We start from the raw sequence: 72,089 nt of genomic DNA, 5'->3' as shown, positions 1-72,089 counted from the left end.
CTTAAAAAATGAGCAGAGGATCTGAACAGACACTTCTTCAAAGAAGAAATTCAGATGGCCAACAGACACATGAAAAGATGCTCCACATCACTAATCATCAGAGAAATGCAAATTAAAATCACAATGAGATATCACCTCACACCAGTAAGGATGGCCAACATCCAAAAGACAAACAACAACAAATGTTGGCGAGGATGTGGAGAAAGGGGAACCCTCCTGCACTGCTTGTGGGAATGTAAATTAGTTCAATCATTGTGGAAAGCAGTATGGAGATTCGTCAAAAAACTAAAAATAGAAATACCATTTGACCCAGGAATTCCACTCCTAGGAATTTACCCTAAGAATGCAGCAGCCCAGTTTGAAAAAGACATATGCACCCCTATGTTCATCGCAGCACTATTTACAATAGTCAAGAAATGGAAGCACCCTAAGTGTCCATCAGTAGATGAACGGATAAAGAAGAGGTCGTACATATATACAATGGAATAGTATTTGGCCGTAGGAAGAAAACAAATCCTACCATTTGCAACAACATGGATGGAGCTAGAGAGTATTATGCTCAGTGAAATAAGGCAGGCAGAAAAAGACAAGTATCAAATGATTTCACTCATCTGCGGAGTAGAACAACAAAGCAAAAATTGAAGGAACAAAACATCAACAGACTCACAGAACCCAAGAATGGACTAACAGTTACCAAAGGGAAAGGACTGAGGAGGAGGGGTGGGAAGGGAGGGACAAGGGGGGAAAAGGGGCATTACCATTAGCAGACATAATATAGGGGGGCATGGGGAGGGCTGTACAACACAGAGAAGACAAGTAATGATTCTACAGCATCTTACTATGCTGATGGACAGTGACTGTAATGGGGTATGTGGTGGGGGGATTTGATGATGGGGGGAGTCTAGTAACCATATGTCACTCATGCAATTGTAGATTAATGATACAAAAAACAAATTCATATGGAACCACAAAAGACCCTGAATAGCCAAAGCAATCCTGAGAAGGAAGAATGAAGCTGGGAGGATGATGCTCCCCAACTTCAAGCTCTACTACAAAGCCACAGTAATCAAGACAATTTGGTACTGGCACAAGAAGAGAACCATTTACCAATGGAACAGAATAGAGAGCTCTGATATAAACCCAAGCATATATGGTCAATAAATATATGATAAAGGAGTCATGGATATATAATAGGGAAATGACAGCCTCTTCAACAGCTGTTGTTGGCAACACTGGACAGCTACATGCATGGGAATGAAACTGGATTATTGTTTATCCCCATACACAAAAGTAAACTCAAAATGGATCAAAGACCTGAATGTAAGTCATGAAACCATAAAACTCTTAGAAGACAACATAGGCAAACATCTCCAGAATATAAGCATGAACAACTTCTTCCTGAACACATCTCCTCGAGCAAGGGAAACAAAAGCAAAAATGAACTCATGGGACTACATCAAACTAAAAAGTTTCTGTATGGCAAAGGACACCATCAATAGAACAAAAAGGCATCCTACAGTGTGGGAGAATATATGTGTAAATTACATATCCAACAAGGGGTTAACATCCAAAATATATAAAGAGCTCACACACCTCAACAAACAAAATGCAAATAATCCATTTAGAAAATGGGCAGAGGACCTGAATAGACACTTCTCCAAAGAAGAAATTCAGATGGCCAACAGGCACATGAAAAGATGCTTCACATCACTAATCATCAGGGAAATGCAAATTAAAACCACAATGAGATATCACCTCACACCAGTAAGAATGGCCAGCATCGAAAAGACTAAGAACAAAAATGCTGGAGAGGATGTGGAGAAAGGGGAACCGTCCTGGACTGCTGGTGGGAATGAAAGCTAGTTTAACCATTGTGGAAAGCAATATGGAGGTTCCTCAAAAAACTCAAAATAGAAATACCATTTGACCTGGGAATCCCACTCCTTGGAATTTACCTAAAGAATACAACTTCTCAGATTGAAAAAGACATATGCACCCCTATGTTTATTGCAGCACTATTTACAATAGCCAAGGTATGGACGCAACCTAAGTGTCCATCAGTAGATGAATGGATAAAGAAGAGGTGGTACATATACACAATGGAATACTATTCAGCCATAAGAAAGAAACAAATCCTACCATTTGTAACAGCATAGATGGAGCTGGAGGACATTATGCTCAGTGAAATAAGCCAGGTGGAGAAAGACAAATGCTGAATGATTTCCCTCATTTGTGAAGTGTAACAACGAAGCAAAACTGAAGGAACAAAATAGCAGCAAACTCAAGAGACTCCAAGAATGAACTAGTGGTTACCAAAGAGAAGGTGTGTGGGAGGGTGGGTGGAGAGGGAGGGAGAAGGGGATTGAGGGGTATTATGTTTAGTACACATGGTGTGGGGGATCACAGGGAGAACAGTGTAGCACAGAGAAGGGACATAGTGGATCTGTGGCATCTTGCTGCACTGATGGACAGTGACTGCATTGTTGTGTGGGTGGGGACTTGATAATATGGGTAAATGTAGTAACCACATTGTTTTTTCATGTGAAACCTTCATAAGAGTGTATATCAATAATACCTTAGTTGTATAAGATGTCAACATTGGGAGAAACCAGGGGAAGGCTGCTCAGGACATCCCTGTGCATTTCTTTGCAACCTCCTGTGAATTTATAATTATTTCAACATAAAATGTTACAAAAAACCTTTGGAGACCAATGAGGGACTCCATATACGAAGTCCATCAATGGGGAAGGGTCATACACATGCCCATTATTAGTGCTATTCTTGCCCACCTACTTTTCTGATCCAAATTGTCTCCCATGTATAACAGCCTCGAATAGTATTGGCAGAGCTAGCAGCTTCGCCCACTGTGGTCACCCCAAGCAAAACCAAAATCCTTCTACTAACCCAGCTAAAACATGCAGGCCTCTATCAGGCTGCCTCCTCCTAGTCCTTCTCCCTTGCATTCAAGACAGCAATACTTGTGGTCATAAAACACATATTTATTAACACAGTAAGAAGCAATGTATAAGGGTGAGCATCACATCTAGTCAGAACAAGAGTTAACAAAAGTACCAGCATTGCGAACTTCAGCTGCCACGTATGTATACAACTGTATATATAACAGCTGTGACACTTGTCATTCATTTACAGAAATCCAGACCTAAGCACACCCTGCTCCTTTGCTTTGGAAATGACCATATTATTAGTTCAAATACTTCCCACTCTACTTGGCCGGGGTTAAGAACACAGGCACTGACATAAGATAAATGTGTGTCCAAATCCCAGCTCTGACTCGTACAGGCTATGAGAATATGGACCATTGGTGCTGAATTCTCTAAGCCTCATTTCCTCATCTGTAAATTGGGGTATAATCACAGCTACCCCAGAGGGCTGCTGGTGTGAGTCAATGAGATTTTTTAAAATGCTTAGCATGACACCTCCTGGAATGTAGTGAAAGCTTAATACACAGTGATACTCGTTGTCATAGTAATTATTATGATGATGATTATTCTTATTTCACAGCCTGTCTCTACTGGTAGTCACAGCCTAGAACCCACGGTTTTGATTACACTTCTTATTGTAAATCTGAATGAGGCTGGCTCTTTCTATCTGCATCTTCTCAAAAACCCTTGAGAAAACCTTCAGGTTTCAAGTAAACCTTTACTTCTCTGGGGTCTACACTGTGGTTTTGACTGAGTTTCACTCTGATATTTGGGTTCAGCCGAAGGTAGAGTTCAAAGTGAAATTTAAAGTGGAAGGGCTCTTTTATGCAATCATAACCAAAAAAAGTTACTGAGTAAATGGAAAGTGCTGAGTCTTGCACAAATCTTAGGTCAGTTTGCTTTCTTAGGCCAGACAACTCTGTCTACACCAGTAGAGTCATAAGTCTGGAAGAGAGAAATGGCTGCGGGAAGAGAAGAGGCCCTCTCTTCTACCCAGTAGTTCTGGGTGTGACAGAGAGATGGTTGTAAGAAAGGTAAAAATGGGCCACATATTCACCAGTGACAATTCCTTTCTGGGTGTCTTCTGGGTACAGCACTGCAGATGCACAAGTTTACATGTCATACTAAACAGCATTTGGTCAGGAGTAGCCAGGAAATAAACCCCTGGATGAATGGAAGATCTGGAAACATTTGGGCTGAAGGATCCTGCAAGTGAAGTGGGAAATAAAAGCAGACAAAAGGCCTGAGCTAGCTTGACCAGCCGGGATGCCGGAGCAGTGGGGAGAGTGCCTGAGGCTGATTAACAAGATGTGGTAGAAAACTGGTTGGAACTAGATCAAACCGACCGAGATGGTATCCAGTTTGACCAAGAATAGACCACTAACTTGACTAAAATCTGAATTGCATAGTAAAAAATCTTGCCCATCAGCACCCTGACAGTTTACAGTTGTCATGACAACCCCCTAATAAGGAGAGGCACTCCCTCTTCTAAGAATCTCCCCAGAAAAGTCATCACCATTGCATCACCCGCCTTGCAAACTTGTTGTACCTCCAATAAAAGAGCTAACTCACCACCAGGGTGTTTTCAAAAGTCCCTTCTTTAGGGAAGCTTTCTCTGACCCTTCCTCCAGCCCTACTAGTTTGGGGTCCTATGGGATCCCACAGTCTCTCGTTCCTTCCCCTTAGAGTGCACATCACACTTGCGATTAGATAACAAATTATATGACTGAGTTTAGGGCTTGTTTTTTTTTTCCCTGCTAGATGGTACACTGTATGAGGACAGAGACTGTGTCCGTCCTAGTCATTGCTCCTCAGGGACTCTTAGCTCAGAACTTGGCCCATTGTGGATGCTCAGGAAATATTTCTGAGTTAATTCCATTTCCCCACCCACCCTTTATCTGAACTAGCTTGGTAGATTTCTGTTCCTTGAAACAAGAAACCTGAGTAGAATGCACAGGAATAAATGACAACTCAAAGTCTCTGAAGAGGCTTAGCCCAGGTTTCTTTCCAGAATTTGTTTGCAGAGGGATTAATTGTGCAAGAAACATGAAGGGTGTACATTTCACAGCCGGATGCTTGGATAACTAGATCTGCTTCCTCTCCTCAGGGCGAGTAAAGTTACACCAGTCCTTCTTTGCTCGCCTCCATTCTAGTTTCAGTTTTAGGTTGATAATCTGACCTTTAGCTATTTTTTTTAAGGCACCAAATGAAAAGACAGAGCAGGTATTTTCCCCAGGAGTTGTTATCAAAGTGGGACAACATCATTTCTTAGGTTCTCAGTAGTTAGGGTCTTGTTGGCAATTCAAGGTCCCTGTACCTCACACATATGCCAGACTGTGATCCATCCTTATCCTGGGGCCAGTTTTTCTGGGAAAAGTTCGACTGCGGTGTTTGTAAGAATTATATTATGGAGAAGAGAATGGTGTGTTTTATGCTTTGTCCATGAAGCCCAAACGCTGAGCAAACACCAGACTTTTGAATATAGGATTTAATAATTACTCTTCCAAGCGAGGGATTGGGTCCCATTTAATTCAGAATTTAACATACATGCCCAGTATCCTTCCCCTGACAGTATCCAGGCAGAACTTGGAAGCCTTGAACTGTAAAGCAGAGCCCTCAACGGGGGTGGGAGGCTGGCCTAGCAACTAAGCCACCCACCCTTAAGGCAACATATCAAGGATTACATGACTCCATAACGAGTAAGACACTTCTTGACAATTCCTTTTAAAAACAAACATTACTCTTTTCCTCTTCCACAGAATATGTTGGTAACATATTTTACTATATAAGAAGACTTTACTTTTCTACCTCAGTTTCCAAGAGACATGGTCACTCCTGATTGTCTTGTGATCTTGGCTTAAGATGGCACATCACCTCCTCCAGGAAGCCTTCCTTTGCCTCCACTAACAGGGTGCCCTCCTCTGTGTTTCCAAAACAACCCCAGTAGGGCACTTCATCCTGTTTCTTCATTTGTTTCTCCCACTGGACTGGCAGCCTCCTAACTATCCCTCAGGGCTCTGCTTAAGCACTGCCTCTTACGGGAAGCCTTCTTCAATACTTCCCCACACTCTGCTGCCCTAGACTGAAATCCTTCAGCTAGGTGGCCCACTGGATTTACTGTCACCACCTATTTGCTGGTCTGTCTTCAGTGGCATGCTGGTCAATGTTTAATAACTGGTTTTCCTGAAAAAAAAAACACCAAAACTCCAGTTTATAGTGACTGCTGATTTCCATGGTATAAGTACTCCGACCATGGCCAATTTCAAGCCACCAATGTGAGGTCACTCAACACCACATTGGGAAGAAATGCCACAACACAGACGCAGTAGGTGTGGATAACCTCAAGAGCACAGATAATAGTAAAAGGCTGACGAATGATTAGGAAGTGATAAGCTTTGAGGCTTTATTACCTTTGTTTTAATTATATTTTATTGAATCCTAAGTTTATATAATTTCATTTTTCATGAAGGTGTGCTTAACAATTGGTTTGCAAAATTTCTGGGTGTTCATCAACTCCCCTGAGTCCGCAGGTGCTGGCTCTGGCACACCACCGTGGGTCTCCCTGACCAGCCTGTGTTCTCCGTGAGGCCTGAGACTAGGATGGTCTGGTCCGTCGCTGCACCTCCAGCATCCAGCACAAAGGAGACACTCACACACCCTCACTGCAGGCAGCCCAGGGCACCCATCCTTTTGTCCTCCCTAGGAAAGAAGACAGAGCTCAGTGTGCTCTTTAACCACTGAGGCAGCTTGGCAAATGCTCTAGAGGAAGCCATACTGACCTCAGCTAAGAACAAGGTCAGCTCTCTTGTTATATTTAGTGCCTCATGACCAACTTCCTACACCCTGAGCTAATGGGCCACTCCCTGATGAGAACCTAAATAAGGCTCTGCCACGAGTCTTATCCTTTCTGGGAGGGGTGAGCACCAGCTTCCCTCTTAAGCAAGGTGGCACAGGTCTGATCTTACTGCCAAATTCGTGCCAAATGTCAGAGAGCTCTTGCCTTTTCAAGCCTCAGACAATGATCCAATTACTTCAAGACTCATTAGAATTTACTGACTTCCAACCCAGGAGGAGAGCTTAGACATTTGCCTGGGGTTTCTGGTAGCAGTTTTGACCACCTCAGAGCACCCGGCCTGCCCCGGCAGGAGAGAACCACAGGGGATAGTCACAGTGTGTGGAGGCCAAATCACAATCACAGTAAGCCTACCTTTTGGCCATTGGTGGAATCCTCTGGAAACGAACTTTCAATAATCATGGCAATAGCTAACATGCAATGAGCACTTCCTACGTCTGTGCCAAGCATGGCGTGAGGCCACCTTCACAGACTAATTCAGGACGCTCCCTCACTAAAATGGCCAGTGTGCTAGGGCTGTTGCCAATCTAGTAAGATCAGACTGTGGTTGGGATCAAAAGGTTTTGCTTCAGTAAGTGTCAGGATAATGCCGAGTCTCTCTAAGAAATCACAGTTGGGGGCAAAGTCTCTCAGCGACTATTTTTCTTCCTGCCAAGATGGTGCCATTCAAACTGGAAGAACATGTGGCTTCTTCTGTAAGTGTGCACAAGGCACCTTGAGTCACTCTATTGAGAAGCATGGCAGGAAAAGATCCCACGGGCTCAGCTTTGCCCCCTCCAACATCCGTTCAGAGAGTTGAAATCCGTTGGCTTCTCAGGGCAGTGGGTGACACTACCCACGGTCCCCTACAGATCTTCAATAGATTGACACTTCACATCATTTGAATAAATCAAAGTGACAGAGGTGCATTAAGTTGCTGAGGTGGGGAGATGATCACAGAGAAGTGAAAGAGACATTTGCATTTTCTTGCTGATGAGCCAAATAAGTAAATTTTGAAAAGGAGGTGGGACACCTCGTGGGAGGAACCTTCTTAGGGGAGCTTCAGTGCTACCTCCGTGTTGGCCCATAACAAACTGGTGGGGAAATGTTTCAAAACCACGCATCATGTACACCCTAAAAACCCACTATACACAATACACGCTCGCCCTGAAATCAAGAGAGGCCACCCTGCTTTTACAAGTCCTGACCTGGGCAAACAGCTCTTGGCATCACGTGGAAAACTGAATCCAGTTTCCTTTAGGTGAAACTCCAGCTGTGGTCTCCAATGGCTATCTTTATCTTTTCCTACAAAAGGCAAAAGTGGCTTTTCTGCCCCTGGTATAAACGCAAGCTTAGAGAGGTGCTCTTCTGTTTGTGTGCAGGAACTTCCTAACGCTGCTTGCAAACTGCTCTGTTCAAACTGTGTCTGCAGGGATTGGGTGAGTGAGAAAAAAGCAGACAAGCAAACATAGACCCTAAATTGTCCTGCAATTTGGGTCGGTCAGAAGTTGAAAAACCACAGTCGTGAGAGGCCGCATTCAAGAAGGAAGATCTTTTGCATGCTAATCCACGACTAATTATAAAATAGGTGATAGCGGGCCCTGTGGACTCAAAAGGAGGGGGTGGGGGCAGTGCTACTTCATAACTGAGTCATCCTTGATTGGAAAGTGGGTGTTCTAAAAAAGATTTTTGGCACCAAACCCCAGCGAGTCACTCTGTAGAGTGGGTTTCTCTCACTTTGGGCTTTCGGTTTGGACACAGGCAGAGCAAGTCAAAAAGTAAAGCCAGAGGCATGATTCTAAAAGGCCAAGCTGCAGAGAAGTGTGGGTTTCAGATTCTTTTACAGATGGAAGTGGAAAAAATGGGAATAAAGTCTCAAAGGCCTGAGTGGAAGGAAAGTCATGGAGATGGGCAGCTTTCACGCCCAAATAATGCCTTTGGAGTAGCCGTTAAGATCCTGGGCCTAAAAGGAAGTCCTGAGAGGGGGAACAAAAGCCATTATAAGATAAAATCATAACATTGCAGGTCAGCTGCCCAGAACAGTTGGGGAAAGTGTGTTTGGAGCCTAGGAAGTGGCCTCAGTGTTGCCGGCATATTAGAATCGCCCGGAGAGCCTTACGGACTCTTGATGACCAGCTGCACTCCCAATGCATTAAATCAGAATCTCTGGGAGTGAGACCCAGCTATCAGTATTTTTGTTGATTTATTTAACTTAATAAAGTAACAATGATTTGTTAATTGACTGGCTTACCTACTTACAGGAATCAGTGTTTTTTTTAGCTCCCTAGGCGAGTTCAGGTGCAGCTAAGGCTATGAATCATAAACAGCCATAAAGCATAGCAAAATAAAGGATTCCAGTGTGCATATAGTCTTGTGTTTCTTCAAATGGTGCTTTCTCTTACAGCTGGGATGCAAAACGGACGATTAGTGTCAGCATATCATTTTAGTATTGAAATCTATGGAAGTGAATACTAGTCAACGGGTCAAGTGTGGGGCCTGGTGTTGAGCAGGCAGCAGGCTGTAAGGCTGATGCCCTCCCAGAGAGATGGACTCTGGCGAGCTCATGGTGTTGGCACTCCTGTGGGCCAATCGGTTGCAGGGGTCAGATGAGGAAGGACCCAGGGGCCAGGTTAAGGAGCTTTGTCCTACGAGCAAGAGGGAGCCACTAAAGCAGTGTTTCTCCAAGGTGGCTACGTACTGGAATCACCCGGGGAGCTTTTACACTACTCATGCCTGGATCCCTCCCCCAGAGATTCTGACAGCCTCAGGCACAGCCTGGCGTCAGGATATTTGAAATCTGTCCAGGTGACTCTATTGTGCAGCCAGGGTGAGAGAGGATGTGGAACCAACCCAAGAGGTAGTAGCAGGACTGGAGAGCAAGGGGCAGTTTTGAGAGATGTTTAGGATGTTAAGTGGGCAAGACTTCAGTGACTGATTAGCTGTGTGAGCTAAGGGAGAAGGAGGAATCAAAAATGACTGCCAAAGAAATTTGACCCTCATGCATTACTGCTGGGGTTTAAGTGGCACATTCACTTTAGAAAGCAGTTGGGCAGCTCCTCAAAAGCTTAAGCATAGATTGTATGTCAGTGTTCATAGCAGCATTGTTCATCACAGCCCCAAACTGGAAACCACCCAGATGTCCATCACCTGATGAATGGATGAATACAATGTGGTGTATCTTTGCAGTGAAGTGTTGTTCAGCCATAAAACCGGATGAAATTCTGACACGTGCTACAACGTGGATGAACCTTGCAAACATTATGTGGAGTGAAAGAAGCCAATCACCAAAGACCACATATGTATGACCCCATTTATATGAAATATCAGAACGGGCAAAATACATAGAGACAGAATGCAGATTCATTTTTTCCAGGAGGGGAGAATGGGGAGACTGTAAATAGATAAGAGGCGTCTTTTGCAGGGTGATGAAATGTTCTAAACCTTGATTATGGAGCTGGTTCCACAGCTGTGACTTTACTAAATAGTGTTGAATTGTACATTTTAAAAGGGAGGACATGTGAAATATATCTCAATTTAAGAAAAGAATGACTTCCAAGTCCTTACCTCTGCTGGCTGGGTTAAGGATGGTGTCATCATTGGGTGGAGGAACACATTTGGTCGGGGCTGGTACCTATGGGTCCTCTGGGTCCTGATGTCCAGTGAACAGGCAGGTGGTGACTCCGGAGCTCCTGCGGGAGGTCTTGGCAGAGATTTTGGAGTAATCAGCTTGGTCAACAACCGTCATTGAGGTTTTGGGAAAGGATGCAGTCACTTAGGAGAGGGTATAGTTTGTGAGGGCTGTAGGCCAAGGGAAAATTCCTGGGGAACACTAACTTTTAGGGGATGATAGAGAAAGAAGAGCTCATGAAGGAGTCAAAAGAGAAGCCATGTAGAGATTTAAGGAAAGGAGCAAAATGGGAGGAGGGATAGAGAGAAGGTCCTACTCAAATACTATCCTATAATTAAGTCTGTGCCCACATTCCCAGTACCAGCCCATACTAATCTTATTCTGCAGATATGAAAAGATGAATTTTGTCCAATGATAAATTCTGAGTTGAAAAATTTCTCTTTAACAAGAATTTAATTGTTTTCAGGGAGAACATTTTTAAATTCTTTTTTTCCCCTTTTGTACAAAAGACATTTATCTTCAACTACATATATGGGCACATATTATACAATCTCCAACTGCATATATGGGCACATATTAAAACATCCTTCTTTAACAAATGTCCTACTAACAAGAGCCATTCCTAATTATTAAAATGTATACCAAATAAACATCTTTGTCTCTTAAAATATGATTTAAACAAACTGCTCAGGTATACACCATAAGTCTGGTCATTGATGTGTGTGTCAATCACACACTCACAGTGTGATTCTTCACTGATGAGTCTAGACCATTATCAACACATCACCCCATGAAGAAATTGCTTTCACAAGAATTTTTAAAATTTCTCTTTTACATGTCCTGGTCCCACAGACAGTTTGCCCCTTGCCCTGCCCCTAGAAAAGCAGAGGAGGGCAGCATTTGCCCCTGCATCCTCTGGAGCCCCATTATTTCAGCAGGTACACTTGGAGACAATGGGAACAGTAATTGTCCCTGGAAGACTGAAAAATGAGCTGTCAGAGTGGCCTCTTCACACGTGCCCAAAGTTACCTGCATCAGGTGTTGATGGTAATATTAACAGCTGACATTTATTAAGTGTTTATTATATGGCTGGCCTAAGCTTTTACTCATTTAGCCCTTTAAAAAAACCTTTCTAAATTAAATGCTGTTATTCTTACCATTTGAAAGATTGGGGAAACAAAGTTAAAGAGAAGTAATTTGCCTGAAGCTCTATAACTAGAGAGTGGTGGGACTCTAGGAACACTGGGCCCTCACTGCTACTCTCTGGACCTCTCAGTAAGCACAAAGCAGGGTGGTACAGCAGTAAAGGGAATGGATTCCGAGTCAGACGGTCAAGTCCAGGCTCTGTAAGCTAACAGCTAGCTGTGTCACAGCTAGCAACTCATGCAACCTGTCTAAGCCTCAGTTTCCTTATCTATACAATGGGGATATGCAAATTTGCTCTGCATACCTCACCGGTTTGTTGTGATGATTAAATGAGACATGTACTAAGCAGAAGGCAAACAATAAAGCTCTGTGCAAGTGGGCATAGGTGGCAATATTGTTTCCCCAGAACCTCATTTGGCAGTTGACACACAGAGTAGCTCAGTACTGCTGACTGAGGGAACACAGGGATCCTGTTCTGAGCTCTCTTGCAACACTAACTGCACTTTGTTGCAATTCTGTTCGAGTCTGTCTTCTCCACTAGACTGAGTTTTCCAAGGACAAGGACCAGAACTTGTCATCTCTGTCTCCACAGCACCTCGTCCAGTACCTGGCATTGAGACGGCGCTCAATGACTGGCACCAGTTGATGGTAGTATATATAGTGTAGTGGCTCGGAATAGTAGAAGCCCCAAGCTGCTAGCAGCCCTAGGGAATGAGCGACTTTCTCAGCAACTGCAGTACCACACTGTGGCCAGTAGAGGGCAGCAAAGGCTCCCTAAGCAGAGGCCTGTCTCTGTACAGCGCCTGTATCCGGGCCAGGCCTCCTTTTATCTGTAACTGCACGGCATTTGGCTTCTTTCCAAAGGGGTGGAAATCGCGCTCGGTTTGACAAAAATGTTTCCCCGAACCTAAGCAGTTTGCAAATTTCGGCCTGAAACTAGGGCAACAGGAGCAGTTTTAGTCACCAAGGCCATTCCCGATGGTAGCTAAGCCACAGCATCCATGAGGTCTCAATTCTCCCGGGCAGGCTGGCGGGCTTACCACTTAAATTCATTTGACAAAAGGTCTTACCGAGTTTGGAAAGACTCCTGGCTTAGAAGATGGGGAACTAGAGACTTGTGCTTTTCTTTTTAGATAGTGCTTTCAAAAGTCCCTTTTGAGGCACAGAGAGCTGCCTATCTATGTATTACTTTGATGTTCTACAGTTAAGTAGAGAGTCAAATGGATACTGTGTAAGTCCAGGTTGGGAGTCATCAAAGTGGTTGAATAGATGGTAATTATATTTGCTAGCAATGGGAAGGAGGGCCCAGCACACTGGTGAAGTGGCCTTTCTGCTTGGGCCAACCTTTTTATTTTTTCCATTTGATGCCAAAAGCCTGCTGCAATTAGTGGCCTTTCAAGAGAAGGCAAAAGCTTTCTATTTATTTACTTTATTCCCTGGTTTTTACAGGGTTCCATTTTAATATCCCATAATTATTCTATAGAAGTTGAGTGTCAGGGTTGAGAGAATGGGCTTTGAAGTCAGACAAAAACCAGGCTTGAATCCCATTCTACAACTTAACCCAGCTACATGGGCTGGACCACTTACCACTCCAAGCTTTATTTTCCTTATCTGTAATACTGTAGTACTAATTCTTTGTCCAAGGGTTACCATGAGGATTCAGTGAGATGATGCATCTAAATAAAGCACTTAGCCCAGAGCCTGGTGCATGAGGAGGGCTCAGTAAATTGGAGCCCTTATTACTCAAATATTGTAAGAATTCTAAATACAAGCACATACTGTACACACACACACACACACACACACACACACACACACACACACACACACACACACAAATTACCCTTGAAAATGCTCAAAACAAACACCGATAAAAAAAAAAAAAAGCTCAGAGGGATGGGGTAACTGCCCCAAAGTTGGTCACAAAGTGCTAGAGGGGGCCCTCAAGCTCTGTCTTAAACCAATGGCCCTACTCCCAGTCGCTAGAACTAAGCCTACCCTGTGGACTTTGTTCCAGAGGGGTAATCTACTCTTCCCTCCAGCCTTACGCTAGAGCCCTGGGTGAGAAAATGCCCGGTGCCCCCTCAAAAGTCCATCCCTGAGCCCGCTGTTCGAAGGGAGGAGGCTCACAGGAAGCCAAGTTGTTTGCCTAAGGTCACACAGTTGGCTGAGCTAGGAGACCTGGAGAAAGCGTGGTGAAGCCATTATTCCTCTAGTCTTGACCTTGCGCTTCTAGAATGCAGAGTATAATCAGTATTCCCTGTATCCAGTTATTCATAAACCTGGCACTGCGGGAGCAGTGATAATGGGGGCCGACCCACCTCACAGTCTAATGGGGGAGACTGATGAGTACATGGTCAATTGGGATAAACACGGCGTGCCCAGTTCAGTGCTAGGGGAATCCCCGGGAGCCATGGGACCTCAAAGGGTGGCTAACCCAGCCTTGGGTGGGGGCCCAGGAAAGATTGGTAAAGTTCATTTGTTCTCTTTGTTGTCCAAGAGTAGTATCAATTGGTCAGTGGCATTTTCAATGGTCAGTGTTATTTTCATTTATTTCCTTATTGAACAACAATTTACTGAATAAGGTCCCTGTGCCAGGCATTATGCTAGGCACAATAAAACAGGATGACTCAGACATGGGTATTAGAAGCTGGCTCTTCCCTTTAGAAAGTGGGTGGCAATGATGCTCTTCAGTTTATTCAGAATTATCAGCTCCATCAGCTTTAGGTAACAGATAACAGTAACTGAGTCTGAAGAATTCATTGGTTGGATTTCTGCCTAGTTAAAATATCTGATTATTTGTTCTTTCTGCATCACAAAATGTGTTGGTTCATGATCAAGGACACTGTACCTGAATTTCTGGTACCTCCTGGCTATTAGCTACATTTTTTGGTTTGTTTCATTTTTAAATTTTAGTTTTATTCCATATAGAACCTTGACATTTTACACCATAGGTTTGTTGTGCCTGTTTTTTTGTTTTTGTTTTTGAATTGTATATAAATGGAATCCCGCTATTTTGTCTTTTGGAATTCCAAAGCATTTCTCTTTTCAGTAAAGAAGACAATAAACTCAAAGTACCAAGCTCTTCTGATCTAGAATTGGAAATGCTTTTACCATAATTTCAATCATTCTAGAAGTTACTGCATGAAACCAGTTAGAGTGGATGCATCACCTTGGCAAGTAGGTTTTGGGGCACAAAATCCCAGCCAAAATGGTTGGAAAATTTTTGAAAACGTGTCCCAATTGTCTTCCCCAAAGTGCTTTTTCTGTCATTAGCAAGTTGAAAGCAAACTAACAGAAAATGAGAGGGCAATGCCATTTTTTTCCAGATGTTATTTCAACGTATTTCACGTTCTCACTTCACAAAGAATATTGAACTCAGATCATCTCAAATTAAATACTCTGTCATTGCCTTCGCGTTTGTACCATCTAGTGGTGCGTCCAAATATAGCTGACACGTAAATGTTTTTTAAGTGAATCGTTGTTTAAGAGAATCTCTGAGGCCTCCGGTCACTGTGGCTTGTTTCGTATAGAGTATGGATAATGGTGCAAGGAAATGGTGGACGCCCTCATTCCGCTATTATGAGTTCTGTGGCCTTGTTGTGAGTACAACAGCTTCAGGCCTGCGACCTGAAGATTCCACTCTGCATTAATGACAAGGTAAGGGCAAGCAACAAATTGACACTGCTGGAGCAAAGAGCCTAACATGTTCACCAGCTCTCGCTTTCCTTTCCTGGTCATTGCTTAAAAGTTCCAGAACTCTCTAAGAGGTTCTGTTTAATTTTTTTTTTAATGTGGTAAAAAGCACTTAACAGAATTTACTCTTAACCTTTCCTAAGTGTATATAGTTCACTAGTGTTAAGTATATTCACATCGTTGTGCAACAGAGCTCCAGAACGTTTCATCTTGCAAAACTGAAACTCTGTACCCATGAAACAACACCTCCCCGTCCCGCTCCTCCTCTAACATGTTTTATCAAAGATCACTTAGACATACTCCTGCACGGGTCAGTGTTTTCACAGAAAGCAGTAACTCTCAGAAGAACAAAGTGCTCTCTTCTTTTATCTGCCCACTACTTTGGGAACAGAAGGATTCTGAAGTAGATGCTTGTCTTTTGTTCTGAGACCTTTAAATGCAGAATTCTGTACTCTGTAAAAATTAAAGGTTAAAATTATATGTTTTAATTGCCAGATTATATCAAGGAAATTCAAGGTTCACCAGGGAAAAGTTGCAGAGATGCCAGCAGGCTAAGGGGGAGGACATTTCCCTTAGAGAGGGGAGAGCTGGTTTGGAATTCTGGCTCTACCAAATTTCAAGCTATGTGGCTGCTAGAGACTAAATGTAGCTCCCCCCCCCCCCAAAATATATATGTTTTAACCTAATCCCTAATCATTTAGTGATGGTATTAGGAGGTGGGGCCTCTGGAAGGTGATTAGGTCCTGAGGGTGGAGCCTTCATGTATGGGAACAGTGCCCTTTAAAAAACACCCCAGAGAGCTCCCTCAGCCCATTGGCCCTGTGAGGACACGGCGGGAAGGGGACTCTCATCAGAAGATGAATCTGCCAGTACTTGTTCCTGGCCTCCAGAATGGTGAGAAATAAATGTCTGTTGTTTAATGCCCCAGTCTACAGTCATTTGTTAAAGCAGCCCGCACTGATCAAGACAGTGGCCTTAGGGGGAAATTGATGAACCTCCCCCAGCCCATTTCCTCATCTGCAAGATGGGAGTAACAACACCTGTATATGCTGTGAAGAGGAAATGAAGTTAACTAGCACACAATAGGTGCTCATTAAACTTTAGTCCCCTCCCCTCTCCCCATTTTGCACTACGTATATGTCTCCAGGAGCCTCAATTTCCTGCTGTCAATTGCACAGGGTCACTGTGCCCTTCAAAATGTGACAATGCATGTGTTTTTTTAAATTTTTATTTCTACAGTGCTATAACAAATCAAGAAAGAAAATAATCACTGAATACAGGTAATTAGTATTTTGCCTAGAAGGTTATTAACATGAGAAGCGATTTGTCCAGGATCACTTAATAATTGATTTGTCTGAAGGCAGGGGCCTGGCCTAGGTAATCTCTTGAGGCTGTGTCTGCCCCCTGGGAGCATATGATTCTCTTCCAGTCTTACAAAGGAACTGGACTCTAAAACAGAAGTGGTCTGGGTTATCAGGGAAGTTTCAGAAGAACAGAATATATTTCACTGCTTCCCAATTATCACACCACTCAAAAATAACCACTGTTCACTTTCTAAAAATTTTCTGCGTAAGATATACACCAAAATTACTTTCTCATGAGTGCCAACACATGCTTATTAAAAGTTGAACATCACAGGAGAGCACATGAAAAGTACAATTTCCCTGATCATCACCACCATGCACACACACACACACACACACACACACACACACACAATATCCCCAAAGGAAATCACTGTGAACAGATTATCTGAGATTCTCCCAGTGATTATCTATGCATCCCCTATGCATGTACAAATACACATGTACTGTATACATATACTGTGTACACACACACACCCTGGGTTTCAGAGAGCCTTCGTCACATAAAATATCATTTGCTAGAAAGTGAATGGTACTCCCTGGAATTGTGCCACATCGTGCAAAGCAACTCTACACTCACACACTAACATTTGCTTTTCAGACAACATAAAAGAGGATAATAAATTGGGGATTTTGTGACTTGCCTGTCTTAATGGTATCTCTTCAATGTCTTTACCTATCAGTATATATAACTTTACCTGATTCTTTGTACCTGCTTCATAGTGTTTAATTGTAAAGACATATTATATTTAGCCAATTTGGTTTTGACAAATTGGGGTGACTTCTAGTTTCTGATGCTACTACTAACTACTAACAATACTGTATAAACAATTACACCTCCTGAATTATATATATATATATATTTATTTACAATGAGTTTACACAAGCATGTACAGGGCATATGTAAAGCTTTTTATCCTTAATATTAAGCATTTTCACAAATATAGATCTATAGCATCATTTTAATAGCTGTAGATTATATCCGATAGATGGAAAATCATTTAACGAATGCCCTACTGTCGGCAATTCATATTCTTGATTTTTAACTATTATACACAATGCAATGTTGAGCATCTATGTACTTCAATCTTTATGCATTTGTCATATTATTTTTTAAATAATTTTCAATTAATTATGTCAGGCTAGGGAAACAAATATGCAAAGGTCAGAAATTACTTCTATGGGAGAAAAGTAACTTGTATTCTTGTTTGCTCCTATTTGTGGAGGAGTGACGACTGTTTTCAGTGTTAGACTAACTCAGTGTGTTAACTCAGTGGTACTGAGTTAGAATGGTAAAGTGCTTAAATACAAGTCGGAATTGGATCTGCAACCATTATTTGGAGTTCTTTAAAGGACAGCTTTGCAACCAGAAAAGGGGAATAGTCATCTTTTTTTGCTTTTTCAGGATAGGCATCATTTAAGTGTATGCATTTCCTGACCATTTGAAGCAATTCCCATTCTTCTAGATTGTAAAATTCAGGAATGGGTGTGTTGGGGGCGGCGGTGGTTGGGGGGAGGCGGTAGCTGGTGAGGCTGAGTCAACCAGGCCTGTGGAGAAAGGGGGCAATGAGGTTTACCAGCTCTAGGCCTGTTGGGCCGACTTTCCAGTTCCAAACCTTGATCAATCTGCTAATCCCACAAGTCCCACCTAGACCAACTCACATCTCTCAAGGTTATCAACTAAGTGTGATGAAATCACACAGACCATACAAGGGGGCCAGCTACCCCACCTTCATGGCTGAAGGGTGGCACACATCATGCACTGTGTGTGTGAGCTCATGTACTAATTGCAACAGTAAAATGCCACTGTGTATCAACTTAAAATAAGTAGAAATAAAAATGTGGAAAAAAAGTAAAATGCCAAAGTGTCTTGCCAATGGGTTTCAGCCCCAGGCAAGTTTGCTATGGATTCAGTGTGACCAAAGAAATTGACAGCAAAACGTTCTTTGGGGTGAAAGGGTTATACCCAATTTTATTTCCAGGTGGCAGGTCAGTCACTAGAATCCCATTCACTCAGAGCGAGTCTGTATGCAGCAAGCTGGTCTCTGCCTCTGGGCCTCTCCACCCGCACAGCCGTCCTCTGGGCTTCTCTGCAGTCGTCCAACACAGCCGTCCGGGCCTCTCTGCACAGTTGTCCCGCACAGCCGTCCTCTGGGCCTCTGTCCTCTGCTCTGCTCTCCTGCAGCCTTGCAGCCCTGCTACCGTGTTGCACCAGAGCGCTGGGCAGAGCTCTATATAGAGTCAATAGCCATGTATTGCCCACAGGTGTGCAGTGAGCTAGTCAAACAGGGACAGGTGAGAATCCTGGCCACAGGAACTCTTGTTATCCACACAAAGAAAAGCTTTTCATTTTGGAAGGGAGGTGGGAAAGGGGAAAAAAAAGGATGGCTTTAAAAAGCCAGAAATCTATGTCTGGGATTAAGTAGTTGCTGCTTTGGGTAGGGATTCACTTGTGTGTGTCAGAGAAGCAGGGATCTCTCAGAAGCTGGGGGCCTTTTCTTCCCTCTTTATTCAAGTGGGAAAACTGATTATTGTTTTCAGCCTTATTCAGGAGAGAGCTTCCAGGCTAAGGAATTTGTAGGGAAACGTTATCAGATTACACCCAGGCCCCGTAAAAAGCCAGCCCTCTTGGAACCATTTCTTCTATTCCCTAAATAGCATCTTAAGAGTTCACTTTGGATGGTGTGTTACCTGCTAACACAGATTCCTCTTTCTAGAGCAAGCCAAGATAAACCAACTTATGTAATTAGGCATAACAGGTGCTAGAATCAACCTCCATCCTGAATTTTCTCAACTATCACCTAAGAAAGAACATGGCTTTTGAAGGTTGTTCAAACTTAAGAGAAACTGAACTTAGGTTTTTTTTCTCTCTCTCTCATTAAATCTAGGAAACATATGTAACACACTGGAAAAGCTGTTCTAGAGACACGAGAATTAGTATATTATGGCCAAGGTCACCAATTCATTCATGCAGAGAGTTGTGGTCTTTACTTCCATAGCAGATGGTAGAGAAAATATCTCGGAGGCATCCTGATTGTTAACTCTTGTTAAGTATTACGGTGGAGAGAGCCCTGCGGTCAGAGCCCTGGCCGCAGCACTGGCTCTGATCTTGGGCAGCTCATTTACCTCAGTGCCCACAGGTATTGTGTGAAGGTAATGCCAATCCCGGGGCTGCTGGGAAGCCTGCACAGGAACATGGATGTGAAAGAATTCAGAATTAGGAATAGCGTAACCCGAAAAAGCAGTTTATTTTTTTTAAGCAGAGTTTTATTATTCACCCTTTAAGCTATTATGCAGGAATGAGTGGGTATGGACAGGGACACTGAGAGCAGGGGCTTCTGGGGATGTTGTCCAAGCTCACAGTGCGCTCAAGGCTGTCTCCCAGATTGGAGAAATGAACGAGTTTGGAGAAAATTGCCATTTTATCTGGAACAATCTGCAGGGAGGTCCTGCTGCCACGTCCCCCTTGGAGCAGGCCTTGCCTTCCACCTCCAATTCATCTAAGATGCTGTGGGTATCCAATGGGCGGCCCCAACAGTTCTGCGCTAAAAAGTTAGTGTTTGCCAGATGTCACTGACAGAGAAGGGGCTAAAGGAAAGGTTATGTGTTTATGGAAGACAGGTGGGCCCTGTGGAAGGCTATAAGGTGCTGCCCATGTCCAGATGAACACCTGGGGGTGGGGGGTCAGATGCCAGAGTCCTCAGTGTGAGGGCAGACAGAACTCCTGCAACTGCATCTAAGAAATGTTCTGGATCCAGAACTTACTCTAGGCCCAGCTTGGGATGCAGCAGTTTGCTAACTAACTTCCAATTCGTCTCTTCTCAGATTTCTCGGCAATTCCATTTGGAATCACTTTTCTTAGAATTAAGGAATTGAATTTTCGAAGTGAAAGGATTTCATTCATCAGAGACAGCCTGAGACTTTTTCAGCTTCCTGCCAGACTCACAGGGTGCAGGGCTGGCCCAGCCACAACTCACTCACTCTCAATGGGTCTTGCCCAGCCCATTTTGAATGTGCTTTTGGTAGAGGCAGGAATGAAGCTGGCCAGTTTGGTTATGACTACAAAGCTTCAGGCTGTTCCTGGTGTCTCCATTCAGGTGGAAGAGTGGGACAACCCTCAGCATATCACAGTCACTCTTGGTTTCAACAACGCTGCTGGCAGAGGGTAAGGGGACTGTGATTTCTCAGCTGGAAGGCAGTGGGCATGGGTGGGGAAGCAAGCAGATGGGCCTCTGTGCTCCCATCACTGAACAGCAACTTGAACCACTTTATATGCTGGGGATTCGCTTAACAAGTTTGAAAACCAGGGCCAAGGAAGAGAAGTGTACAATTCTGGGGGCAACAGAAGCTTGCTCCCGACTCAGTGCTCTTTAGCAGCAGAAAGAGAAAAGGACAGTGATGTCTCTAGACCCTCTAGATTCACAGCAGAAAATCAGAAGCAGGTTTGGAAGAAGGAATTCTCTTCTTCAAACTGAAGTTCAATAAAAGAACATGTCTGTTCTTCTCTCTGGAGACTGGCTATCTGAAAAACAGGATAAGCATGATGAGGAGAAGCTGGCTCTGGGGTCAGATGAGCTCAGGTTTGAACCCCTGACCGCACCACTGCCTTGCTGTGTGACCCCAGGCAAATTACCTAGCCTCTCTGAGCCCCACTGAGGATCCTGCTGATAATACCCACCCTCCTAAGATGGTGGTAAGAATTAAGTGAGTTGAAGTCTTTATATGTAGTAGAGTAAAATTATCATGTAGTCACATGGCAGCTTAGCTTAGAGGGTAAGTTTTCTCTGACTTTGTTCAAATTCTTATTCTGACTCTGGTACTTACTCACTTTGACTTTGGGCATGTTCCTTAACCTCCCTACACCTCCATTTTCCCATCTGTGAATGGGGAAAAAAGGGGCACCCGCGTTGTGCATAACCACTGGTTCTGATTTTACCTCACTTCCGCGATTCCTGTCATTCTCATATCTAATGACCCGTCCCTTCCCTCTACTTCAGCCAGCCATTCCCAGGATCACATGCTAGACTTTGTCATCACCTACCCAGGTGACACCCTTGCCACCTCAAGGTTCAAACAACCACTCTGCAGCACCACCTTCCATGTCACTGGCTTAAGTCATCTTGTCACTTGAGTTTTACAGGGTGCAGTCCTCCAGCCCAGCACCCTGCGCCTGATTCCATTTCCTTCTTCATGCAGCTTAGATATCATGGTCCCTTGTTATAAGCACTCACTTGCAAATACCCTCACCTTTTCCTTTCTCCATCCATCATGCTCACTTGCCCAAACCTCAAACCTGGATGAGCCCCGCCATTTGCCTTCTCTGTGTTATATTAACCTAACAGCACTGGTGAAAATCACATCCCAGCCGACTGTTTCCACTCGAAATTCATGATCTGACTTCAGATCAGCAGCAGCAACCCTGCAAACATTTGTCTACAAGCAGGCTGGCTTCCCGAATGCCCAAGACAACTTGTTTCAAACTTCCCCACTCTTTTCAACATCCCACATTCTCACTCTCAGCTGATGGCCTCACCCTACGGTTGACTGAGAAAACAGCAATCATTTGATTAGTACTTTGATTCAGGTTCCCCACAAACAAATCCACAAATACATTGGCACCAGTGTGGCTCCTCTGCCTTCTTTCATACACTTTTAATGGTAGAACGTCCCCTTCTCCTAGCAAATGGCAATGCTTCTGCATGTCCTTTCTGTCTTCTCAATGACTTCACCCATCCAGTTACTCTCTCCCTCTTCAGGGATCTCATCTTTATTTGGAACATTCCATTATTATACAAATAGGCTCTAATATCTGCCTTCTTTCAAAAAAAATAAAGAACCTTCTCATCCCCACTGGGCCTTCAGTTACTACGTCATTTCTATTCACCCCTCACCACTAAACTTCTCTAAGAAGCTGCTGGCATGGGCTGTCTTCACTTTCTCATCTCGCATGTACTCTTCAGCCCACTTCAATCTGGCTTCCAGCCACATCACATAACAAAAACAGCTCCTAACAAGGTTATCAGAATGTCTGATGCCACATGTAATGGAATTCCTCTGTGCTCTTATTTCATCTCGGAAGCCTTGGCCCAGCTGATCACCCTGTCTGTTCTAGTCTCCTCTTCCAGTTTCTGTAGCACCACACTTCTGGTTCTCCCACCACACTGACTGCTCCCCAGGATCGTCCGCTGGCTCCTCCCATCCCCAGCCTCTAGATGTCGTCACACTCTGGGACTCCTCCCCTTGCCCTTCTCTATTCTCTAGCTACATTCTCTGCCTAGGTGATCATTCAATGGCTTTAAATGTCATTTATACACTGATCCATGTTAAGTCACCGGAGTTCCCTTCTGAACTCCACTCATACATGTACAGTGTTTAAGAGACATATCCACCAGATGTCTTACAAGCACCCTGGACTTAACACAGCCCAGAGTTCCCTTCTGCTACCATGTTCATTTTGATACATGCAGCACTATCTATCCAGTTGCTCAAATGGGAAACCCAACAGCTCACCTGGATATCTTTCCTCACCACTCCCATCCATTCGCAAATCCTAAGAGCTACACATCCCACACAGACCTTCCGTCTCCACTCTGCCGCCTCCCCATGTTCCTAGCCTGTTCTCATTCTTGCCTTTCTCTAATCTATCCTCTCCACAACAGTTTACATGACCTTATTAAATGTCCACTGGGTCACGCTTAAAATCCTACTGTGCCTTACCTAGTCACTTGGAATAATAAAAAAAAAAAATCCAAGCTCCCATCATGCCCCGTAAGGCCGTGTCATGTGGCCCTGGTCCCGCCTAGTCTTGAGCATGCTCCCTTTCTCAGCACGCTGGCCACACTGACCTTTTTCCCAGGCCTCACACTTACAGGCCTTAGCAGGGGCAGCTTTGCCACCTCCTTCCATCTCCACCCCAACCCTCTAAAGCTGGCTCCCTTGATTCATGTGGGTCCCACTCACACATCGCTTCCTCCAAGAAGCCTCCTTTGACCATCTCATTGAAAGGTGGTCCCCATTTCCCTATTCCCTAAAAAAGGGGGTAAAAACCAAAATATTTGCAAGTTATGGATAAGTGCTGTGAAGTGTTGGAATAGGGAAAGTGTTGGAATAGGGCAAGGGCAATGCACCAGGCTCTTTGTAGACCAATAAAAACAAAAAATCAAAGTCACTAAAAATTTTGCTGCCCAAGGTTTTGGGATTCACCCTCAGAAAGGTCTGACTAGTTTCCCAGCTGACTGCTCTTCTGCTCCACGTGGTCTCTGCCTCGTAGGCCATATTGGAGGGATGGAGGGGACTCCGTTTTCCCTCTACTGACAGTATTTATCAGCAGCCTCACATAAGAACTCTCTCAGGACTATCAAAATTCCTGCTGAAAGGTTCATCCAGTTCACTCTGAAATCAGGTTAATATAAAACATATAAAGAGTGAAACATATAGACAACCAAGCCCCATGCTTGGTTGCAGAATCTGTGCATATCACAAGCTCCCTGTGGTTCTACTGGGCAGGCCTGGAGACTGGAGTGGGTTTTACTGGGCTTCCCGGTCCTTTTATTCAGAGCCCTATGCTACCCCCTTCCCAGTTCCCAGGCCCTGCTGCGTCTCTCTGTCCAGGGCCATCACAGCCGGATAGCTGACTTGGGACTGTTGGCAGAGGCAGGTACCCTTCCCCACTTACCCTCAATTATTCTCCACAAGGAAAGCTCACCCCCTGCCCCTTTCCCGAGTTAATATTTCTCCTTTGCATGCTTTCCACACCTTCCGCTTCTCCCTCCCCTTATTCTAGGGCAGTGTCCTGGCCACAGATAGATGGTGAACTCGTACATAGTGAAACCATCTTACCAGCTGCTAATTTTCATTGTTGTACACTTAAGTTGGAATTGTTTCTGATGATGTATGTTTATTAGAATTGATGATTTTGATGAGTTTATGACACTGAGAGCAAAGGGATAAAATGTCTCGGCCACTTCCTGCTGTGTGACCTTAAGGAAGAAGTCCTTTCACCTATTTGAGACTCAGTCTCTTCATCTATTAAATGGAGCTGTTCATTCAATCCCTTACTGAATACCTGTTGTGTAAGTAGATCTAAATATAAATACTTACATACCACAGGGTCATTGTGAGGACTGAGCTCACAGTTACCACCCATGCATATTGTTGCTGTTATTTTTGGCTTAGGAACAATTTAAAGCATCAAGTTTTGAGTAATCCTAAGGCTTACACTTTTAAAAATACATAAACTATTAACAGCTTCTTAGTAGACTTTATAATCCTGACTTGCATTAATTAGGCCAGCAGAGCTCATGCCCTTGGGCGCAGATTTATGTGGAACCTGACTCAGCCATGCTAAGGCTCTTGAACCAGCCCTAAATCTACCTCCTTACTTGGGCAGGGCCAATTAATCACTGAGGGTGACGTGATGTATGGCTTGTTTATATTACACAAGGGCCTCAAACAAAATAGTTTGTACTATATTGGCAGGTATATTTTTACCATTTCCCTTTTCAGTGTTCTTCCATTGTTTCCTGCCTTCACTCACTCATCCAGTCAACAAATTCATACTGACTTCTGTGCCAGGCGCTGCTGCAGGGCTGGTGACGCTTGGCCTGCCAGGGGCTGACATTCTAGGGAGGCCCATGTAGTGCCCTCACCCCCCTCCACACTAGAGTGTACAGTGCTGGAGCTCGGGGGCTATGGCGGCAGCTGTCCCTTTTGCCCCCCCACCCCCCACAAGCACACAGAATGCCCTCCAAAAAGCCCTTTCTCGTGGCTTACAGTGCACCAGGCTTACTGTGTTTGGTGGCTTGCTTTCCATGGCTAATTTATATTAGAATGTAAATCCTTAACCTTTAAATATAGTTTCATTTAATCTTCACAGAAACCCTGAGGTGGGCGGTATTTTAGTCCTCATTCTACAAGTGAGGTGACTGAGGTATGGAAAGGTTAAGAAATGTAACCAAGTTCCCCAAACTAGTAAGTAGTGAAGCCGAATTCAAACCCAGGCCATTAAGACCCTCACGTCACTGCACCCAGACTGTTCCCATCTGGGAATTCCTGCTGACACCATTCTCAAACTGCGTGTGCAGCCCAGCATCCTGGCCTTTGGCTCCAGGTGACATCTTCCCCAGTTGTAGAGTCCTCGGGTGACCCTATGTTCTGGGCTGAAAACTGAACACCTGGGACAGAGCGAGCTAATCCTCATGAACCTGTTCATTTCCATGAGTCACCTAATCCAGCTCAGGTACAAGAACTGGACAGATTTGCTTTTAGAGCAAACTAAGAAAATGGTCAAAACATTTTACAAAATAACAAGTATCTGGCATTGGAGACCAAGGTGAAACAAATTGTATGAAAATACTAAGAGAAATGAAGGCCTTTTCAGTTGCTGGAGATCCTGGTTTTTACACTGTAAGCTTTTCCTCAAGTCTGCTTGCAGGACACAGACACCATCAAAGGCAGAACCAGATACTTACCTTCACTTGCAGGGCTGGCACTGGCAGGTCCATGATCTGGGGGGAAATAAATTTTCTTATCTAGAAAAGAAACGTGATTGGAGATTTCCTATCAGACGTCTCTGAACAGATGCTCCAACAGAGAAGCTTCTGTCTTTAAGGCCCCATGGACTTCATCACCCTCTGGACCACCAATTGCCAATTAATATGACTGATATCAACACTAGTAGGAGAGTGTGAAGGGTCTGCAGCGGTTGTGGCTTGGTGATAACCATTCGTCTGAACATGGTGAGTGATTCTGGGATGATGCCTGCATTATAGTTTCGCCATGATGCGCCTGACCTGTAGTAGATGATCACTAAATATTTGCTGAATTGGATTTGAACTGTTATAACTGTTGTTTGGGAGGCAAGGATTTCAGCCCTCTGGGTGCTAACCAACTGTTGAAATAGGGCTCTCAGTGTGTGTATTCACAGGCATATGTATAAACACAGTTGGCCTAATATTCCTCTGAATCCAGTATGAGCTGATTTTTGAAGAGTACAAGGGTGGGAATTATCATAGGTCTCCCAAGCATGCCATTTTATGTACATCCCTAATCAAAATCTGGAAATGACAGAGTGGTGTTTTTATGGGAAATTTTTGATTTTAGGATGGTACACAGTGCCTGAGTTAGGTGGGCTACGCTATCAGGTCTTCTGTGTACGTACTATATACTTAGTCCAGAGTAAAGACAGCTTCCAGCCCTTTTTTTCAGGCATGGAACACCAGAACTAGATACATAGGGAGCTGTAAAAGAAAATTTATCTAGAGCACAAAATGCCAATGGATGCAGACTTGGCCCCATGAACCTATAAAATATATACTATTACCAATATTTCATGTGAAAGGCAAATTTTGTTAGCAGAGCGGGTTGCTCTTTTGGTAAAAGTATGTTTCACGCTTATTTCCCCCCATCCTTCGACAAAGAAGGAAGTCTTGTTTTTTGATGGGTATTTTTGCATCTAGTAGGCACTAGTTAAATGTCTGCTGGGTGAGTGAGTGAAAAAGCGAATGAGCCTCATGGGTGTTCTGGTTCAAGGTCAGGGTGGTGGTCAGGGAGCATGAACCCAAGGGAAACCAAGCAGGAGCCTACTGCACAGGCGCGAGCCACCGCCAACCAGCCAGGCACTGCGACTGTGCCCAGGCAGCAATGGGGCCTCTACAGTGGCTTTGAATTGTTATGTGCAGAGCAGATGGTAGGTATAGATTGCCCTTGTTTTTGCCCAGGAGCCTTTCCTTGCCAGTCGCCTGCCCGTTTGGAGGATAGAGCTTGAGCCTTTAGGAATGTCACAGAGCTTCATTTGACACATGGATTATCTGGTGGCTCACAGTGAGGCAAATGCAGGACCCTATGATTTTAGGCAGTAGCCTATCGTTTTTCTAGGGTAAGTCCAAGTCAACAGACTGGGGTGAATATTCTGGGCCAAGTCCATCTGACTGGAACCTATGTATCCCTTCAGTCATTAAACTGTGAATGTCAGTGAAACCTAGGGAAGATAGATGGAACTTTTAAACCGAACATTCTGTCCTCACGAAGCCCCATGTCTGGAGTGGCAGCAATTAATTAGTCTTGGCACCCTATCTCACGACAGCTCACTCAATATCACAACCAATCAGGGGCAGTCCTCCAAGTATCTGGAGGCATTTCCTTACAGTGAGTGGGGCTGGAAGGCAGGCTGAAGAGCAAACCCGTGTTTCCGGCTGTCTGGGTGGAGTTATAATCCTCCCACATGGCAGATTCCTGAGGATGGGTTAGGCATTGGTCTTGCTGGAGGAGACTTAGGAAGGGCTCATGTTTCACATCAGCCTGGGGCTCTGCAACCAGGGGCCCAGCGGAGAAGCCCTGAGAGCAGCCGGGATCTGGGAAGCTGGGGCTGGCTAGGGAGGACAAATGCCACAGCTCGCCAGGCTGACCCGGGGAGCTCTCATTCACGGGCAGGGAATACGGATCCACAGTCGCGGGACCAGGCCCACTGAAGCTGCAGTTAGAGGCACCGTACGAAAAAGATCCTTCTGGCTGTGGTTTTGTCCACTGAGAAGAGAAATGCCACTCATTTGGAGGCATGTCGCCATCTGAGAAGGAAAGATTTAGAAGACATGTTAGGTGCTTACTGTTCTCAAAATGGAAGTGCCTTATTTTTTTTCTAGTTAATCCATATTTCTTAATGTGAAAAAAATGTAGAAAAGGTAAAAAAATAAATCACTGTAATCACACTAACCAGGGGCTACCATTGTCCACCTTCAGGTGTACTTCTTTCTGAGATTTGTTTCTCTTCATGTATGCATTCTTTTCACGTCATGTACTGTTTTCCAAGGCTGCTTCCGCCTCATTAAAATACACAAATATCTTCCCAGAGCAATGAGTAGAACCAACACTAGCTCTTTAAATGGCTGCACAATATTCCATCAGCCAGTATTGAGATTAACAAAGCTGGTGTTTGTAGGCAACACAGTTATTTCCATTTTTTTCCAGTTATATTTAATCAACATTGTGATGAGCATCCTTGCACATACATCTCTGCGCCCTTGTCCAACTAGCCATTGAAGGCAGCTTTTCTAGAAGTACAACTTGGCTGCTGCTATTGTTTGGCTGTATTTTATAGCTGGTGCTCTTAACATACCGAACAAGAGGACGTCACAGAACTTTGTAAAGGGTCTAATGCTCACCTGTGTCACTCACTCACACAAGTCAAGAGGCTGAAACTCCATTTTCAAGAGGTACCTGAGGGATGGGGATATTAAGAGACCAGACGGAGCTAGTGAAGTGGATAAGCCAAGTAGGGATTCCCAGCTGCAGTGGGAAGTGATGGGTAGGGAGTGGTTGCCCGGACCTATTCCTGCAAAAGCAAAATGCTCAAGGGTCAGTTTCCTTTGCAGAGTTCCCGTGGACTGGCTAACGGAGATGGAGTGTCCTTTGGAATTGTGCCTCCAACAGCGGCTGAATCTGAGTTTTCAAAAAGTCTACCTACCTCATGACATGGATGGATGTTTACCCCATTCTCAACACCCACTCAGGCAAGAGAGGAGAGAGAGCGCTCTGGCAGATGGTGCTTAATCCTAGAGCCTCTCATCTATCTAAGATAATGAAGGGAGGATGTGGGTGTGGAGATAAAGGAAGATTTGAGGGCTGGAGAGGCTGTCTGGTCCTCTTCCCCTCCACATGTGCCTCTCCCAGCTCTCCTGATTGTTAGATTTGCCTGCATTTTGTAAAAGACAAAAACATCTGACAGGACTGCTGTGTTGCTGGAATGCCCCCCTGCCCCCGCCGCAACCATAGCTTATCACATAATACAGAGAGGAGCAAAACCAGCCCTACCTACATGGCACGGACTTTCTGCTCGCCATGTCACATCGCTAACCACTGGCCGTGCGCGATGGATGATGTCTGCCTGCTTCAGTGAAACCAGAGGGCAAGGACACGTATATTAAGATTCATTCCTAGGGATGACTCCTACTTTTGAAAACTGCTATCAGCAGGCCAAGAGCAATTCAGGGCACCTTGGAGCACAATGATTAACTTGACTTAGTATAATCACTATCTGTACTTCATATTGAATGAGGGTACTGCATGTCCTCGGCACAAGTCAGAAACAGTATGTAGCCTCTGACAACTGGACGCTTTCCAGCTGGCCTTACTGATCTGGCCTTAGAGATCACACACATATGACCTAGGCCCTTGAAAAATGCAAGACAGAGTCTTCAGATTTTGAATATTTCTTTTAACAGCTTCCCTTCCAGAATTCTGTCTGAAATATTATGGGGAGCGGGTGGTATGCCACTGTCCAAGGTCTCATTTAGTCACCAAGTACACCAGAGCACAGGCTGAATGGGAGTATGTGGGAAGGCAGAGTGCCCCAATCCTACTTTATAGCACCCCAACAGTGGGCCTTGAGTGGCCTAGGGAAAGGCCCATTTGCAGAGCAGAGGTGTTGGCACCCATGGAGGGGCAACCTTGAATCCTCGTGGGCCATGTGCTCCCAGCAGGCCCACCCATCTGCCCTGTGAACCGGTAAAGGCATCCTGAACAGTACTGGGTGGGCTCAAGGCTGCTGCTGCTAGAAGTGGCCCTGGTGACACTTTCTTACCCAAAGTCCCCCTCTTAGTTACTTCTGGAGATGAGAAAGGCAGCTGCAGGGAAGAGTCTGCTGCCTTCTCAAACCCCAAACTACACTAATGAATGGAGAGGATGCAGCCAGAAAGGCTTTGATTCTGGGACACTTGAGATTTTCCGTTCAGTAAGAATATAAAAGGCTTCCATCCCATATCACTATGTGATAGCCACTGCTGCTGTTATTACTAATCATTATTTGGGGCCAATTTGGGCTCACATTCACAGGTTTCTTTCCTGGTTTGCAACATTCCACATCATCAACCCAAGAAGAGGCAAAATGGTAATGGATGAGGTCTGAGGATCCTCATAAGGAAAGGGAAGAAGGGCAGAGCTGAGAAGCCCCCAGCAGCAGCAGGACACTGGGGCTGATGTGGAAGTTGGAGTAGATACTGGCTCTAAGAGATTTCCAAGACTCTGGCTCAGTGTGCATCCATTCCCAGGGAACACTGCATCAGAGGTGGGCAGGAAGGATCATAATTGTAGAACAGTTTTTGTTTACTGAGCACTTACTATGGACCAGGCACTTAGCTTAGCACTCTGCACACATTATCTCATGTGATTCTCAGTGACCCCGATGAGAAAATAGAGACTCAGTGGTTAAAACAACTTGCCTAATGCCGCACAGTTAGCAAGTGGTAGTGCTGATTCCCAACCTCACGCTCTTATGGGCTGTGCCTCCCCAATATTGCAGAGTTCAGTGAGCTGGGTGCTTTCACACACTAATGGGATGGCAAAAGTGGCAGGTGGGCAGAACATTTCTAGGGGGTGATTTGTCCATAAACAAAAAAACCTCTAAATTTCTGGAACAACCTTTGAGCCAATCATTCTCCTTCTAGCAATTTAAGGATATAATCCATGATGTGTGCAAAAATTTTGCTACAAGGATATTCAAAGCAATGTTTATAATATAGATGACCCTTGAAAAACATGGGGGTTAGGGGCACTGACCACCCCCCATGCAGTCAAAAATCCCCCAAAATTTAACTACTAATAGACTACCATCAATTAGAAGTCTCACCCAAAACAGTTGAGCAACACGTTTTGTATATATTATATACTGTATTCTTACAATGAAATAAGCTAGTGAAAAGAAATGTTTTTTCAAATGGTTCGAATCTCAAAAAAATTTTCCAATATACTTACTGAAAAAAAATCCACGCATAAGTGGACCTGTGCAGTTCAAAAGTCAACTATATAGTAAAAGATTGGCAGCAACCTAATGTCCAAAAAGCTTAGTACATTTGGTACATCTACTACATCAATTTAGTGGCTCAAGAGTATCCTTTGTACAGAGCATGTAATGGCCTATAGAGAGATATGTATCACTTATTGATGATTAAAAAGAAACTAGTTACAGCCCATTACGTGCAAAATGATGTTATGTTGTAAAACTGAGTATGTGTGTGTGGTTGTGTCCTGAATACTTATCTGCATTTTCTGAGTTTTCAAAAATTAAAGCAGTATTTTTCACAATTCATCAAGCTGTACACTAAAAAATAAATACATAAAATGAAATTGAACAAAAAATATCAACACAGTACTTTTGTGATTACAAGTTATTTTTAAAGTAAGAACTTACGAAACCACTTGACTCAGTGAACCCGAGTCACAGCTGTGAAAGACCAATCCATAAGTGCCTGATTTATTTCCATCCATCTTTCTTCTTCCTTCTCCCCAACTCTGTCTCTGCCTTAAATGCAAACCCTGCTTTCCAGATGAAGGTGAAACCGAGAACCTTCTGAACACCCCCCTCCCCCACCTCACACCATGATAACCCAACCTTTGGCCTCCCCAGTCTGCACACCTTGACTCTACCCTCTCTGCCTACTTGGCTGGTGGCACTCGTCTCTCTTTCATTAAACCCAGAAAGGAAGAGAATAGGCTTTGTATTCGTGGAGGTCGACATAACACCAGAGACAGTGACCCTTCCCCCAGTGGTTCTCACTGGAGGTGTTATGTGAGATGCATGTAGCTTCGAAAATGGTGGGAAATCCTTAAAGTGGCCTTTCATTACTGCCTGTTAGCATCTTCTGGGCCCCTGCAGGCAGCCCCAGGCCGCCCAGCCCCAGCTAAACCATGCTCAGGAGAACAGGCTCCCATTCATGGGCTCCCATCAGACTTGCCCACACTCTACAGGTGACCTGTCAGGCAAATACGCAGAGTCCAAACACAGAGACCCATCTGGCTAGGGAACGCCATGGAATTTCCTGGCTGCTTTTCTCAAATAAAAAGGAGTATTTTTTCGACTTCTGCATAATTTATGCTGGCCATACTTCAGAAAAGAAAACACAAGCCAAAGATACCTTTGAATTATCTCCCTTCTACAGGACACTGGGGATTTCAGAGTAGATAACTTGAGAAGCTTCAGTAGTAACCATTTGGGGAGGCCACGGTCCTGGGACACAGCCCACTCTTCTCGTCCTAACGGAGCCCAATCCCAGGCCTGGCAGCAGTGCTCAAGGGCTGCTGAGAGGTGAGAGGGTGTATATCTGAGTCACTCGAGGTCCTTCACAGCCAGCCTCAAAGGGTCGCACCTCCTCTCACCCCTCTGCCTTAATTCAGAGCTCCCTACACGGGCAGGTGCTCCACAGACTACAGAGGGGTCTCAGAAAGCATAGCAAATAGCATAGCTACGACACAGCGGAAGCCCTGGGAAAACTGGAGGCTTATGGGAGGGACCTGCTGCTCTGTGATCCTAACGTTTTGAACACAGGCCTTCATATCCACGCTAGCCATTCAAAAACACATGTCAAGCTTTCACACCACCACCACAAAAATAGCTAGCACTATGTGCCACTTGATGTGCATTATCTCACTGAGTGTTGTAGTTGAATAATACTCAACTTAAGAGATGAGGAAACTGAGGCACACAGAGATAAAGTTATGTGCCCTGAGATCACATTGTTAGTAAAGGATGGGGCTGGCCTGGGAGACAGGAGGAAAACCAAGTGTGTGTTGTGATGGAATCCAAGCGAAGGAGGTATTTCTGAGAGGAGGGGGCAGTCAACTGTGGCAAGTATCACTGGTGGGTCAAATACAATGAGGACAGAGAAGGATCACTGACTTGGCAAGTGGAGGTCACTGGCTAACCTTGATAAGAATCGTTTCAAGAAGTAATGAGGATGAAAGCATGAGCAGAGTGGATTCTAGAGAGCAGGAGGGGCGAGGAAGAGGAGAGTGCGCATGGATACCATTTTTGAGGCCCACGGAGGCAAGTGTCTAGGGTCCATGAAAGTCTAACGGCAGCCCCCGCTGACTTAATTTTTATGACTTTTTCCAAACCTGGATCTTTTGATGAGCACATTTTGACATAGTTCTCTTGAAACAATTGTTTTGGGATGTAAGAATGCTTATTTTTGAGACATTACAAAATAGTGCGTGCAATAGATACCCTCCATGCTGTTAAGGGTGGGGAGAGGGAGACCTCCATCTAGCTCCCTCTGGCCCCACCCTTGCTCACCGATCACCCACTATTCATTGAGAGGAGGCTGGGTGCTCCTCGATGGGACATGCTGCTTTTTTGTACCATCAATCTGTTGGTGTTCCTGCCCCATCAGGTCATCAGTAGTTGCAGTGATAATAATAATGCTGATAATGGGGATAATAGTGAATAGTTGTGGCACTCTTACTGTGTACGAAGCAGTGAACCCAGCACTTAACACTACTGAGGACTAATGAAATCAGTGAACTAACTTGATGGAACAATGTCCATTTTCACATTAAACTTCTAAGAAAAGGGTGTGGCTTCTCACCAGACAGTGTGACTTGCCTTCAGCAAATACACACACGTTGGAGTGCATCAAGGGCATCACGGAACTGGTCTTTCAGTGATAGCCCCGATAGGGAATTCCAGCCTCCCCCTCCCCACATGCTCACCATTCCTCAGGGTCACATCTTCACTCTGGCTCATGGGGCTCAACCCCTGGGGGATCCTGACATTGCTCAGAGCTCTGGAGAAGTGTTCGTCCACCACGCTGCCGATGTCCCCTTGGAAATAGGTGAAAAGGACACACTGGGAATTCCACTCAGTCTTTATAGGCCTCTGCAACTGGACGGCAGTCTTCCTCATTTCTTCCATGGTGAGTGACACAGGTGACAGCTGCCGAACAAATGCAAGATGCTATTGGCACAATTTTCCCATGTGACTTGGCTAACGTGTGGATGGCAGGAACTCAGGGGTCAAGCAGTGGGCCCCTACCGAGTACAGGCTCTCACTGGGGCGCCAAGGGGCCATGCTGTACTGGTCAGAGGGCCAGCTGAGGAGCCTTGTCTGATCGGTGTTCAAGAAACAAGACAGAGCTCTCTACGGAGTGCTGGAGGGGCCCCCAAGAGGCTCGAATGAGGGGAATTGTTTGGCAACATGACTGAAAGAGCAGCAGGCAACGGCAGGAGGAAAACAAAGGACACTGAGGCCAAATAGCAGAGTAACTTGCCTTCTGGGTAAGTGCCTTCCTCCCCCAAAACCAATGAGCCAACCCTGGGCCAGAACTACCTGCAGGTCCCCTTGCACAAAGACCTGGGCTCCCTGGGAGAGTCTGAGCCATCCAGTGGGTACTTGATAATTTCACTTTTCATACTAAGCATTGCTTCCCACCCTGACCATTTCTGTGCGAGAGAATACAATACATCACATTCTGCCACTTCCCCGGATGCTGGAATCTATGTATGTTATCCTGCACCCACCCGCTACCCCATCCTAGAAACTAGCAATTACAAACCACGCCAGCCCTAAGAACTCCGACAGATATATTCTGAACCAAACACAGGTCTCAAAAAAAAATTTTTTTTTACACCAGTTTAGCGGCAACATTGCTGAAAAAGCTCCTGAAAGACTGTCAGTTCTGTTCACCATCATATCCTCTCTGCACCTAGAACACTGCCTGGAATACAGTAGATGCTCAAGAGCTGTTTGCCTTAAACTTGGCCTCCACCTTTGTAATCTACCTGTGAGCTGGGATAGGGCAAATGTCCTCTTGTACCCTGGCCAGGACTGGCAAACAGTGGGCCCCCAAGGCAGGCTGTGGCCTTCCTTTACTAGAGAAGGAGCTTGTCTGTATGCTTCTTTACCTGGGGCCACCCAATCTGACTTGCCCTATGTCTGGCTAATGCCATCTTTAATCTATTCATTCTTGTGAATGTAATGAAAATGGCTAGAGTTTCATAGTCTGTCTCCCCTTTCATGTCTGTGAGGATCCTTGAGGGTGGGGGCCATTTCTCAGTAATTTCTTGAACCCTAGCACCTAGCACAAAGTAATTGGTTCAGTAAACAATGGCTGAGTGGCTGCAGAGGAAGCACAATGCAAGGAAACCATACCAATTAGGAGTCCGAGGGTCTGGGGTTTCCTTAGCTGTGTGACTGTTGGGGCACCACAAGGCCTCTCGGGGACTTACAGTCCTCTTGGGTAAAATGAAGAGATTGGAGTATATGAACTCTGCAACCCATTCTTTTATGTTCTGCTAAAAATGTCAACAGATTGTGATGGGGACATTAGGAAGGAATCTGGCAGTGAACAGGGGTTCCCTTCTAAAAAGTTCTCTTTTCAGAACCGTAATAGCTGCCATAACTGGATTATGTTGTCTACAGAAGCCTGGGACTGAGCACATCCTTCTGTTCCCCCCTGGTTGACAGCCATGCTAAGCATAACCAGGCACTATTTAAAAAATGAACCCATTGTATCCTTATTTCAAAAGCATATGAGCGACCACTTTGAAAAAAGTATGGCAGTTTCTTATAAAGTTAAACATACACCTACTATGTGACCCAGCAAGTCTACTGCTAGGCACATACAGCTACGGGCAATAAAAATGCTGTCTGCACAAAGATTTGTACATGAATGTTCAGAGTGGCCTTTTTTCTAATAGGCAAAAAGTGCAAACAACCCAAATGTCCATCACCAGCAGAAGTAATAAGCTTGCTGTGACATTTTCATACAACGGAATGCTACTCAGCTACAAAATGGAACAAACTACCGATCCACACAACAGCATAGAGGAATTACAAAAATGTTATGTTGTGTGAAAAAAGCCAGGCACAAAAGGCCACATATTATATGATTCCACTTACATGGGACAGGCACAAATGATCTATGGTGATGGAAGTCAGAACAGGGATGCCTGTGGGGTGGAGACCGGGAAGGGATGAGGGGGAACTCTCAGGGGTGTCAGAAATATCCTGCACTTCTTGATGACAGTGAAGGTCCTTTGTGGATGTGTTGTTTGTCACAGTTCATCAAACTGGACACTCAAGATCTGTGCATTTCACTGCTGGTAAAGTACTGTTCAGTGAAAAAGCACATGGTATGGTCAGATACCCGGAGTTGCAGAAATATAGCAAAGGTGTTATCCTTGAGCAATTCTGAGATAAGTCAGAGAAAGACAAGTACTGTATAAATTTTAAAAAGCCAAACTTGTAAAAACAGAGAATAAAATGCTGGTTGCCAGCGACTGGGGCTGGGGGACAGGACAGATGCTGTTTAAGGGTACAAAGTTACAATGAGTAGTAAATGAACCCTGGAGATCTGATGCACAGCATAGTGAATATAGACAACACTATACTGTATTATAATCATCAAACTCGCTAAGAAGCTAGTGCTTAATTATTCCTACTGATAAAATGAAAGGATAACTATATAACGTGATAGAGGTGCTAATTATCATTATCATGGTAATCATATTACAATATATAAATTTATCAAATTAACATGTACACAATAAATGTACAGTTATATGGAAAATACATTTCAAAAATCAGCAGAAATACAGAAAATTGAGCAAAGGCATTATGAATCATAAAGTACAGTTAACCCTTGAACAATGCAGAGGTTAGGGGTACCAACCCCCTGCAAGAGTCAAAAATCAGTGTATAACTTTTGACTACCCCCAAAAATCACTACTAATAGCCTACTGTTGATCAGAAGCCTTGCTGATGACGATTAACACATTTTTTGTATGTTACATGTATTATATCCTGTATTCTTACAAAGGTAGAGGAAAGAAAATATTTCTTCAAATTAATTGCAAATCTCCAAGACATTTTTCAATATATTCACTAAAAAAAGCCCAGATTATCAGTGGACCTGTGCAGTTCCAACCCGTGTTGCTCAAAGGCCAGTTGTAGTCATTGTGGAGGCAGTGGTTTTTCTAAAGCTATCGTTTACAGAATACCTGCTCTGTGTCAGAAACTATACATGTATTTTCTCCAATCTTTACAGTCCGCAGAGTAGGTATTATCTCCATTTTATAGATGAGCAATTGGGTTTTAGAGAAGGGCAACTAAACTGCCCAGGCCACACAGCTAGGTGGTGGCAGAGCTGGGATTTGAACTCCGGTCTCTCTGGCTTCAATGCCTGTCCTTTTCTCACTGTCCCTTAACTGTCTACCTGGTGGGACTAATAATCCCTCTTCCTCTTTGAGTTTCAGCCTCATCCCATCTATCAAATGTGAGGGTTTGGCCTCTATCTCCAGGCAACGGTGAGGCAGGCTGTAAACCAGCCCTCTGGTTTCCTCCAGGGAATGCAGGCGGAACGTGTGTCCACTACTCCTGGGCTTCTCCTTGAAGCCTGTACCTGCAAGGGCTGCTTAGCACCTTTGTAGGACTCACACTCTTACTCTTAAGAATTGCCAGTGGCCACTGCTCTAGGCTCAGGCTTGACACAGCTTGCAATCTATGTTTGCTAAGTCTCCCTGAAGCCATGCGGGAAATAGCTGACTGGACCTTTGGGACATCAGCGCCCTGAAGCACGCTCCTCCTTGGGTAAAGGCCACAGAGACCATAGGCCAACTGGTCACAGCCAGGAGGTGAGAGATTGAGAAAGTCAGTCATCACCTTGGAGGGCTCAGCCCTAAGGGGCTTGGGATACTGAATAAACCCCAAGTACTACCTCTGTCCCTTTTCCTCTGCAAACACACACACACACACACACACACACACACGGAAAACCACGGGTTGCTTCTCTGGATCCACCTCGCAAGCAATTCCCTGAGCCCGTCTGCACTCGGACCTCAATGGAGAGGATCCGTGTTTGAGGGGTGTTAAAATTCTGAACACTGGTACTTGGCTTAATCCTTTGCAGAACTCCATCTCACTGCACCTGTGGAGCAACAGGGGCAGTTTCACCCTCAAATGCGCCCTCTGTGAGGGGTCTGTACGCATGAGTGAATTGGCGGACGGGTCCGGCTTAGGAAAAGGGGATGCTGCAACGCTGGACCCGAGAGCTATCACTGAGGCAGAATAAAGGGTAGGACTTTCCTGGAAAGGTTTCCGTATGGGTGCCGGGCTTGCAGTAGAAGCTTCTTGCAGACAAAATCCCAAGGCCAAGCCTTTCCAGCTGTGCAGTTAGAACAGCATAGTTACAAAAGCACACCACACCTTGCAAATTTCCCCAGTGCACGAACACCAAGCGCTCCAAGCACACCTCAACATACTGCCCAGCCTTTACCACGGAATCCAACACCAGCAGCTTGGCCTCGACTCCACCAGTCCGCCTGCATGGACAGGCTTACCACGCTTCTAGAAAATGGTACCCAGCACCCCAGCAGTGGGATGGGAAGTCAGAGAGGTTGTCACAAACATCCCTGGAACAAAAACCCCAAAAGGGCCAAGATTGTATCTCATTGAGCCAAGCATGTGATGCTCTCCTTGCCTCCAACCCAATTCCTTCCCAGTTGAGTTTCCATCCCTTCTCTCCCCCCAAAAGTCCCCAGTTTGTCCTACCTTAATTCCTGACCATAAGCGGAGACAGCGCAATATGCTATGGTTGAACGAAGGTGCGTTACGATGGCCACAGCTACCAGGCCCACTTCGGAGCAGCTCAGCGCAGGCGGAAGCAGGGGCTGGAGATTTTGTAGCCTCCACTCGCTACTTTCTATCCCTCTAGCTGGCGCTGTACGAGGTGTTTCCTGCTAGCTATCTATTAAGAATGCAGAAAATGCACTCCAACAAGTCAATCGGGTTGGGCACCTGCAGGAATGAGGAAAATAGGTAGCTCTTTTTTTATTTCTTTCTTTTTGCATTAAAAAAAAAGCACTTAACGATATTGTCTCTTAAAGTAGGCGGCCAATTGTTTGCCGGAAACCACACACAGCGCCGGTAATGTCTAAAACTTTAGTTACGGGACTTGTATCAAATCGGCGTTCCTGACTTTCAGTCTGAGGAAGTGAGTCAGTTTGGCTCATCTCTAGTTTCTTCCCCTCTACCTGTGAGCACTGGAAGGGGAGCCCAGAGCCCAGAACTCTCGACTCGTCAGAGGCTTCCACGGGCTCCCCAGGGAGTGAGGATTTCTCTGAACGTGTAATAAATGAAGCACTTCGGGGACTCCAGCGGGAGGTTTAACGCAGGGGACCCCAATCCTTATTTTGAAAAATCTTCAATATTACCTAAGGGGGGCATCATTCAGGCCCCAAACCCTGGAGTCATTCGTTGCTCCTCTCTTTCTCAGTTTCAACAATATTAATTTAGCAAGTATCATTTAAATATGAAGGAGGGATTAAACAATTCCCAGACAAGCAAAAGTTGAGGGAATTTGCCTCCCACAAACCACCTCTAAGGGGTATCTTAGAGGGACTGCACTAGAAGATATTAATTTAGCAAGTATTTATTAAACACCTACTGTGTACCAGGCACTATCCTGGGAGTTCTGTTCTTAGTGAACAAAACAGATCAAATACCCGCCTTCGTGGAATAAACACAGGCACAGGCTATCTGTTTGTGTCCTTGTATGCATACATCTGTCTGTTATATGTATGTCAGGTGGCAATAAGTATTGCAAAGAGAAATCAATCAGGACAATTAAGCAGGGAAGGGGAATATATAGGGCAGTCAGGAGAGGATTTTCTGATAAGGTGATATTTTTGCAGAACCCTGAGGGAGAAAACTATGTTGATACCTGCTTCCCTGATATCTGAGGGAACATCAAATGCAAAAGGTGGGATCGTGCTTGGTCTGCTCACAAAAGGGTGAGGTCGTGCGTCTGGACTGGGGGGCGGGGGCCGCCGGGGTCAGACACATGGGCGTTGGGGGCCATGCTTAGGCTTTGGACTTCTCTAAGTGGGAAGGAAGCAAACCCACTGGTGGTTTGCCGGAAAACACCAGTAAATCCTGAAAGCTGTACCTTCAAAACGCATTCCAATCTGTCCTCTGGTGCCGCCTTCCCCAGGCTGGCCCTAGTTCCAGCTTTCCTGGCTCCCCAGGAACACAGCCCTGGCCTCCGGCCTGGGCTCCTTACTTCCACCCACAGTCCTTTCTAATTCATTCACCCCAAGATGCCACAGTGCTCATTGAAAACATGCATAGAATGCAGTCACTGCTTTTTTAAAAGCTCCTAATGGCTTTTCTTCCTCTCTCCTGGCCCTGCATGACCAGCCCTGCTCGCTGTCACCTGAGCGCTCACCACTCTCCGCTGCATTCTGCTCCTGCCCCAGGGAGTTCCTGCCTGTTCCTGAGCCCTCTCGTCCTCACCCTTTGCCACTGCTTTCCTCGGAATGCTCATACCCAGACCCTCTCACTTCATTCCAATCTCTGTTCCGTGCTTCCTCCAAGAAGCCTTTTCTACCCATCCTACCCGAGCCTACCTTGCTCTCTGCCCTGTGACCCTGCTTCCTCTTTCTTCACAGCACTTGTCACCTCTTGATGTCACACTGCATAGGTATTTGTTTACAGTCTGTAGTCCTTTCCAAAATATTGCGCGGCTCATAGTAAGGGCTTGATAAGTATTTGTTGAATGAATGAATGAATGAGTAGTGGGGGAGAGAAAAATTAGTCAAGTATTCACACAAACAAACACACAGCTGCAATGGTAATAAACCACTCTCTGGTTCTAGGAGAGCCTCGTAAGGAACCCTGATGTAATGGAGAAGACAGGAGAGTCTTCTGGTGGAGATAGTGCTTGGACTGAGATCAGAGAAGCTGAGAAGGAGTGAACCACGAAAAGGGGGCAGGGATGAGAATTCCTAGGGAGGAAGCCGTAAGTGAAAAGCCAAAAGAGGAGGCAGGGTGGGAATGGGGACAGTGGGAGCGAGCATGGTGCAAGAGGAGCCAGAAAGGTAGGCAGGGGCCACAGCGAGCAGGGCTTTGCAGGCCACATTGGGGAATTTGGTCTTTTTCCTAAGAATAACATGAACCAATGGAAGGGCTTTATGGAGATGTGTGTTGAGAGGAGTGTGGGGAACGGGCGGTGGACGGAAGCGACACCATCAGATACGGGTTTTGAAAACATCAGTCTGGCTGCAGCAGAGAAAGGATTGAGGGAGCAAGTGAGGAGACCAGTGAGAGGGCTGTCTGCATAGTCCAGGGGAGAGATGGTGGTAGGTGCCCCTAGGGGTCTTGGGGGAGGAGGACGAAGAAGTAGAGAGAAGTACAGGGATTCAAGACGTATTTAAGAAAATGAAATAGATTTGATACTGAATTGGATATAGGAAGTGAGGGGGTCTGAAGGATAGCTCCCAGGTTTGGGGGTTGCACAACTTGATTAGTGTGCTTTTATTCACGGAGCCATGAAACATTGCAAGACTGTCTTCTTTAGAAGAGAAAATAACGATTTCTGTTGGAACATGTTGATTCTGAGGAGTCTTTACACCATGTAAGAAGAGATGACAGTAGGCAGTTAGTAGGGAGAGAGGTTTGAGTTGGATGTATAAACGTGGGGCCTGATGCTATGTAGATGGTTATTGAGTGAGACATAAAGAAGAATTCAGCTACTTTTAAAAATTAAGGGGGAAGGAAAGAAGAACTAAGACCAAGGCTTGGGCAGCCGCATTTACTGGCCAGGTGGCAGTGATGAGCCAGCGAACATTACTGAGAAAGAATGGGCACGGGGCTGGGATAAAAACCTGCCGAGTGGTAGTATCCTCAAGACAAAGAACATGTTTCAGGATGGTGGAACTGGTTACCTGGATCAAATGCTGCTGAGATGTGGGAGACTCTTATGCCTGAAAATTTTCTGTTGGAATCTAGTTCTTCATAGTAGGAGGTCGTATGTGACCTTAATGAGAGATGTTTGGTGTAGTGATGAAGCCAGAGGCAGACTCAAGTGGGACCAGAACAGAGGAAAGTACTGACAATGTGGAGAGGACTTTGCAGGAGTTTGCAGGTGTGAGTGAGTGAAAAGATGGAGCAGAATCTGGGAGTGGGAGTGGGAGGAGTCAATGAGTTCATTGTTCCTTTTTCTCAAAGGGATGGAGTCCAACATGATTAAAGGCCAATGGAAAGGATCCAGTTAAGAGCAACAGGTTGAACATACTATAAAAAGAAGATATTATTAATAATATAAAATGCTGGAGAACGCAGAGGTGAGGATGGGACCAAAGTCCAGGGGGAAAGACTGGTTTTAAATAGAAGGAGGGATGTGCTGTTGTAAGAGGGGGCAAGGGGCACAGGATGGCCACAAACATACGGAGTTTCTAACCTTGGTAACTATGACAGATATTTATTTACTTAATTTTAGTGGTAGGGGATTTGAACCAGGACGCAAGAGATCTTGACTCTTGTAAGTGTATTCTAAATAGATTTTCAAACTTGAGGAAGTTATTTCTTTGTCCATTTTAAAAGTGAGAGTTCTCTATTAGATGATCTCTAACATTTCTATAGCTATGCTACTCTAAGTAAATCAAGAGAATATGAAATTCAAAAGGGCAGAAAATGAACAACCTAGAATTTCATTTCTATTGTTTTCAAATGCACAATGCTCACTTCCAGTCCAAGGTGAGGGACCAAGACCATGTATTTCACCTCATCTTCCTTCCAGAATCCCACTGAAATACCAGAATATAAAAATAAGAAGCAGAAACAGAGCAGTGTTAGAAAGCCAGAAAAGGTATCACCAGTAGACAAGAGAAATATAACGGCTGCTGTTTAGTGCTTTCAATACGCCAGCTAATACACTAAACAAGTTCTGTGTATTAAATCATTTCAATAATTCTACAAATGAGGTACTACTATTACTCAATTTTAAAATGAGTAAACAGAAGGGGATGGAAAAATAGGGGTAGGAGATGAAAAGAGATAAACTACCAGTTATAAAAATAAGTCACAGGAATGCAATGAACAGCATAAGGAACATAGTTAATAATACTGTAATGACTTTGTATGGTGACAGATGATAGCTAGATTTATTATCGTGGGATAATAGATAGTCTAGGGGAGAGATGGTGGTAGGTGCCCCTGGGGGTCTTGGGGGAGAAGGTGGAAGAAGTAGAAGAACAGGGATTCAAGACATGTTTAAGAAAATGAAATAGATTTGATACCGAATTGGGTATTTGGGTATACTGTGTGCCTATCACTTTGTAATGTATATAAATGCTGAATCACTGTTATACACCTGAAACTAATATAATGTTCCATGTTAACTACACTTTGATACAAAAAAAAGAAGAGAAAAGTTTGCTGATTTCTGGCCCAATGAGGCAATATCAATAAAACAATGCTTAACCCTGTAAACAAAAAAGCTGAGTAAACAGAGCCACAGAGAGGTTAAGAGTTTGTCTAAGCCAAGCAGTCTAACTCTAAAATCTGTAAGCTAAATGGCTGTTGTGCGATCTTTCAGAAACAATAAGAAATGTCTGGAAATTATGTGGGCCCCACACCCTGCTAACACAGGCATAGGAGAAGGATATTGGAGAAATGATTATGAATCTTTGAAACAGAGCCCCAGAAAAAGCTCAGAATTAGTAGGGGCTAGGAACTGGAGTGAGTCATGGAGCAGAAAGCAGAGAAGTTAGTTAAAGGTCTGCCAAAGCGACTGGGCTACTATCCAACTCTGCGCAGTGTCTTGCTGTAGTGTTCACCCCGGTGATAGCCAGTGAGAACAGCTTTCTAAATAAAGCACCTCTTGTCCACAGCATGGGCTTTGTGATTGGAGAGAGAAGTAAGGAGTGCCCAGATAGTTTGGGGGCCATCATAAGGATATGGAGACAAAAGGCATATTGGCACAGCAATGAAATCTTCTAAAACACTACATATCTGAGAAGACACTTTCCCAACCTTTGACTGGAACCTGTCCCCTATCCATGCTTCATAAATGGGGGCCCATCCTCTGGTAGGCACACCCCCAGCCATTCACCTGCACATCTATGTCACATTCAGAGAGAAAGTCTGTCAGGTGCATAGTGACCTTCACAACTGCTGAGGACCCCAAAACAGTTACCAAAATGTAGCAATCTAGTTCTTCATATGAATGGCCAATCACCAGACATTTAAGGAAAACCAACAGCATGGTAGAGAAACACTAAGATGAACAAGCAAAAGAGCTGAGTTCCAAAGTTAATGTGGAAAACATTAAAAAAATTCTAATTAGTATCTTGAGAGATGTTCAAGAGAGTATTGCATCCATAGAAAAAATTGATTTGCTGTGAAAAACAAGTAATCAGAGGGCTTGGGAGGAATGGGTGAAAAAGAGAAGGGGATCAAGTGATACAAACTTCCAGTTATAAAATAAGTAAGTCACAGGGATGAAAAGTACAGCAGAGGGAATATAGTCAATAATATCGGAATAACTTTGTATAGTGACAGATGGTAACTAGGCTTATTGTGGTGAGCATTTCATAATGTACATAAATGTCAAATCACTATGTTGTACACCTAAAACTAATATAATATTGCATGTCAACTATATTTCAATTAAAATTTTAAAAAAGAAGCAACAGAATAACACAGAGTTCTTACAAATCAAGAACATACTTGCTGAAATAAAACACGTAATGGACATAAGGTGAAAACTGTCTCAGTAACTTGGAAGCTGGTAATAGACAATCATCAGTGGATCAGACTGTAATGTACAAATGGGAATTTCATATTGTTAGAGATTTCAGATCAGTAGGGAACCGATGGATCAGTCAATTGATGGTATTGAGACAACTGCCTATTCGTTGGGAAAGGAATTCTATCTTTAACCTCAGTTATCCCCCTTCTGTCTTGCTCTAATTTCCCCATCTCTACTGGGCCATTTCCATTATCATTCAAGTGTTGTCCATGTATCTCCCATTTTTATCAACCCACCCTCCTCCGTTTCCATTCCTCTCTTCTCCTTGGCAGAGCCACTTCCTGAATTTGTTGGCCACAGTTGGTCCCTATGTCCCTTTCTAACCTTTCCTTTCACTTAGAAACCCACTCCAGCTGGGCTTCCACCTCCACCACTCCAGTGTATCTGCTTTTGTCAAGGTCACTGAACACCTCAGTGTTATGAAATCCAATGACATGTCTCTGTAGTCATCCCACTCAACCTCCTAAAGGCATTTAACAGGGTTGATCACTCTCTTTTATTCTTCAGACATTTTCCTCTTGGCTTCTATGGCACCACTCTCCTGTTTCTCTGTGACCTCACTGTCTCTTTTTCCCAGTCTTCTTTGCTCAACCCGTAGGTACACCATGGATTGCCTCATGGGTTGATTTGTTCTGGGCTTTCTACTCTGATTCTATAATCTCTCCTTTGATAATCCCAGGTCCAGAGTTTTAAATACCTTCTATGTAACTATGACTCCTGTTTACATCTCCAGGCCAGATCTCCCCTCTAATGGGCATCTCAAGCTTAAAATGTCTAAAAGTGAGCTCTTAATACTCCCTTCCCAATGTTTCTCATGTTTTATGCAAAAGTAAATGCCATGAGGGTTAAAGATATAAACATAAAAATTAAACTATTAAGCTATGAAAAGAATATACAGAAATGTATATATGGGAAATACATTAAAACAAGTATAATATTGAGATGGGAAGCTCTTTCTAAGCAGGACACAAAGCTCAGGACTCATAAAGAGAAAGATTTACCAATTGATACACAGAAAGCTTCTGTGTGCCCCAAATCAACCTAAAGTTATAAAACCTGTAACAAATGGTTACTATCTGTAGTATAAAAACAACTTAAACAAATAATTAAGAAAAGGCAAGTCAATAGAAAACTTGGCAGAGGATATGAATGACCAAATTCAAGAGGAAGAATTACAGATTCAGCAAACATGTGAACTAATGCTTTACTCCCAAACTATTGGGGCAATACAAATTAAAATGAGATACCATTTTCAACTCTCAGATTGGCAAAAATTTAAAAGATCAGTAACACTTAGTATGAACAAGAATATGGGGAAAGTGAACACTTTCACACACTGTTGTGAGGTGTGGGGAGAGTTCAACATTTCTGCTGGGCAATTTGGCAGAATTGACGAAAATTCAAAATATACATGATTCATGATGCAGCCAACCTACTTTATGAAATCTGTTCTAAAGAAATACTAAAATATATTTAAAAGTAAACTTGCACTTAACAAAAGACTATTTCTGATTTATGACCAGGTAACTAACTGTAAGTCAACCATGAAATTTTCAACATGAACACCGTTCATCTCTGCAAACCTGCAGAGAGACTGAGGACACCATTAGTCTTTGTGTAATTTAAAAACAAAGCTAAACTAAAGCAAACCAAAGGGTGCCCATCTATAGGAAAGTACAGTAAAATTCCCTTCTTTGGATAGGTAGAGCCTGTGGCTATTAAATAAGCAAAAGTTTTCTGGAGGGGAAAAGTGGATATTTATCTGAAATATTTATTATACATTTAATGGTATTATATTTCATGGTAGGCAATGAAACACACACGTCCCTCATCCTTCCCTCTTTTATAAATGAATTCAGATTCCCATAATTTAAATTCATAGTACAGAACTAGCCAGAGGTCATTGAAACTTTTCCCCATCAAATTTATGCGGAAAACGAACGCATCCATTAAGAGCGCATTACCACTCCCTCGGATTTGCCAGCAGCGCAGCCAGCCAACGGGTTCATTACAGTCACATTAACAGTCAGTGTCGATCACCACATGATCAGTTTGGTTTCAGCCGCCACCACCGTGAAAAATAAGTGCTCTTCTTCTCTGCCTATTCTTGGTATGCCCAACACTTGTGCAACTTTGTAGGTCACATTCCTCCCCTATAAAGCTTTGCCTGACCTCCTGCCCCACCCCCCACCCGCCACACCCTTTCCCAGAAGGGATCAGTGCTTCTTTGTGCCCCACTGCTCCCAGGCTACATTGCCATCAAGACCAGCAGCATCAGCAGCACCCGGCAGCTTGTTAGAAGGGCAGAATCTTGGATGCTACTGCAGACGCACTGAATCACCATCTATAGTTGGGGAGCAATGTTTTAACCAGTCCTTTGGGTTTTGCCTGCTAATATTTCAGAAGCACTGACCTGGCAGTACTTTACCAGAGCCTTATCAGTCCCTGGGTGAAAATGAGGTCACATTCACACCGGTGCTCCAATGCCACTCACTCCCTATAATTGCAGAACTCCTGAATCCTTTGCAGGCCTGCTCCCTCCCACCGCACAGTATTTCTGGGGGCCCCGAGGGTGTGTTCATACCTGCTCCAGGCACTGACCAGGGACTGCTGCTCACCTGTGCTGTCCAATGGGCAACTTTTAAGCAGACCGTTCTGTACATTCCACTTAAACGGTAGGTCCAGTACCCAAAGTGAGCAAAAGTACAAAATATGTTTTGGCCTGGTACACGGAGATGAGGAATGTGCTGGACAAGGTGCAAGGCTAACATGATGTTAGGCCCCTTACAACTCAAATGGATCATTTGAATTGCCCAGCGAAGGGCAACTTGACTGCATCTCTCCAATGTAAATAGCCTGCTTCTGGCCTTCAACCCGGGATTATCCTCTCCTGTCCTGCACATCCATTTCTCCCTTCTGCATTTACCCTGGGGAAAGGGAAGTTCACTGTCCAGAGGCACAGGCTCACTGCAAGACTTGAGACCTCATCAATATACAATGTGATTCAACTAAACCCATTTAAAAAAAAAAAAGACTTCCAGTTGTAGTCCAGCATGTAGGAAACCTGGAAGTTGTTACTCTGTCCTAACAACATGTAAGAAGCTGAGCAGATTGAAAAATCAAAACTCTTCTCCTTAAGAGACTTCAGATCACCCGGCAAACCGTGGCCCCCAAATCGAAGAGGCTGACAGGCAAATACAGGAAAGTCAAACGTAATGAAGCAGAAGCCCCTGAGGGCAGCAGTGCTGGGGCGCACAAACAGGACCTGTAATTGACAAATTGCTGGGGGCTGGGTGTGAACAACTCTGAGAGAAAAAAAAACAAAAACTCCAGGGGCACCCACTTATCGGTGGGTTCCCATAGTTCCTGCGTTTTATCTCTAGGACCTTGACCAGGTTCTCACAGTGACTATCGAAGAAAAATCCCTTTGTGCTTTGAGGAGGAGGGAAAATAAACCACTTAGAAATACACCAGAGCACTCTGTTCTTAACCAAGGTCAGCCCTTAGACAAACTAGCTACTGGGGTTTGGAAATACTGGGGAAAGGGAAATACTGAACTCCAGCCCACTCTAGCCATCCTGCCCCACTTAAGGGAGAGAAAAAAGACTGAGAAACACTTGTGAAGTTCACGGTCCAGAGGCACAGGCTCACTGCACGACTGAGACCTAATCATAGGACTCTAGAATGCGTCCTTCCCCCCCACACCACACCACACCACATTAAAAGTCCTGCTTACTGCAGTTCCTTTTACCCAGTACATCATGCCTGCCTATCAAGAAAACATCACAACATACTAAAAAGCAAAAAACTTACTTTGAAGATACAGAACAAACATTAAAACCAGAGTCAGATACAGCAGGAATGTTGGAAGGCTGAAGGCAACTCATCCAGTCCTCTGGCTTTAAATATCCTCTACATGCTTTTATCACCAGATTTATCCCCAGCTCTGACCTCAACCTTGAGCTGTACAGTCATATATCAAATTACCTATTTGACATCTCATGTGGATGTCATATAGACATCCCAAACTTAACGTGGCCACGACAGAAACCTACGGTTGCTCCCCTCCTCAGACCTGTTCCTACCTGGTTTCCCTACTACACTTAATAGCACCAACCAGTCACTCAGTCGCTCAGGACAAAATCCTAGAAAGTCATTCTTGATTCTTCCCATTCCCTCATTTCCCGCTTCACTCCATCAGCAAATGCTATCATCACCTCTACCTCCAAACTGGATCCAGAATGAATGCAATCATTTTTCACCATCTGTACTGCTATTTGCCTAGTCCAAACCACCATCCCCTCTCACCTGGACTGCTGCAGGAGTCCCTCAGGGGCTGTCCTTTCCTCTACTGTCCGTCGTCCTCACCAGAGTGAGAGGTTCTTTCTGAAGCATAAACCAGATCATGCCACTCCTCTGCTTAGAAACTCCAAGGGCTTTCTTTGTCCAGTCGGTTTGCTATAGTGTATTTTTTGTTGTTGGGAAATACTTAGTGAGCAATAGGGGACTGATGTTGGCGTAATACAGAAACTGTGCTGGTTCCCATGCCTTTTTTCTTGCCTGTTAACGTTCTGAAGTTATGAATCCTGTTGAAGATGCTTGCAGGGCATTTCTCCCGTGTTACAGTGCTCAAAAAATTTTTTAAAAATGTTTATACAATGGATCTTTATCTAATTTCAGTGAAAATAGTTTCTATTAGAAGGGAATACCCTCCAGGACTCACATGTTGGAGGAGGAAGCTGACCCAGGGCTGTAGGCTGTGGAGGGTTAATTGGCTGGACTACAGGGCACAAACGCCATCAGACATTTACCGTCACTATCACTGTCATTGGAATTGGTGCTACTCTTCTTAATGCCCTGGTTACAATGCCCCATGGGTTTTGCGTGGTCTGCTCTGCCCCTACATTTCCCATAAGCCCTATTATTTTTAGCACACATTTTTGCATAACATGAAGTTTTTCAGGGGCATCATAATGAAAACATCTCTACTTCCTATAAAATCCAGACTTCCTACATCCTTAACCCCTGCATTATATCTACGTCCAAAACATGTCCTGAATCCAATCACTTCTCACAGCTTCCACAGCTACCACCCTAGTCCAAACCACCATCTTTGCTTGCCTGGACTACTGATATAGCCTCCTTTCTACTCTCTTTGTTCTAGTTTGTTCTCTACACAGCAGTTAAAAAGATCCCTTTAAAATACACATCAGATTGCATCACCATTCTGTTTAAAAATCAACTCTCTAATGGCCTCCTGCTAAAACCCATGTCCTTTCCATGCCTCAGTCACTGTTTGCTGTTCCCTCTGTCTGGAACCACCTTTCCCCATCTCCTCCCCTGGCAGGTTCTTTCTCATCATTCAGGTATTGGCTTAAATGTCACTTCCTCTGTGCGATCTTCCCTCCTTCCTATCCTAAAGAATTTTCTTCCCCCACCAAATTGTTTCTAGCCCATCACCTCGATTTGATTTGTTCCCAGTACCTACTATTTGAATTTATGTTATAAAAATGTGTGAGTATTGTCTATCTCTTTCCAATTCCTCCTTGTCAATTCCTGTATTCCCAGATGGAAAATATTGTGTTGCACATAGTCTGTTTTCATTCAATGAATTAAAAGACTAACTAGTACTTACAAAAATTTTATAAGCTAACTCCCGATGACATGGGACTCAGATATAAAAAGTTCTAAGATTTGCAGGCCTGTTCTTGCATTCCATGGATATACGTGCACACTCCCACTCACTGATTTGAAGAGGTTCATTGGCCTCATCATTACCCCATTCATTCTTCTGGTGATTTCAGTATCAAAGTGGAGCTGGAGATGAAGCACAGTGCCTTGGTATTCAGTCAGTTAAGTTTTCAAACAGAAATATTAGTAAATATGTAAATAAAGTACAGTCTTTTTGCCAAGTGGCTCAAATCCCTAACCTTCTGCACTAACACTGCCACTTGTCCTTGAACTTGGCTCTCATTTCCTCATTTTCATCAGCAGTGGAGACACTTCTGATGGTTAGTGATAATACGTGTAGTCAGACTGGGTGTGTCCCAAAGAAGTAACAACACACAATTTGGGTAAAATTTCCAGTTGTTTATGGAGGACTGAGAATAAAATGACAGGGAAGAAGAGAATAGGGAGATCAGAGAATCATATCATTTCAGAAATCAAATTAAGGGACTTTTCCAAAGGACATTTTACTTAATTCTTTTAAAGAAGACCCTTTATATCCAGTAACATTTCCAGAAACGTGGATTCCATAAGCTCCCCAGTGAGAAGTCCTAGTGATTAACATATCACTGTCAGAAAGCTTAACATATTCCACCAAGGAGTTTTGCTATAATTCACATCCAGTTCTCCACAAAGATGAAGAACAAGGATAAAATTGTAATAATATAATTTTTGTGTCCCCAGAGAGTGACAAACTCTGCCTGTGAGCTTTGTGTTTGCGCTGGCTCTCTTATCAGCTTTATAGTACAGATAACTGTTATTTCTCCCCTTCCCTTGCCTGACCTGAAGTTGGGCACATTCCTCTAAAAATGTGGAGCTCCTGACAGAAAACAACACATTCGTGATGATTACTCCCAACACTGAGAAATCATTGGGGTGCCTCTTATGTACCAGCTGCTGTTCTAGGCAGCAGAGAGAAAGCAAGCCCAGGAGAAAGCCCTGACTTTTAGGGAGCTGGTGTAGGCTAGGGTGGTGGGAGGAGGAGGACAAGGGGGCAGACAGTAAACAAACACACAGGGTCACCTTCCAGGGTATGATTACCCTGAGGAGCAGCCAACAGTAGAGGTATTGGGGAGAGTTGGGTGGGGAGGAGAGGTGGGTGGCCATGATTAGGATGGTCAGGATTTCTAAGTAGGTGATGCTTAGGCAGACTGAAGGATGCGAAAGATCCAGCTTGCTGGGGAGAGAGCATCCCAGGCCGAGGCCTGCGCCACATTCCTGAGCACAGAGTGGGGCCCTAGGTAGAGGTCTGCGCTGAGCCTGGAGATGAGAGCGGGGCAAAATGATTCAGGGCAAGCCATAGTAAGGAGTTTGGATTTTATTCTAAGTGCTCCTGGAGCGTTGCAAAAGAAAGCCACTGGGGCATTTTAGGTAGTGAGTTTTTAATTACCCAGGCTGTCATGTAAGAAATTATCTGGAAGGAGACAAGTGTGCCAGTGGGGAGTCCAGCTCGGTATGCGAGGTGATGGTGGTTTGTACTGCTGTGGTGGGAATGGACATGGGAAGAAATACTCAGATTTGGAGTGTGAGATGTAATGAGTCATAAGAAACACTATTTTGTCATTCAGATGGCCAAATATGTATTTCCCAGGTTTATTTGGTCTTCATCCACAGTTCCTGAAAACACTTGAGAGCCTTAAAGGTGAAATGGGCGTCTTGTCATGTTAGTGACGGACTTTTGGACCCCCACCCAAAGGCGGGGGCTGGATGTTGAATCAGCCAGTGGTCAATGATATGGTCAATCATGACTATGCAATGAAGCCCCCAGTAAACCCCCTGAGAAAACCTTACTGCTCTCTTGCGTCCAGCTTCTCTGTTGGGAAGAACTTCCCACGTTGGGGAACTAGACAGCTTCCACATGTCACGAAGCCAGGCCCCAAGCTCCACGAGGAAGCTCCTTTATTTGGGACCTTCCCTGTGTCTCTCTTCACCTGTCTGTTGACTTGTATCCTCCGTGGTATCTTTTATTACACTGGTAAGCCTAAGTGTTTTCCTGAGTTCTGTGAGCACCTCTAGCAAGTTAATTGAACCTAAAGGGGATGTCGTGGGAACCTCCAGTCTGTAGCCAGTAGGTCAGAAGCACAGGTTAACTGCTTGGGGCTTCTGACCGGCATCTGGAATGGGGGGTAGAGGGAATTCTTGTAGGATGGAGCCCGTAACCTGGGGAATCTGGTGCTGTCTCTGGGCAAATAGTATTAGAATTCAGTTGAGTTCTTGGACACCCTGCTGGTGTTTGGTGTTCGCTTAGTGTCATGTGTGGGAAGACTCCTCCCCACCACACGCATCAGAATTGGCTCTGGAAACCCGCAAGGAGTTAGATGATTGCTGTGTGTATAAAAACAGTGTATTTTGGGTTAGAGCCAACAGGGCTTGGGTGTGGGAAGTGAAGGAGACAGAGAAACCAAAGACGTTTCCTAAAGTTAGTGGTTTGGACGGGTGGGCTGTTGAGGTGGGAAGATGGGAAGGAAGGAGAGGATTATTTACTTCAATATTGAAATCAGTAAAAATGATGACAAGGTAGTGGTGAAGCCAGTAAACCTCTTCAAGCAAGTGAATGGGAGTGTGAAAGGTTATCCATAAGGTAAGTTCCTTCATTCAACAACTATTTATTGATTCTCAACCTGCCAGGCACTGTTCTGGAAATGGTATTGCTGGATCGAAGCCACATTTTTTTTGGCAGCCATGTCTCAACATAGATTATAACTGCCATTTGAGGAGGGTCTATGACTACTACCGCCTTTATCCCTCTGCTACTGCCCTGCCTTCTCGAGGATATGATTGGGCCCAATCTGGGCTTGGTAACTGACTGAACCAGATGTTAAATAGATGCTACGATGACTGTAAATACATTACAACAAGCCTAACACTACTAGTACACCTCAATATGGTAATGTATTCCAGTAAAGAGTGGTATCAAAAGCACTGAAATTGTAAAAAATTAACAAAGGGAAACCTTACTAAAGTAGAGTCAGAATGCTAGGAACCATACCACCCATGTCAATTACAGGAAGGACTCATTAATTACAGGCCCCAACAGGGAAAGATGTACATTGCTCCCCTACAAGAATTTGACTACCACTTGCAATTCAGCCAATGAGAAACCATCACCCTGAACTCTTGCTTTTCTCCAATGGACTTTCCTTCAAAACAACCCCTCCCACCTTTCTCCTCCTCCTCTTGAAGATAAGGTTCCTCTCCTCTGGATTTGCTTATGGTTTAGCCGTAGCTTGCATGTCCTGAATTGCAGTTCTCAGCAATAAACCCATTTTTTTGCTGGTAAAATAACTTTTATTTTGGGGTTAACAAAGTGACATACAAAGTTTTATTACCTTAATGTGTACTTCCTTAAGAATCACCTAAAAACCAAAGCTTATATTGTTTTAAAGGCAGTATAAAATACTTTAAAAGAGGTAAAGATACATTTTCAAACTTTAATGTTAGACATACAGCTGAGTCTAGAATTTTACATTAAGATGTTGCAGGGTTTTTTGTTGTATTTTTTGGCAGGCTTATCACCTTTATTATCTAAGTCTAATTTCTATGAAAAAGGTGGAAGTGGCAAATCAAAAAGTGCTCTATCCTAAAAGCTTTACTCTTCTAGTATTATCATTGATATTCCAGCAGAAACATTAAGAAGTGGTGCAAAAAGTAGAAGACTGGCAGCCACAAAGTCACTTTTGTGCTCTGATACTGACCTACTTTATCTAGCCTAGGACCACCAGTGCATTGCAATATCACAGCCTGTAAGTTTTACAGGTAACTGAACTGTAAGCACAAGCCAACCCGCTTCTATTTGAGCGTAATGCACCTGATGTACCATCCCATCAATATCTTCTAAGTTCCAAGTGAAAAATCAATCTATAGGACTCAGAACATTTAAAAGTAAACTTTAAGCCATGACTTCTCAAGGAGGAATCGATCCCTGTGATAACTGGTGTCCAAGAATTTAGGCTATTTGCAGTATCATTTTTTGATTCTAGAAAGGAATAATTTTAACTTTTTCTTACATCAGGTTAGCATTTTACTTGATAAAGCTAGTCATGTAAATGAGGTGCGGTAAGAGGCAAAAATCATTCGAGCAAACTGATTTTAAATGAATGTCTTGAAAAAGCATGCCGTTTGTAACTGAAACAGACTTAATAAGAATATTGATAAATATTCACAAGTGGCCAATCTTTAAGCCTTTCACTGTTCTCCAAGCTATGGCTTTGTTCAACTTGATTAAGAGCACTTCTCGGCATTACGTTAAAATGTTTGGTTTACTTTCTTTTTTATTTTATTATTATTTTTTATTTTGATATCACTAATGTACAATTACTTGAACATTATGGTTACTAGCCTCTTCCTGTTATCAAGTTCCCCCCACATACCCCATTACAGTAACTGTCCATCAGCATAGTAAGATGCTATAGAATCATTACTTGTCTTCTCTGTATATACTGCCTTTCCCATGTTCCCCCCCGCTTGCCCCCCACATTATGTGTGCTAATCGTAATGCCCCATTTTCCCTTTTATCCCTCCCTTCCCATCCATCCTCCCCAGTCCCTTTCCCTTTGGTAACTGTCAGTCCATTCTTGGGTTCTGTGAGTCTGCTGCTGTTTTGTTCCTTCAGTTTTTGCTTTGTTCTTATACTCCACATATGAGTGAAATCATCTGATACTTGTCTTTCTCTGCCTGCCTTATTTCACTGAGCGTAATACCCTCTAGCTCCATCTGTGTTGTTGCAAATGGTAGGATTTGTTTTCTTCTTATGGCTGTATAGTATTCCACTGTGTATATGTACCACCTCTTCTTTATCCATTCATCTACTGATGGACACTTAGGTTGCTTCCATTTCTTGGCTATTGTAAATAGTGCTGCGATAAACATAGGGGTGCACCTGTCTTTTTCAAACTGGGCTCCTGCATACTTACGGTAAATTCCTAGGAGTGGAATTCCTGGGTCAAATGGTATTTCTATTTTTAGTTTTTTGAGGAACCTCCATACTGCTTTCCACAATGGTTGAACTAATTTACATTCCCACCAGCAGTGTAGGAGGGTTCCCCTTTCTCCACATCCTAGCCAACATTTGTTGTCTGTCTTTTGGATGGTGGCCATCCTAACTGGTGTGAAGTGATATCTCATTGTGGTTTTAATTTGCATTTCCCTGATGATTAGTGATGTGGAGCATCTTTTCATGTGCCTGTTGGCCATCTGAATTCCTTTGGAGAACTGTCTGTTCAGCTCCTCTGCCCATTTTTTAATTGGATTATTTGCTTTTTGTTGAGGTGTGTAAGTTCTTTATATATTTTGGATGTCAACCCCTTACTGGATATGTCATTTGTGAATATATTCTCCTATACTGTAGGGTGTCTTTTTGTTTTATTGATGGTGCGCTTTGCTGTACAGAAGCTTTTTAGTTTGATATAGTCCCACTTGATCATTTTTGCTTTTGTTTCCCTTGCCTGGGGAGATATGTTCATGAAGAAGTTGCTCATGTTTATGTCCAAGAGATTTTAGCCTGTTTTTTTCTAATAGTTTTATGGTTTCATGACTTACATTCAGGTTTTTGATCCATTTTGAGTTAACTTTTGTGTATGGGGTTAGACAATAATCCAGTTTCATTCTCTTACATGTAGCTGTCCAATTTTGCCAACCATGTTTGGTTTATTTTTAAAAATAAGATCCACATTATTTGAGAAGGGCATGTTCCCCAAATTAGCTAACTCCTACCTTTTTTCCAAGCCTTAGAATCACCAAGTAATTTACATCAGGAAAAGATTCATTTAGAAAATTGATTCCACTCTAAAAAGAGGTAGTGGCTTCCAAATGGACCAGATTTGGCAACTTAGGGCTCCAAGAACCCCCAGTTATCATTACTTGAGGAAAACAAATCCTTGTAACAAGTTACTCCAGTTTTGCCCTACCAGGTTTTTTCCAGAGAAAGCAATAATGACTTCGAATATTTCACTAATATTGGCAAGACCAGTAATATTTTTATCTTCTAACATGAAGTTTCAAGTTTGTTCTTATATAAGGTACTTGTATTGCTCAGAAAACAGCATTTACACCAAAGGCATCCCTGAAACCACTTCTGGTTCATGCATTTAGGACTGAATATGTTGATATTTATGTAAACTATATGGTCTTAAGGAGCATTAAATTTAGAATTGTTAGGTAACTGTTGAGCATTGCTGTGCTTAAAATCCACCCCTGTATTTTTCTTTTGCTAACAGGATGTATTGTTGCTTCACAAATTATTTTCAGGACCAATAAAACCTGACTACTTAGTAAACAGGTGACTAAGTTGGTGTGCTTCATGACTTTCAATTCCTGTTTACCAACATCACCTCATAAATTATTCACCATTTTACTGTTGTTTGTGACTTTCACTTTCATGGTGTTTATATAAAAAGAGCATGAGTATTTGATACCAACCAAATTAATAAGCGGGGAGGGGGGGGAATTAGAATGAATATGGCTCCCTTCTAACAGTCTTAAAGAGCTCCTGCATGTTGTAGCTGTGTTCCAAACATTGTGTATGTAAGATAAAGTGTTTTCATGTAGAACACCAACTCCCCAATAAACTGTGTTTCAATGCTTCTGGCTTACCTTTAAAAGAGGACATTATTTTGACTTGTAATTTTTTTATGTTTAACTTTATTCACCTGTTTTACTCATTTATCCCTGGTGAAGAGCCTGAAGATTTTAAGACATCCCAGACACCAACAAAAAAAATTCTCAGAAAGCCAGCCCGAAGTACCAGAACTCTTTATGGGTAATGATTACACTTAGAGACCATATAAGGGAAAACCACCAATGCAGTTTATTTTAATGCTTCAAATTCACTGAGAATAACTTCTTAATGTCACATCAGAAGTCAACCCATCAATACTGAATTTGGAAAGCACAATAAAGACTCAGTTTTTTATTGGGACTATACAACTTAGCACTTAGCACAGTACTAGGCACTATGATTCCAGAGCAAAAACAAAAACAAAAAACAGAAGTACGCATGACAAGCAAAATTCTTAAATTCTAGGGAATCTATAAACATCCAAAATTGTACACAAAATGTTGTGTAGAGTGTGCATACATTTTTGTGGGGAAAGGTCCCATAACTTTAATCAGCTTCTTAAGGGGCCCAACCTGTATATGGGAGAATTCTAATCTCCTCTATATTTTCAATAATGAAAGCTGTGGACTTCAGGAAGTTTACTTTTGCACATCCAAGAGTCAAGTTTAGTAACATGCTCTGGTTTAGAGAAGTGAAACAGGGACATAACAGGTAACATAAGCTGGAAATGAGGCAACGCCTATGGGAATTTTCCAGTCCTTCAAAAAAACCAACGTTTAGTATGAATAAAACAATATAGCAAGAATTTAAAATACAATTTAACTCAAGTCCAATTTTTAGTTTCTGCATAGTAACAACATTTTTATTTTTGAATATCACAAACTTCAATCAGAATACTTTAAAAAATATTATTCTGCATGCATTTAACAAATCTGACAAAGGACAGTATCCAGTTTACTTGCATTATACTATGAAGTTTTAATTGAAGTCAATTAACAAATATTTAAAATTAAGTACAGGTAACAATGAAAATCACATTTACCTGATGGCATCCTACCACTATGCACATATTCATGTAACACTACTAGTACTTACCCTGGAGCATAGGCAAAATGTAGATGGAGGAATCACCCTAAAAGCAAATTTCAGGGATTAAATATCATCGTCGTCATCACTGCTGAGGACAAAGCTGCTGCCTGTGGACAGGGGCTCCTCTTCCTTAATATTCCCCAAACCACCCACAGTCCCTCTTTCATCAGAATCATCAAACAGCTTCTCACTGGAATCCTCATCATCAAACAATTTCTCATTAGAATCGTCATCTTCTAACTTATTTTCATCTACAGCTTCATCGCCCTTTACATCTACCTCATCTTCTTTTTCGTCTGAATCTTCAAACATCTTTTCATCAGCATCTTCTTTCTCACCAGCACCTTCAAGGCCCTTTTCATCGGCATCTTCCTCATCCTCGTTTTCATCTGACTCATCATCAAATACTTTCTCATACATATCGTCCTCTTCCTTTCCGTCGGACTCTTCCTCCAACTCCCGGTCGGAGACTTCCTCATCAAACACCCTTTCAGAGCTGTCATCTCCATACTCGGATTTTTCGGTGTCGTTTTCTTCTAACTCTTTATTGAGAACATTTTCATTAAACTCTCTGTCGGAGCCGTCCTCATCAACATCTTTTTCAAGGCCATTTTCTTCAAATTCGTTTTCAAAGCCGTCCTCAGGCTGCTTTGCAGAGCAGTCTTCCTCAGATTCTCTTTCCGAGTCATCTTCCGTCTCCTTCTGGGGGCTCCCCTCTTCGGACTCCTGGTCGGGGCCATCTTCTTCGGACTCGTCTGCAAGGCCGTTCTCTTCATAACTGTGTCTGAGCTTTTTCTTTTTGCATTCTCCTTCAGGGTCACTCCCTTCTTCAGGACTACCCTCTCTGAACTCCGTTTTGGAACTGCCTTCTCCAGCCTCTCTTTCAGGGTAGTCGTCTTCACATGCTCTTTTAGGGCAGCCTGCCTCCGACTCTCTTTCTAGGCAGCCTTCTTCGGCTTCTCTCTGGGGGCAGCCTTCTTCAGCCTCTTTTTCAGGGCCACTTTCTTTAGCACCCGTTTCACAGGCATTTTCTTCCAATTCTCCTCCATCTTCTGTTTTTTCAAACTTCTTTGAATCAACGGGTTCTTCGAATGCCATTTCAGTTGCGGCGTCTTGAACACTCATTTTGGATGTGCTCGAGTGCTCTGAAAAATGCCTTACTCTAGAGGGCCCTGCCCTTTCCGAAGCACAGACAGAATTTGAACGCTGAAGGCCTCTGCTGGCCTCCGGAGCATCAAGGAAAGCCTTCCAGCCTCTCAGCCTTTCCTCCCTTTCTCTTGTGGTCTCCTCCACCTGTGCATAAATGGGAACTACCATTAAAATGAAGTTTTAGGCAAAAGGAAGTAACAGTGCCTCCCAGCATTTCTCCAATTGACAGAAGTATCCTAATTTTATAATGCCTCTCCTCTTAGGAAGTCAAAGCAATTCCATCTTTGGCTTTCAAAACTTAACATCTCAATTTACTACAGTTGACCTTAAGATCATTAAATAAATGCCCACAGCACAGTACTGGAGAAATGTCTCATCAACTAAAAAGTTAATATTTGATCTCTGTACTTTACGACACAGAAAAGAAGAAAATCTTTTTGGTTGAATGTGTTCTTTTCTTATCACTGTTGTGAGCAAGCCTCAAAACTTCAGACCTATAAACTAAAAGATTCAAACATTTTTTTTTCTGTGCTTTGACGGCAAAGCATTGTTTAAAATAAATACTGTTACTTTTAACAGATTGAACTGAACCCAAAACTTATCTGAAGGCCTGCTAGATCCATATTTGTTGGTAATAAAATAAGTCATGTGCCCTTGACAGTGGCAGAGTATACCTGGTAATCTGTAGTCCCATCCCATGCTTGGGCAGTGATTTGACGGCCACCAAACCACCTTCCATCGAGTGTTTGAATACAATAGTCAGCTTCCTCTGGATCCCGGTAGGACACAGAGGCCACACCATCTGGGTGTCTCTAGAAAGACAATGAAGAGAAAGGAGGAATGAATGAGAATAAAAGTAAAACATGTACATTTGAGAAAGTAGGTAAGTAGTGCTTTTTCTGATGATATGCACTAAAAGATTTTATGCATGAAGCCTTTCTTCCCTTCTATCCAGTGAGGGACATGCAGCTGGGGGCTTCTTCAGCTTCATCTGGTTTAGTAAGAACCAAGCACTATGTCCTTGGAAATATTTCTGCAGACAACATTGTTTAGTGAGAGGCAAGCCAGTATGGCCGTTAAAGAGCGTGGACTCTGAAGACGAACAGCCCTGACATTAAGTCCTGGTTCTGCTAGTCAGCAGCTGAATGACCTTGGGCAAGTTGCTCCATTTCTAAACTTTCAGCTTCTTCATTTGTAAAATGGGTATAATAGCACCTACCTACCTGTAAAGTAGCTTGTAGTACACAGTAAATAAACCATGACTCTTTTAATTATTATGTATCAATTTTGGAAGTAAAAAAAAAACGTGAGAAAAGGAACATAAAGGAGAATATTTTTCTTGACTGTTCTCCGAACGTAGAGGAGAATAATTCACAAAGAGGTGAAAATGTGGGCAAATAGGGAACCATAGGTCTCACATATTTTTCTTATACTTTATTTCACCCAATCATGTACACTAGAGTGACGATAAAGTTAAATAATCTTACCAAGTCTATCAAAGCCTTGACTTATAATTCATGTTCATCTAATCATTGCTAACAGATGACTACCACTAAACCTACATAAAAACATTAATATAAAATTTGGGGGCATAATAACACCTGGCAATAACTTATTAAATGGGAAGAATGATTGCTTTGGGAATCATTTGTCCAAGCCATACACTTACATCAAAGAGAAGGAGCTTCCTAATTTGTCCAAACTTTGAACACTCTACTCGAAGGTCTTCTCTGATCTCATTCAGTACCAATGGATCATCCTGCAAAAATACACGATTAAAATGGGTTTGTTTCCTTCTATAAGTACAAATCCTAAGAATCAAATTTCTTGCTTTGACAAAACAACAAATAAGGTTTCCTTAAAGGTTAGTTATGTTTGTTTGCAGTCTACAAAATGAAGACAAGTCAAAAATCAAATGAAGTCACACTAGCACAGCTGCTGCTACTATGAGGGTCTGCCTGGCTTTGAGATGGAGGAAAGGGCCAAGTATGCCCGGCAGCAACAGCAGTGTGCAGAAGCAAGGAGAGAGAGAAGGAAATCCCAAATAAGAGCAGCTGAAAGGCCAGCACAACCTGTGGCGTGTGTTAACAGATTTCTACGCTCTACGTGTACGGAGGAGAGCCCTTTGCTTTGTGTTTAGCAGATTCCTGTTTACCAAAATCTTGTACTCGGGGAGATGTATTCCCTTCAGTGACCAAGGATACTAAGATTGTTCTTTGTGCTTCTGAGATTCTACTTTAACTCACAAGGTAAACCTCCCATATAAGGATTTCTGCTCATCCTGTCTCCTATCACATTGTAACAGAAGCGCACAATAATGAGCTGTTATTTAAGCACACAATGAAACATTCTTAGCTGCTGCTTTCTTGCAACTCCAAGGCTACTTCCTGCTATGATGACTCCCTTAAGAACACTCAAACACTGCTGCTGCGGCGGCACTGAGTTCAGGCAGGCTCTTCCCCTACAACTAAAGGATTTAAGAAGCCCTGTAGGAATTAACAAATCTTTCTGCAAGTCCCAATGTATGAAAATGGCTCATAAAAAGTTACATTACCAACTTGAATTTCAGCTACATACAAGTATAAACGAGGCTGTCTGATCCACTAATTTCTATTGAAGTAGACATACTTTTTAGTAAACATTTAAATTCAACTATCTCATGGGTTTTTATTTTCCTCACCAACTAAACAGAACTGCAAGAACTATAAAATGTGGCTTTTCTCTCCTGAAGTTCTCTCAAAAAGCAAAAAACAAACAACTGGCAGGCAGTTACTGAATTCAAACTTAAAAAAATATAATATCCTATAAATCTGAGGTTTCTAAAACTTTCACTGGCAGGACTCTGGATTTCTCCCATTTACAAAATCTGATTTTGGAGACGATGCCAATTTGTTTTATACACAATTATCAGGCCTCAGAGGAATGGGAGATAGAGCATAAAAGTCATTTGGTGAAGTCATGTGGGGGCCCTTAGGGATGTGTGTGTGTGGTTGGCACCTATCAGACTGTGCACTTTCCCCAGGCAGGAATCTTGTTTGAATGAATTTCATATACCTCACAGAATACAGCTGTCTTTCACGCAGAGGGAACAGTCAATAAAAACTTCTTCAGTTTGAGAAACTATTCCTAATATGTTGATTTTATTTACCAAGGGAAATCAGTATTATATTACAAACACAATGTTTTTCAAAATAATGTAACAAATTTCAGTGTGATTCCATTGTGGGGGAAGGGAGCATTACCTTTTTTATTTCTGTATCAATGTCTCAGTGCTTTTCTATGAGGATATCAAATTTTAGCAGTTCTCCTAGACCTCCATTTTAATTTATACCAGTTTGAAAAACTGTTATTTGTTTTCTGCTGTATAGTATCCTGTAGCTCAAAAATAATCATCCCTTCCTCTAGGAAAACTCTTGAACATAGCTAAACATGGAAATTTTCTCAAGACAACACTTTGCAAGCAATGGACCTGAGACTAAAATCAGACTGACGTACTGAAACCTTCTGTAGTCAACATTCGTAATTTTTTTCCACATTGGTGTTTTATTTCCCCAGGAAGAAATGAACTATGTTTCTCATTTCTTTCCCAGCTAAACCTAAACTGGCCAAGATGGTGGCCACTAACCACACATGGCTACTGAATACTTGAAAGGTGGCTAGTCCAAATTGTGGTGCATTAGAGGAGTGAAATGAACATAAAATCTTGAAGATTTGATGCCAAAGGGGGAAAAAAACAATGTAATATAGCTCATTAATATTTTTCTACCACATGTCAGTATTATAATATTTTGGGTATACTAGGTTAAATAAAATTCATCATTAAAATTAATTTCCCCTATTTCACATTATGTTGTTACTGTGGCTGCTAGGAAAATTAAAATGACACATGTGGCTCACAGTCTACTTCTACTGGACAGCGCTAGTGCACACAACAAGAAACCCACCTGTGCATCTGGGTTTGGATTCTTCACCTCTTGGTAATTAAATTTGCCAGGCATGCATTTTTAAATAAGGCTTTGAATTAAACCCTGAAAACCCTCTGACGTGACATTAAAAATATTAGCCTTTACACTGTTTACCCTGATACCAAAGAGCATTTTTAGGTATTTTGCTTCTAACACGGGTCAGCTGTTTGGAATGAAAGTGGATTCCAACCCCCCAAATCTGATTTCTTTTTGACACCTGGGTAACCTGACAACTCAATATTTGTTTTCCACTACAAAGCTCAATGCTGATGCCTGTTCTTTAGATTGATACAGAATCTTCAGTCAAATCAAACACTCCACAAAATCATCCAGTGAGAACAGGTTTCTCTGATGAACACCTCTATTCCAGTTACATAATGTCCATACCAGCATCACCCCACAGAACCTCCTACCTCAAAATCCATGGGATGAAACATATTTTTGACGATGACGACTCGCTCGTGGCGCATTCGAGATGGTCCAGCTCTTCTCTCAGGTCTCCAATCCAACTGCCTAATGCAACAAAGCAATTAAGAAGTGAATTTTGTTTCATACTTGGAGAGAGGAAAATATGAGTTGTTAATCCTATTTTAATAATAATAATTATTTGATTCTAAAACAACGTGTATTTTAGTCACAGTTCTACTCAGAGAACTTTCTGAAATAAAAATAATGGGCAGGTGAAAGATGGTTCCAGTATCTGAAATCCCCAGAATATGTATTTTTTTCAGAACTGCTGTCTGGTTACAAGCATTCTGATGAAGGTACACTGCAAATTATTTGGTATTTATGACTATCTAGGAAAATATACCTTGAGGCCAAAAAATGTTCAAATTCTGCTGGTTTTTAGTTATTTTATGACTATAAAGAACAAACTGCACTAAATATATAACTACTCACTCTTCGTACAATCTAAATTTTACTGACATTGTGTATAACATTTATAGGTATTTATAGTAACTATTCCTGTAAAAACTATAGGACTATACAACTAAATGCTTTTTTTTAACCTTAAAATAAACTATAGTTTATTTTTATTACTTTTTTTTAAATTTTGGTATCATTAATCTACAATTACATGAGGAACATTATGTTTACTAGACTCCCACCATCACCAAGTTCTCCCTACATACCCCATTATATACAACTAAATGCTTTTATGATCCTTTTATCATTAGTTTAAGCACAATGTTAGAAGAGTTATTAGAACTCACTCTAATAAAAGTACTTATCATTTTGGTTAATTTCTTAAAATTAGCATGTATCAAAAAACATATTTAACAAATGGATCGAGAAACTTGATATTATGCATATACTATAAATAACCACATAGTAGGTACAATGATAAAACCTATCATTTCTAATTTCTAATTCCTACTAACAAACTTGTATATAAAAATTTACCTCCTTGTACAGATGACTTCAATCCACCTAGGAAGTGAACTAATGGCTCTTGTATATAGGATTAAGCTATCTTACTTCATCTGATGTTTTAGCATTTTCCAAAGTGATGGCTCTCTTATCTCATTTAAACCTGTTATAGAACAAATGAACTCCCCAGAAGATGAAAACCACTACCACTGCCAAATCATCTTACTGTACAGACTGTTCAAAGCTTCGGATGACCTAATGAAATTCTTGTAAAATGATCTGTAGACATATTTGATACAACAAAACTAGGTGGCTAATATCAAAAATGTACTCTAGAATATTTACATGAAATTCTTCAAAAAGGAAGAAAAAAAACACAAACTTTTGTTGCATAGACAGCTTTTTCTTGTAGTCTTTGCACTTCTTCTTCTTCTTTGAGGCATCATATTCCCCCTTCAGTTGAAACTTTGCCACCTCAACATGTAATTTGTAGCCTCTAATTTCGTCTTCATCCAAGAGCTTTAATGCAAGATCCACAGATTCCCTCTATAACGGTAAAACAAGATACGGTCAGTAAGCTTCACAATGAAATGAAACTTCAGGAGTTTTTTAGATGATGACTATATATAAATAAAGATTTAATTATAACCACCTCCTCTGGGATAAAGAACTCTAGATGCACATCAGGAAACCTGTGTTCAAGACACAGCTGTTCCAACCAGCTATGTGAATTTAGGCAAGTTCAATAAATTATATCATTAGAATAGTTTTGTCTTTTAGAGTCTCAATTTCTCGACTATACAATGAGGCAAATGGACTTGTGTGATTTCTAAGGTGTATTCCAGTTTTAAAATTCTAAATTATTCCTACTTAAAAGACTAGATTGCACAAGAAACTGGGAATACCAAGGCCAGCCTTCACTTTTTTATTCACCAGTTAATCTTCAAGTCTGTGATATCCTGGGAAGAAGGTAATCACCTGACAGCTTGTATATTAAATACATTTGTAGACACTGGGTCCTATACAACAGAGGCAGTTGTTAGCTCTACACAGAGGTAAAGACCTGAGGGCCTGAGGAGAACACAAGTAGACAAATGAACCCAGCTGCACAATCAACATGGATTGCAGAACAATGAACTATATTCTTCTGAAACTCAATTTACTAGCTTGTCAATTTTATGGGTCATGAATTGTACATATAGTTTCCCAAAACCCCATTTTTTTTCTTTAAAACACTCAAACCCCAAATCTACTGACATTTGAAAATTACATAACTACCTTCTTTAATTTTCATATTCATGCATGACCCCCCCATGTTCAAGAACCAGATCAAAAACATCTCCCAAAAAGCTTTCAAGCTTAATCCTACTGCCTTCTGATTTCATTGAATGCGTATACTCACAACATGCTTGTGGTATTACTCCTGTTGTTTTACTGCTTTGATTTTACTTTGTAATTATTTATAAACGTTCCATGACATATGTGTATTTTATCATTGTGCCCATTTCTTTTGTACCCTTCAGTAATGCGTAACACACGCTCCTAAGGTGACAGGTGTTCTAGAAACGATGGCTGCTTTTGACACTGAGCTTTCTCTGTGCAATTTAATGGTATCATGAATACATGAAGTTCTGCAAATTTCTGTTGATACCACTCTCTCTTCTCTCCCATTCAAAATATATTTCAAAGCAGTAAGCATAAGCTAGCATCTTGTTTACAATTTAATTCAGGGGTCAGAAAACTTCTTTTGTAAAGGGCCAGTTAGTAAATATTTTAGGCTTCATGGGCCATGTGATCTATGCTGCAACCATTTAACTCTGCTGTGGAAACATGAAAACAGCCACAGATAAATGCATAAATTAATTAATGTGCCCATGTTCCAATAAACATTTATTTTATTTACAAGGACAGGCAGTGGGCTGGGGTTTGCCAAATGACTTATCATTCCAGTGGGAAAATAAAATGTTACTGGTTTTCTTCGTGCATTTTAAAAATGTGTTCTGAATTGATTATACACATATACTCCTAAAGAGATCTTTGCACTGAGACTTCTTTTAAGACAAAAGAAGTACTTTGGTTGTATAACTTACATAATACCTTGACCTGGTAACATATTTTCTTAGAAGAACAAGTGAATCACCTCACCTATGTGATACACACAGGCACCATCTGAAATCTCAGTTTTCTTCTTCCTATTTTGAATCCTTATCAGTCTTGGGTTACTGTCTACACAGAATTGTAGCCTTGGTTCCTGAGTTAAAACTGGAGCTATGAGAAACTTATGTGACCACATAACTAACCTTTAAATAACAGCAAAGCCCATCTCCTTTAAGATTTCCTTGATTATCTTTGTAAAGCTTGACCTTAAATTCTTCTGTTTGAGGATCTCTCATAATAATGCCAAACTTGGACATGAGCTGTATAAATTCATCCACTGTAATGTCTGGAGGCAAACCTTTAACATTAGGGGAAAAAAATTGTAAAGGCATTTACAATAAAGGCAAGGGTTACTTAGGTATTCTACCAATTTGAAACCTACAACTCAGATGAGCACAATTTCGATATTTTCTAAATGGACGTAAAATCTCACATATATAGAGTCGAGGAAATTTTTTGTTTTGATGTATTTATATACACATTAAAATTGTTTAGGCTTTCTATCAATGAATCTGAAGAGGCAAACTGCCGCGAAGTCAGCTAAAGCAGACAAAAAGAATGGCATGTAAAATTACGCACACTTAATTTTTTTCAGATTTGCAGTAAACAACATACCCCACACTAATGCAAACAGCTGGACCAAAAAATGACAAACAAATAGACTTTAGAGAAACTGAAAAACTAAAAATCACTTTGTGAAAAAAAATCTCAAAATCAAGTATTTTCTACTCTAAATACTTAAAAAGGTATACGAACCAGACACATATACATTTGTATTTCTGTCTTCTTCAACATGAAACCATCCTAAAAATCAAAATGAAATAAATAAATAAGTAAAACACATACAAGAAGAAGTAAAAGTCACATTATGAAATCTTGACAATGTGGCAGTTTCTCAAAATTTCTAGGAACTTTTTTTACCTTTAGAACAAGACAGACTAATTCAAATCACTGTCCAGCTTTCAAACTACCTGGATATTTTCTAAGATAATTAGTGGTACAGCCCTATCTGAAAAAAGATGACTAGTTTATCTTGGTTCTTTATGATTCTGACACTTTAAAAAAGAAAAAGCACCCTTGTCCACACTTGAGGCCGTGGCATGCTCAGGTAGCTTCTGACTCCAATTACTGTGTTAAGCCTGGAGTTCAATTTAATTAAACTCAAAAAGTTTGGAAAATACCTTACAAACAGAACTTGATAATTTCCTAATAGCTCTATTTTGAAAAGGGATTAACTGAGGCATAAAACTGCAACAGCCTACCCAAAACCCACAAGTTAGTTCAAGAGCCAACATAAGAACCCACATAATAAGAAAAACCCCTCATGTTGTGATTCCTTCAAAGCTTTTACAATTCTCTAAAAAGTAACTACAAATACACACACTCACTAAAATTTTAAATTTTTATACTCATGTTTTGCAAGCTAAATCCACTTGCCTGATTCAGCCTTTCTCTTTTCTCCCCTCTTCTTGGAATCACTGGGTTCAGGGGATTTTCTTGGTGGAGGTTCCTCTGCAGTCGGAGCACTGATATTTTGTACATTTGCAGTAGAGCTAGACGCACCATCACTAGAAAAGCCGTAATTGGCTTGATAAGTAGCAATGAAATCTTCAGTGATCTAAACAAGAATTTAGCACACACACATACAGAAGTTAAAAAATGATTTCCTCCCTTGAACAGTCTAGTGTTAAATTACAGCATATTCAACTACACAACCTAACACACAAGTGTTTTCACAGATAACAGTCATACTAATTAGTCTAAATGCAAGAATAAGTCTTCTTATATAGAAAACTGGGCATAAAATTAATAAGACAAGGGTACTTGGATTATCAACACAAAAGTCTGAGATACTGGTGGCATTTTAAGTGATGCTGGCGCCTTTTCTAGTTTCATTTATAAATTACTGCCTCTGTACAGTCTACTTGACTAAGGCTACAGGTATATAGGAAAAAAAGTAAAGTCAGAATAAAAACCAATAGTCAACGAATAATCTAACAATAGAACCAATCTTTCTTTTACCCTATATACATACAAATGTACATGTAGACTAAATATTTAAATCTCTAGTTGCAAAGAGAGGACACAAAATGGACCTCTGATTTGGTATATAAAGAATAAGCTAGCAATTATAGAACTAAATACTTGTTTGAATCACATTTTCATGTAATGTCAGAACAAATTAAGACCAAAATCAACTCACATCTATCCTCCTGGCATTAGGGGGCAAAAAAACACAATTGCACAATGAAAGAAATGTAGTTATATCTTCATTCCGATCAATGTTAGGCACCCATAGGAATGGGGAAAATTTTAAACTCAAATTTTAAACAGGTATGGGCTTCCATAACGCAAAAAACTAGTGCCACAAAACTAGCCTCACAAATTAATCCATTATCAGACTATTGTTACAATTACTCAGAAGGGCGGATCTGAACTACAGCTGGCACTTACCAGTACAAGTGAAATAGTAAATGTAACGATTTGGAGGATATGGGATAGACACACAAATACAGAAAGGGAAAGAACAAAGTTGAAATAAATAATTTTAAGAATAGCAGTCAAATTACACAATGGATATAACACACGGTTTGTATTACCTTGCCAGTCCATTAGGGTGCTAATGGTTATCCTTTTTCCACCCATAGGAAACCTTGATTAACAGGGTACTTTCACCGAAAAGTTTACAGAACCAAGTTTAACATCAGTTATGTTACTCCAAGCTGAAATAAGTTTTAACAATTTCCAAACTAAACAAATCAACACAGATCTTTTGCATCCATATTCTATGCACCTCTAGTCATATTCATGCGTGGTTATATGGTTCAAGCACATATGCCTAGGGTCAAAACTTCACAAGAAAGTAAAGAGGGGTGCAAAGTTCAATCAGTGAAGATATATAAACGGCTACTTTTCTTTCTCAAATCAAGAAGCTGCATCTGAATTCCTAGGATAAGTGAGGTTGGCTATCTGATATTAACAGCTACTCAATTTGCTCTTGGTGTTTTTCCTCTTTGCAATAAAAAGCAGTCATCAATATAATAACCAACTGTGACCTTCACAAATAAAATAAGGCATAGAAAAGACTTAAGAATTAAATTACATTTAAGACATCTTCCAAAAGATCTAAGTTTCTTTACACACGGTTCTACAACAGACAACAAAAAGAAACGTCACTATCCACAAGGGCTCTAACTCAAGACCTCACCAAAGCGTAAAAGGAGCGCCCATCGAAGCTGGCCGGGTGGGCCCGCTCGGCAGTGGCGCCCGTGCCACTCTTACCTTGGGGAACCAAGCCTTCTTGTTTAGGTCCCACTCGTAAGGGGTGTCAGCCGGCTGCTGCCCGAAAGAATCGGTTTCTCCGCCGGGATCTTTCTGGGTGTCGCCGTCCTTGGTGTCTCCGTACAGTTCTTGCATTCGCAACTGCTCATCAAACTCGTCGTTCCCATCCAAGTTGCTGCCGCTCATGGTGGCGACTTAGCCAGAGGCAGGGTCCAGGCCAGCGAAGAGGCCGAGATGACGCTGGAAGAGAACAGAGAAAGGGAGGTCGGCAGAGGTCGGCCCGCACCCCGTCGCTCCTTGGCGCGCCTCCCCGCGGCGCCCCAGCAGCCCCCGGGAAGTCGGGACCACTCGGCTGCCGCGCCGCCCCCCGTCCGCGGTTCGCGCGCCGCGCGCGCGCCGATTCACGCCGCCCGGCCGCGCCGCCGCCCACCTGGCGAGCTCCGCAGGGCTTCGGAGCCGCTGCTGATCCAGAGCGCGGCAGGAGCGCGCACGCGCGCAGCCGCCGCCGACCGGGCCCGAGGCGACTGCGGCTCCCGCGGCAACGACAGGAAATAACTTGAAGTCCGGGGCCCGCTCAAGCTGACGCAGTCGCCATTATCAGCGCGTCGGAACGTCGCGGGTCGCGCCGACACGCCTACAATGACGTCAGCAAGCGCCGACGCGGGGCGGGCGGTGCGGGCCCGGAGGGCGGGGCGCCAGAGGCGCGAGCCTGCGGGCTGGTGTCCGACGCGGGCGTGGGGCGCGAGCGCGGGGGCCGCGGCGCCTGGGGACCTGGGGGTTCGGCGGCCTCCACGGCGCGCAGGACCGGGCTGGGCTGTTGCGGTAGCCAGAGGCGTGGGAATGTTCCCACTCTGCGGGCGCTGGGCGGGTGTCGGGCACCGCCATCTTTGGGGAGTGGATGGGGCGGGCAGGACAGGTTTATCATGCTGGGAGTAAAAGATGCGCCTCCTTCGTCCAGAGTCCCCTCCTCCGCGTGGGAAAGCATGTCATTTGTTTGTTTCTTATGATTTATTTCCCTAGGATAGGTGTGGGCTTCTGTTCATCTTGGTCCCCTAAGCACTTAGCACAGAGTCTGGTCTCTAGTGCGTATTGAATGAACGAGTGAATGAATTAACGAACGAACCCATCGAAGGGTGGAAGGATCCACGTTCTTTCTCCTTACTCAGCCCACTCTCTCTGGCACCTCCCTCAGGCTGGAGAGCGACTCTTTGGGAGCCGTGGGAGGGAGGGCAGTAGGTGCTTGTCCCTTGTGCTACATAATTTAGAGGACCTCTGAACTGGACCATCCAAGTGTGAATACCACCTTCCCTGGCCGAGCAACTTCGTTTTTGTCTCTCTTTTAGAAAAACAATGCTTTTCCTCTAAACAGACCCCCTCGCCCCCAATCACACATATCGCCGAAAATGAAGGTCTATATTTTTTTGACTGGGCAGATGTTTATAGAGCTCCTACTAAGTGCCAGGCACTGTACGATGCTCTAGCAGTTAAGGCAGGCCCAATCCAAGGGATACACACTTTACAGGGTTGGGAAATGACCTGATAGAAGTACTGGAAGCTAGAGACCAGCAGTTTTCAAGCTTTTTGGTCTCAGGACCTTTTTACACTCAATAATTACCCAAGACCTGAAAGAGCTTTTGTTTGCATGGATTATTTTTTCAGTATTTTTTGTAGTAAAATTAAAACAGCTGTTTAAAAGTACTAATTCCTTTAAAAAAAGCAATAATAAACCCATCATATGTAAACAAATTTCATAACCCAGACCTGAGGTGGGGGGAAAAGCTTCCCAGAAGAAATTATTTCTACTATTCCAGTGACCTTTGCTTCTAAATA

At 42.9% G+C, this 72,089-nt stretch overlaps 2 protein-coding genes across 3 annotated transcripts; both read right to left on the bottom strand.

Moving 5' to 3' along the window:
- Positions 1-19,846: 19,846 nt before the first annotated feature.
- On the bottom strand, positions 19,847-48,859 carry VGLL1 (vestigial like family member 1). Of its 2 annotated transcripts, XM_017659087.3 has the most exons (6): positions 48,777-48,855; positions 38,924-39,169; positions 34,087-34,309; positions 27,753-28,172; positions 26,079-26,138; positions 19,847-21,130 (listed from the first exon to the last, which is right to left on the bottom strand). In XM_017659087.3, the coding sequence occupies exons 3-6, from the start codon at positions 34,286-34,288 to the stop codon at positions 21,087-21,089; spliced, it is 726 nt and encodes a 241-aa protein (XP_017514576.1). In that variant the 5' UTR covers positions 34,289-34,309; positions 38,924-39,169; positions 48,777-48,855; the 3' UTR covers positions 19,847-21,086. The 2 variants fall into 2 exon arrangements, with proteins under 2 accessions (XP_017514576.1, XP_017514577.1); XM_017659088.3 differs by lacking the exon at positions 38,924-39,169 and having other exon boundaries at positions 48,777-48,859.
- An 8,613-nt stretch (positions 48,860-57,472) lies between these two features.
- On the bottom strand, positions 57,473-70,886 carry HTATSF1 (HIV-1 Tat specific factor 1). Its single transcript, XM_037016948.2, has 10 exons — positions 70,690-70,886; positions 70,260-70,499; positions 68,415-68,595; positions 67,734-67,781; positions 67,121-67,275; positions 65,203-65,366; positions 63,863-63,962; positions 61,154-61,243; positions 60,159-60,296; positions 57,473-59,628 (listed from the first exon to the last, which is right to left on the bottom strand). The coding sequence occupies exons 2-10, from the start codon at positions 70,443-70,445 to the stop codon at positions 58,399-58,401; spliced, it is 2,292 nt and encodes a 763-aa protein (XP_036872843.2). The 5' UTR covers positions 70,446-70,499; positions 70,690-70,886; the 3' UTR covers positions 57,473-58,398.
- Positions 70,887-72,089: the final 1,203 nt, after the last annotated feature.

Source organism: Manis javanica, chromosome X (genome assembly GCF_040802235.1).
Source record: "Manis javanica isolate MJ-LG chromosome X, MJ_LKY, whole genome shotgun sequence".
Lineage (NCBI taxonomy): Eukaryota > Metazoa > Chordata > Mammalia > Pholidota > Manidae > Manis > Manis javanica.
This window is presented reverse-complemented; position numbering and strand designations above follow the sequence as displayed.

Coding starts and splice junctions, on each gene's coding strand:
- VGLL1 (XM_017659088.3), bottom strand. CDS start 34,288: ATGGAAGAAATGAGGAAGACTGCCGTCCAGTTGCAGAGGCCTATAAAG. Junction 28,173..34,086: donor AGATGTGACCCTGAGGAATG/GTGAGCATGTGG, acceptor TTTCCTTCTCAG/ATGGCGACATGCCTCCAAAT. Junction 26,139..27,752: donor GCCTTCCAGCCCCACTCACT/GTAAGGAAATGC, acceptor TTTCTTTTCTAG/ATAAGAAAATTTATTTCCCC.
- HTATSF1 (XM_037016948.2), bottom strand. CDS start 70,445: ATGAGCGGCAGCAACTTGGATGGGAACGACGAGTTTGATGAGCAGTTG. Junction 61,244..63,862: donor TTCATCCCATGGATTTTGAG/GTAGGAGGTTCT, acceptor GTATTTTTGCAG/GATGATCCATTGGTACTGAA. Junction 60,297..61,153: donor GGAAGCTCCTTCTCTTTGAT/GTAAGTGTATGG, acceptor TTGTCTTTCTAG/AGACACCCAGATGGTGTGGC.